Raw genomic sequence first — 70,842 nt, forward strand, 5'->3', positions numbered from 1 at the left:
GGAACCATGGAACCAAGGGACCATTGTTACACTGTGGGGCCATGTGAGAAGAAGTGACCATTGGGACACTGTGGGGCCTTGTGAGACCAAGGGACCATTGGGACACTGTGGGACCATGTGAGATCAAGGGACCATTGGGATACTGTGAGTCCTCATGGATTCATGGACACCACTGTGACATTGCTGGGCCTCATGGAAGCAAGGGGACCCTAGTGACGCCGTGTGCCTCAGTGGAATGTAGGCATCATTGTGACACTGTGAGGCCCCATCCAGCCAAGGCTCCATTGGGACACTGCGAGACCCCACGGAAACAAAGCTCCAGGGTAACACAGAGAGGCTGCCTGTAATCAGTGCTCCATTGTGACCCTGTGGAGCCAAAGGAGAGCGTTGTGACACTGCAAAGCCCCATGGTCCATTGGTCCAAAGGTCCATTGTGACATTGCAGGACTCATGGAACAGAGGAGTCACATGACACTGTGGGGCCTGTGGAACCATGGAGAACATTGTGACACTGCAAGGCCTCAAGGAATCATTAGGACTGTTATATGTCTATAGGATAATTCGTGCAAATAAAATTGTCGTCTATTTTATAGTTATGTGCTGTTAAATTATACTCTTATAAGAAGTTTTTAAATCGCACAAGCCAGCAACAGCGACTGCAACACCATGTCAAAGCCACCTGGACGAGAGAGGGAGGACTTTATTTACAAGCGAACGAAAGTGGCCAGTCCAGAGAGGGATCATGCATCAAGTTTGTCCGAGAAACACCCGGACGATAAATACACGATAAATATCCGAGACCGAGATAGTCAGAGCCATCAGGGAGGTACATCTCAAATCCGAATTCCAGGACTGCAAACACAGGTGTTCATCACTCTCCGGACACGTATTGTTCAACTTGCCACAGAGAAAAGAACTCCACATGAATACATGCACTTTGAAAAGGAAGAAAGGGGACTCTGGCTCAGGCAAGGAAAATCGTATAAAAATGGGTCAGACAGGACGGTCGGTGTGAAGCATAGAGGACCCTCTGCTGCAGCTGTCAAACCTGTGTCTCACCCGGTGGCAATCCCGGGCTCCACATTGACCTTTTTTTATAGTGGCTTTTTTTCATTTTTCTCAAAGTTTATATTTGGTACACTTAATAACTTTTATTAAATTAAAAATTAATAACTTGGAGCCTTGCATTTCTAACATGTTTATCACGTTCGGTTTCTCATGATAAGCCTATCTACTTCTGCTAATTCTGAGATGGGGAAAATGAACTGTCATGATTCCCGCTTGCACTAAAGGATTGTGACACGGGCTGACTTTGTGATGCCAGAGTCTTCTGTGCCATCACAGCGCAACTGTATGACATCCCAGAGTGATAGAGCAGCACTGGCTCTGTGACATCACAAGGGGGATTTGTGAGATCTCAGGGTGGGCTGTGACATCCCAGGAGGCAGTGTGACATCTCAGGGGCTCTGTGACCTTACTGGGGAGGTCACTTCAAGCCAGCTCCCACTCACAGTTCCTCCCAGAGAAGTCCAAAGCTGCTCGTGCCCGGTGGCATCCTGTGTCCCTCTGGGTCCCCCTGCCCCTGGCGCTGCAGCCTCCCGCTGAGGATGTTTGAGGAGATCAAGCCCAGAGCCTGACACGGGGACAGGGGCTCAGGGCCGTCACAGTTGGAACAGGGAGACAGGGACCCCCTAGCAGCATCCCTGTGCCCCCAGGGCCAGAGCTTGGCCAGGGCTCCTTCACCCTCTTATGAAGGAGGGCTTGAGAGCACTTTAAAAATCCCCAGCAGGGGAGTAGCATAAAACAGCATTAAGATTAAGTGACAGCACCACAGAGTTCCTTGGCAAGAGTCACTCTGCTCCTGACTGGACACTTCAGGCACACCAAGGAAACAAAGCAACAACAAAACCAAACAAAATCCAGGCAATCAAACCAAAAAGGAGTCAAGAACTGTCCCGGTGTCTGTGTGTCTCTGTGTGTTTGTCTGTGTGTGCGTGTGTGTGTGTGTGTCTGTGTGACGAAAGGACAGTGAGGGCAAGGATAAAAGGAATACAGCCTAAAAGCTAAACAGAGCTGTGGAATAACACTTAACAATATTCAACTTTGCTTATAACTTCTATTAAGCTTCACAAATTAGCAAAAGAACAACTCTTAGCAGCATTTAACTTTGCTTACAGCTTGTGACTTTGTCGCTATAAGACACGTGAAAGCACGACGCGAGCCACCTGCTATTTTCAAGGTAAAGAGAAAAGTTTATTCTCTGACTCCAACTTTTATACTTTCCCAAAGGTGACATTGGATTGGAGAGTGAATGGACCACCTGTCCAAAGACATTGGACAAAGCACTAGTACATCAAGTTTGTCCAGCCCCATAAAAGATTGTAAACAATATGTTGTTGACAGAAATTGTGTGGGAAGGTTCTCCAACAGAATGGAAACTCAGAAGGCTTTAGAAAATCTTAAGAATCAGGGTGACATGACTTAACCTTACTTCCAGGCCTGACTGGCTCAGCTATCCAAGGCAATCAAAGCCCTCAGAGAGCAGCATTTCTGCCACATTTCCCTGAGCACAGGCACTCCTGTGTGCACACAGACACAAAGAGTCACTACAAGGCACCTGTGAGAAATTCCCCTGAGCAAAGGGAAATGTTCCCTGTGGAGGCTTTGGCATCTCCCCAGGGGATGAAGGGTTGAGCCTGGAGCAGACAGTGTCTGTGATGAGCTCCAGAGGAGCTGAGCCCAGGGGCTGCTGGCCAAGGCCCTGGCCCAGTGAGCATTTCTCAGCTGGCAGGGCGGCCTGAGAAGGGGAGAGGGGAATGCACCAGACCAGGAACCATGGAACCAAGGGACCATTGTTACACTGTGGGGCCATGTGAGAAGAAGTGACCATTGGGACACTGTGGGGCCTTGTGAGACCAACGGACCATTGGGACACTGTGGGACCATGTGAGATCAAGGGACCATTGGGATACTGTGAGTCCTCATGGATTCATGGACACCACTGTGACATTGCTGGGCCTCATGGAAGCAAGGGGACCCTAGTGACGCCGTGTGCCTCAGTGGAATGTAGGCATCATTGTGACACTGTGAGGCCCCATCCAGCCAAGGCTCCATTGGGACACTGCGAGACCCCACGGAAACAAAGCTCCAGGGTAACACAGAGAGGCTGCCTGTAATCAGTGCTCCATTGTGACCCTGTGGAGCCAAAGGAGAGCCTTGTGACACTGCAAAGCCCCATGGTCCATTGGTCCAAAGGTCCATTGTGACATTGCAGGACTCATGGAACAGAGGAGTCACATGACACTGTGGGGCCTGTGGAACCATGGAGAACATTGTGACACTGCAAGGCCTCAAGGAATCATTAGGACTGTGATATGTCTATAGGATAATTCGTGCAAATAAAATTGTCGTCTATTTTATAGTTATGTGCTGTTAAATTATACTCTTATAAGAAGTTTTTAAATCGCACAAGCCAGCAACAGCGACTGCAACACCATGTCAAAGCCACCTGGACGAGAGAGGGAGGACTTTATTTACAAGCGAACGAAAGTGGCCAGCCCAGAGAGGGATCATGCATCAAGGTTGTCCGAGAAACACCCGGACGATAAATACACGATAAATATCCGAGACCGAGATAGTCAGAGCCATCAGGGAGGTACATCTCAAATCCGAATTCCGGGACTGCAAACACAGGTGTTCATCACTCTCCGGACACGTATTGTTCAACTTGCCACAGAGAAAAGAACTCCACATGAATACATGCACTTTGAAAAGGAAGAAAGGGGACTCTGGCTCAGGCAAGGAAAATCGTATAAAAATGGGTCAGACAGGACGGTCGGTGTGAAGCATAGAGGACCCTCTGCTGCAGCTGTCAAACCTGTGTCTCACCCGGTGGCAATCCCGGGCTCCACATTGACCTTTTTTTATAGTGGCTTTTTTTCATTTTTCTCAAAGTTTATATTTGGTACACTTAATAACTTTTATTAAATTAAAAATTAATAACTTGGAGCCTTGCATTTCTAACATGTTTATCACGTTCGGTTTCTCATGATAAGCCTATCTACTTCTGCTAATTCTGAGATGGGGAAAATGAACTGTCATGATTCCCGCTTGCACTAAAGGATTGTGACACGGGCTGACTTTGTGATGCCAGAGTCTTCTGTGCCATCACAGCGCAACTGTATGACATCCCAGAGTGATAGAGCAGCACTGGCTCTGTGACATCACAAGGGGGATTTGTGAGATCTCAGGGTGGGCTGTGACATCCCAGGAGGCAGTGTGACATCTCAGGGGCTCTGTGACCTTACTGGGGAGGTCACTTCAAGCCAGCTCCCACTCACAGTTCCTCCCAGAGAAGTCCAAAGCTGCTCGTGCCCGGTGGCATCCCGTGTCCCTCTGGGTCCCCCTGCCCCTGGCGCTGCAGCCTCCCGCTGAGGATGTTTGAGGAGATCAAGCCCAGAGCCTGACACGGGGACAGGGGCTCAGGGCCGTCACAGTTGGAACAGGGAGACAGGGACCCCCTAGCAGCATCCCTGTGCCCCCAGGGCCAGAGCTTGGCCAGGGCTCCTTCACCCTCTTATGAAGGAGGGCTTGAGAGCACTTTAAAAATCCCCAGCAGGGGAGTAGCATAAAACAGCTTTAATATTAAGTGACAGCACCACAGAGTTCCTTGGCAAGAGTCACTCTGCTCCTGACTGGACACTTCAGGCACACCAAGGAAACAAAGCAACAACAAAACCAAACAAAATCCAGGCAATCAAACCAAAAAGGAGTCAAGAACTGTCCCGGTGTCTGTGTGTCTCTGTGTGTTTGTCTGTGTGTGTGTGTGGGTGTGTGTGTGTGTGTGTGTGTGTGTTTGTGTGTGTGTGTGTGTGTGACGAAAGGACAGTGAGGGCAAGGAGAAAAGGAATACAGCCTAAAAGCTAAACAGAGCTGTGGAATAACACTTAACAATATTCAACTTTGCTTATAACTTCTATTAAGCTTCACAAATTAGCAAAAGAACAACTCTTAGCAGCATTTAACTTTGCTTACAGCTTGTGACTTTGTCGCTATAAGACACGTGAAAGCACGACGCGAGCCACCTGCTATTTGCAAGGTAAAGGGAAAAGTTTATTCTCTGACTCCAACTTTTATACTTTCCTAAAGGTGACATTGGATTGGAGAGTGAATGGGCCACCTCTCCAAAGACATTGGACAAACCACTAGAACATCCAGTTTCTCCACCCCCATAAAAGAATGTCAACAATATGTTGTTGACAGAAATTGTGTGGGAAGGTTCTCCAACAGAATGGAAACTCAGAAGGCTTTAGAAAATCTTAAGAATCAGGGCGACATGATTTAACCTTACTTCCAGGCCTGACTGGCTCAGCTATCCAAGGCAATCAAAGCCCTCAGAGAGCAGCATTTCTGCCACATTTCCCTGAGCACAGGCACTCCTGTGTGCACACAGACACAAAGAGTCACTACAAGGCACCTGTGAGAAATTCCCCTGAGCAAAGGGAAATGCTCCCTGTGGAGGCTTTGGCATCTCCCCAGGAAATGAAGGGTTGAGCCTGGAGCAGACAGTGTCTGTGATGAGCTCCAGAGGAGCTGAGCCCAGGGGCTGCTGGCCAAGGCCCTGGCCCAGTGAGCATTTCTCAGCTGGCAGGGCGGCCTGAGAAGGGGAAAGGGGAATGCACCAGACCAGGAACCATGGAACCAAGGGACCATTGTTACACTGTGGGGCCATGTGAGAAGAAGTGACCATTGGGACACTGTGGGGCCTTGTGAGACCAAGGGACCATTGGGACACTGTGGGATCATGTGAGATAAAGATACCATTGGGATACTGTGAGTCCTCATGGATTCATGGACACCACTGTGACATTGCTGGGCCTCATGGAAGCAAGGGGACCCTAGTGACGCCGTGTGCCTCAGTGGAATGTAGGCATCATTGTGACACTGTGAGGCCCCATCCAGCCAAGGCTCCATTGGGACACTGCGAGACCCCATGGAAACAAAGCTCCAGGGTAACACAGAGAGGCTGCCTGTAATCAGTGCTCCATTGTGACACTGTGGAGCCAAAGGAGAGCGTTGTGACACTGCAAAGCCCCATGGTCCATTGGTCCAAAGGTCCATTGTGACATTGCAGGACTCATGGAACAGAGGAGTCACATGACACTGTGGGGCCTGTGGAACCATGGAGAACATTGTGACACTGCAAGGCCTCATGGAATCATTAGGACTGTTATATGTCTGTAGGATAATTCGTGCAAATAAAATTGTTGTCTATTTTATAGTTATGTGCTGTTAAATTATACTCTTATAAGAAGTTTTTAAATCGCACAAGCCAGCAACAGCGATTGCAACACCATGTCAAAGCCACCTGGACAAGAGAGGGAGGACTTTATTTACAAGCGAACGAAAGTGGCCAGCCCGGAGATGGATCATGCATCAAGGTTGTCCGAGAAACACCCGGACGATAAATACACGATAAATATCCGAGACCGAGATAGTCAGAGCCATCAGGGAGGTACATCTCAAATCCGAATTCCGGGACGGCAAACACAGGTGTTCATCACTCTCCGGACATGTATTGTTCAACTTGCCACAGAGAAAAGAACTCCACATGAATACATGCACTCCAAAAAGGAAGAAAAGGGACTCTGGCTCAGGCAAGGAAAATCGTATAAAAATGGGTCAGACAGGACGGTCGGTGTGAAGCATAGAGGACCCTCTGCTGCAGCTGTCAAACCTGTGTCTCACCCGGTGGCAATCCCGGGCTCCACACTGACTTTTTTTTATAGTGGCATGTTTTCATTTTTCTCAAAATTTATATTTGGTACACTTAATAACTTTTTTTAAAATAATAACTAATAACTTGGAGCCTTGCATTTCTAACATGTTTATCACATTCGGTTTCTCATGATAAGCCTATCTACTTCTGCTAATTCTGAGATGGGGAAAATGAACTGTCATGATTCCCGCTTGCACTAGAGGATTGTGACACAGGCTGACTTTGTGATGCCAGAGTCTTCTGTGCCATCACAGCGCAACTGTATGACATCCCAGAGTGCTAGAGCAGCACTGGCTCTGTGACATCACAAGGGGGATTTGTGAGATCCCAGGGTGGGCTGTGACATCCCAGGAGGCAGTGTGACATCTCAGGGGCTCTGTGACCTTACTGGGGAGGTCACTTCAAGCCAGCTCCCACTCACAGTTCCTCCCAGAGAAGTCCAAAGCTGCTCGTGCCCGGTGGCATCCTGTGTCCCTCTGGGTCCCCCTGCCCCTGGCGCTGCAGCCTCCCGCTGAGGATGTTCGAGGAGATCAAGCCCAGAGCCTGACACGGGGACAGGGGCTCAGGGCCGTCACAGTTGGAACAGGGAGACAGGGACCCCCTAGCAGCATCCCTGTGCCCCCAGGGCCAGAGCTTGGCCAGGGCTCCTTCACCCTCTTATGAAGGAGGGCTTGAGAGCACTTTAAAAATCCCCAGCAGGGGAGTAGCATAAAACAGCTTTAATATTAAGTGACAGCGCCACAGAGTTCCTTGGCAAGAGTCACTCTGCTCCTGACTGGACACTTCAGGAACACCAAGGAAACAAAGCAACAACAAAACCAAACAAAATCCAGGCAATCAAACCAAAAAGGAGTCAAGAACTGTCCCGGAGTCTGTGTGTCTCTGTGTGTGTGTGTGTGTTTGTGTGTGTGTGTGTTTGTGTGTGTGTGTGTGTGTGACAAAAGGACAGTGAGGGCAAGGAGAAAAGGAATACAGCCTAAAAGCTAAACAGAGCAGCTGCCTGGGCCAGTGGCTTTCTCCTTTCACTGCTGCACCCAGCCAAATCATTTTCCCTGCCCCTTTGCCAGAGCAATGCTCTGGGCCAGTTCTTCTGTGAAATACCCCAGAAATTGAAGCTCCCTTGATCCAAATCCTATCTCAGGGAACTTGGGCTCATTACAGTTAGAGTACATTTAAGATTCAGATGTTTTGTGTTCATTGTTTTCTCCTCTGTGCCTATATCCAGGGCCGTGCTGAGCATCCCCTCTGAGCAGGGATGGCACAAAGCCTTTTCCACCTCTCTCCCTCATCAGCCTCTGCTCTCCCTGTTTGTAACTGGCACAATGTCTGCCTGAAGCCCCTCTCCATCTCTTCACCATTCCTGGATCTGGGACTGTCAGTTCTGTATTCAGTGGTGACTCCAGCCCTGAACCCCCTCATCCACAGCCTAGGGAACCAGGAGCTCAAGGCTGCAGTGTGGACACTGATGACTGGATGATTTCAGGAACATTAAAGTGCCGGCAAATAAATTCTAATAAACTACAAATCACTTGGAATAAAAGTAATCTTTGATATTTCTTGTTGGTTGCATTGTGGTGGGTTTTTTTTCACTTTGTTTTAGTTTTCACATGTTGTCCACAAAGAAAAGCCATTACTCGTGCCATTTCTCATTTTGTTTCTGTCCACCTTCCCTGTGCCCACAGAATGTGTCAAGGAGGGTCTGTGCTCTTGGTGGCTTTAAAGGAAATAAAGGATCTCCCAGCAAAGTTTTTCTCCAGAGTTACCCCTTTTGTTGCCTTCTCTGGAGCTGCAGCAGCAATGTCTGTGTGCAGAGCTGGGGCAGATCAGTGCTGGCACAGCAGCTGTGCCCAGGAGCAGCAGCACTTGGTGCTGCCAGTGCTGCTCCTGTGCCACTGCCCCACTGCCCTGGTGGCCCTGGTGTTGCTGCAGGGCCTGAGTGCTCTTGGGGCCGGGCACAGTCCTGGGGGTGGCAGTGCCGGGGCTGCAGCAGGGACAGGCCATGGGCACTGCTGGGGCAGTGCTGATGCCTCAAGCCAGGGCCTGGGGGCTCCAGGCTCCTTGCCCAGGCTCTCACAAGAACATGGCCAGGCCAATGCTCTGCACAGCAAACCCCTGTGAGCAGCCCCAGGGTGGCTGTTGGCAGGCTGTGGCCAAACAGCATGGCTGGTGCTCTGCAGGGTCCCTGAGGGAGATGGGAAGGAACAGAAGATCAGGGGCTGATCCATCCCCAGTGCACTGGACAGCCCAGGGCACCATGCCAGAGCATCCTCATGGATCTGTCAACAATAACCACCCTCTGCAGCCCTGGCATCTCCCCCAGCTCACACAGGTGCTTTGTCCTTGCAGGCACAGACACGGCAGGACAGGCTCAGCAGCCCCTGTTTGCATTGCACACAGCAGGTGGAAGCATCCCCACGGTGTCGGTGTAGGGACTTGAACCTGAGGGAGCACAAATGCCATCAGCCCCAGGGGTCAGGAAGGGCTGGGGCATGGCAGGGAAACCACTCAGCTTTGTCATGGCCTCTGCAGTCAGCCAGAAAGTTTGTTCTCATCAGCTGGGAGTTTCCTGTCCCACTGCAGACGCTGCTGCTCAGAGCCAGGGCTGCCTGGCAGCCACCCCCAAACTGCCCTGAGCATTTCCTTGGCTTCACCTTTGCTTTCTTTATTCCTCCTGCTACAAATTTCTTCCTGTTGCCCACTGCTTTTCCCTCTCTTGCAGGCAGCCCATCCCTGTTTGCCCTTTCCACTTTGGCCTCACTCCCAAAATTGGCACCATGGGAATGTCCCCTGGGGAACAGGATCATCCTACAAATGCTTCAGGAATTGTCTGGAGGCTCCTGCATGCCTCATGCTGCTCTCTTGCCAGAGGCACCACAGACCAGGGGGGCACATCTGGGCTGCTGTGTCTGGCTGTGGGGCTCCCGGTTCTGGGCAATCCTGCAACTGCTCCAAGGGTGGTTTCAGAGAATAACACAACCAGCAAGGTTGGAAAAAACCTTGGACATCAAAAGTCCAACCTAGTCCCTGACACCGCCTTGTCTCCTCTGAGCCTCCTCTTCCTCAGGTTAAACAACAAGAGATCCCTCAGCCACTCCTCACATGAATTGTGTTCCACACACCTCAGCAGCCTTGTTACCCTTCTCTGGACATGCTCCACCCCTCCATGTCCTTCCTAAATTGGTGGCCCAGAACTGGACACAGCACTCGAGGTGCTGGCCAACCTGTGCTGAGCACACAGGAAGAATCACTGCCCTGCTCCTCCTGGCCACACCATTTCTGATCCAGCCCAGGAACCATTGGCCTTCTTGACCACCTGGGCACACTGCTGGCTCATGTCCAGCCTGCTGTCCATCAGTCCCCCCAGGTCCCTTTCTGCCTGGCCGCTGTCCAGCCCCTTTGTCCCCAGCCTGTAATGCTGCAGGGGATGTTGTGGTCAAAAAAGCCCACAAAATATTCTTGACTAAAGAAGAGTAAGAACTACTGATAAGATTGGAGGCTCAGTTTGAGGGGAACAAAAACATCAATAAACTCATTGCAGAACACACATCACAACCAAAATGGCTAAATAAATCAGGGACAAAATAAGATTTCTGCCGAAGAAACCAGCTGAACATGTAGATAAGAAACCTGGGATGAGGCATGAAACCAGGAGAGCCTCTTTGGGCCTGAGAAGGGACTTGGACATTGATCTTGAGAGGAGTCAGATGCCTGGGAGACCAGTGACTGGAAGGAAAACAGATCCCAAGATCAGTCACCATTCTGATAAGGATAACAACAGCTGGGAAACACTAAGGGACAGAGAGAGGGGCACCTGCAGGCCCATTATCTCAGAACCCTCAGTGAAATGCTATCAGCTGGGACAATTCACATGTTCCTGAAGACATTCAAGCACTTATTAGGTACCCACAGCAGCCTTGGGGCTCTGTGCCCCATGGCCTCCCTGCTGGGCAGCCTCTGCCAGCTCCTGCAGAGCCCGTGGCACCTGTGGGGTTGCACAGACAGCCCTGCCCGGGCTCTGCCGGCCTCTGGGCCAGCAGAGAGGCAGCCAGGGCTGGCCACGGCCGGGAACAGGCCCTGAGCCCCGCAGGAGGATGGAGCTGGGCCACAGCCAAACTCAGCCCAGGGTAGAGCTGGGCTCAGCAGCCAGGGCTGCCAAGGGCTAGCACAGACAGAGGCTGGCGCTGACAAATATCCTGGGCCCCCTCCCTGCTCTGTCCATGCCCCCAAGGGCACAGAGCAGCCTCCTCTCTTGGGCACTTGCCTGTTTTCAATCCCTTGCATAGGCAAAAGGATGCTCCCTGGATGCCTGGATTATGGACAAATTCAATTGGGGAGGCCAATTACAGATAAATCAACTAACAAGAATTTATTAAGCAAGCAGTATTAAGCAAAAAAGGCAGCTCTGGGTGGCCGGGGAGTCTCCTCTCCACCATGGCACGCACCCTCCCCCTTTGATGTTTTTGTTTTTATAGTCCTTTTTTTCTTTTTCTTTTTTTTTTTTTTTATGGTAGAGATATTTTTTTCTCAATGCACTCTGTGCCAGTGCAATTAGTTGCTAGGAGGTCTTTTTTTTTCTGCCCTTGGTGGTCATAGGAATGAAGGCTCCTCATCTGTGGGAACTCAAAATGTCTCTCAGACATTTTTAGAGGCTCCAGGCCTTTGTCAGAGGCACTCTAGACCCCAGCAGGCAGCTGGAATCAGCTGTGATTTTGAGTTTGAGCCATGGAATGAACTACCAACTTTGAAGGTGGAACAAACAGTCAGAAAGGGTTAGATAGTATAGTAAAAGTAGTTACAAAGTAGAGGGGAAATTTTTTTAGTATTGTACAGAGGGGTTTTAGCACATGTACAGGGGCGGGGTTTTCTATTGTACATGGGGGTCAGAAGTTCTAAGATGGAGGAAAGTGGGCTGATCCCATTCTTCCTCTTTCTTCTTCCTTACCTCCATGTTCTTGGTGATGTTGGCACTCACAGATTGGTTTAGAGTAGAAAAGCACCTGGTAATATAGGAGTAGGTATTGGGGAATAATTGTAAACATGCTATGCGTAATATATCTTATAAAAGATAGCAGCAGCCCTGGGCTGGTAGAGAGAAGAAGACACCGGACAGTCAGGGTGTCAGGAGTGTGTGCATCTCTGCCCGGGCCGCTGATCAAACAGCCGCAGCCCGAGAACATAATCTGTTAGATAACTAGCAATAAATCGTCTTTAGACCGAATAACAAGAGACTGCGGAGTTTTTCTTTGGACGCACGGGTTGGAGGAGAAGCTTTACCACCACACGAGACCCCAAACCAAACCTGGGGTTCTCACATCTGGCGTCCCTTTGCGGGCATCGGCAAGAAGACCGAAAAGAAACATCAAACAACCTCCAACCTGCATCAGCGGAGAAGAAAAAAAAGAGAAGAGCAGAGCACACACACTCGCAGCAAATTCCAAGAAGAGAGGGAGCAGACAGCTCGAGATAAGAACCTGACCTTCACTGAAACAAGTCATCTCGGGGACTTTCCAGGGAGGAGACGACCCAGAAGCGCACCTGGGATCTCTCACCTGTGACCTGCTGGACGGTGATCAGTGCCATCTCCGGACTGACCTCGAGCCGACACAGCTTTTGGTGAGAACGGTCAAAATTAAGAACATGGTGGGGGAATTCTCCCAAGAGGAAAAAGAAATAGTATCTGCCTTCCAGGGCATCATCTCTGCCCATCCGGTGGAGATTGCTCAAAAGGAGATGAAAGATTTATTATTGTGGGTGAGGTGTAACTTCCCACACTCAGATCCAGATTTATCGTTTGAGCCAAATTTTTGGCAGGAAATTAATAAGCAATTATATTATCAGGCTATAAGAAATAATAAGCTTGCCGCAAAACTTTTATCTTCAGCAAGAACAGTTTTAGAGTCACTCTCACAACGCGGCAGCTCAAGCCAGGCAGCTACGGGTCCTGGTGACAAACAGAGTGGGGGACAGTCCAGCCAGCAGCTCAGGACATCCCCTCTCACCACAGACACAGGACAGGCAGGATTGCTTCCTGTGGAACATCAGGGAGATGATACCCCATCGCGTCCCGTGTCCCCGGGTTCTCACTGTTCCTCAGTTTCCCAAGAGTCCCTAAGCTCCTCCGATGCAGAAATTCCCCAGACAGAGGCGGGCGAGCCAGGCACAGCCGCCACCCTCGGTGGGAGGAAGACATTGCCCAAGTCCAAACTCATGGCAGGGGTGGCAGCGGTGGCGGCTCCGGTGGGGGAAGGTGCGAACGTGAGTGCAGAGCAGGGGGAGGAGGGAGAGGAAAGCGCCTCCACATCTGCGCAGGCTGGGAGTTCAAAACAGCCCGCGCAGAAAGCGAGGCCGGGGAGAGCGGCGGGGGCGGGACGGATCGGGGCAAAAGCGGGGAGTGCGAGTGCGGCGGTGGTACGCTTGGAGCGCCCGGTGACACGTTCAATGTCGGGAATCTGTGAGGCGGCAGAAGCGGCCGCCCAAAGGGTGCGGGAATTTGGCTCCCTGACCGCGGCAGCCCGGGCTGCTGAGAAAGCGGCAGAGGGACAGCGGGAGGCGTTCCTCACTGCAGCTCAGGCGGCGGGCACGTGTGTGAAGGTCGAGCAAAACCCGACAGCCACGGGTGGAGGGGATTTCTCACATTTCGAACGCGCGGGACGGGCACACAGGGGGCAGAGCTGGCGCGCGCGGGCTGTGGGTGCTGGCATGGAGCCAGGAGACGGGAAAAGTGAGACGGAGACATCAGGGCTGGAATGGGAACAAGAGGGAGGTTGCGTCAGCCTTGTGGGGGACGGCAGTGGCTCTGATTCGGAGGCGGTGCGGGGCGGAGCGAGGCCAAAGCATAGCCAGGGTCGGAGCAGGAGCGATCACTCCCCTGAGATGATGCAGGCAGGGATGGGGCGTGGCCAGGAGGTAAACATTCCTCAGGGCACCGCTCCATCACAGTTCCCATGGCAACAGACAGCCCAAGCCCACGGCCAATCCCTGTCGGCTTCTGACATGACCAAATTGGAACAGTTATTGCAACAAGAGTCAGTTTCACCAAATGCAAGGATTGCAAACGTGAATCAGTTATTAGGAGAAATGCTCAAAGGTTTATCAGGAATTATTGCGGGATTTGCAAATGTAAATCAATTGTCAGAAGAAATGCTCAGATGTTTATCGGAAGTGCAGATTGAAGAGCAGAGTGCGGTTCCCACCTCAGCTGGTCAGGCGGCAGCGCCATCTAGCGGCGGAACCACAACATTGCAACAGGCTTCGCAGAACTTGTCCGGTCACGGCACTGCGCCACCCAGTGGTGGGACTGTGACATTGCAGGACTTTTTTCCAGTTTCTTATAAGAAAAACTCCAGGGTGAAAAAGGTCACATCTGCACGGCAGCAGGAACCTCCACTGACACCGGAACAGTGCGGGACTCAGGACACTTCTGCTGAGGCGCAGCAACGGGATGAAACGATACGCATCACCGCTTTGAAAGGTGTCCCAGCTTGGACAATTCCAAAATCAAGGTCTGCCAAACTTTCGGGGCAGGGAGAGTCAATTTTAATATCAAAGGGGGTTGTTGAATTTCTTTTACGATATTTAAGCACAGCCTTGGAGTCACAGCCAGAACTGTTGGTTCATCTTCCAAAAATTTTCCAAATAATGCAAGGCAGTCGTGTGTTCTCCTCCACAGCAGATGCTTCACTTTTCTCCAGAGACTTCCAGCCTTCATCTTCGCAGATGCTGCAGACGCCGTTGGTATCGGTGAGTGCTGCTGCACCAGAGCTGCAGCCACAACAGATGACTCCACTCTACAGGCAAGTACCCACTGAATTTACAGCTTTGCAGAGCGCAAAAGTGGACTGGCAGGACATTCGAGCAGAGTTGGAGAAAGAGAAAGGTTTATTGCAGGGCTCAGGAAATATAATGATGCCGGTGAACTAGGACGCTCAGGGCCAAAACCCGAGATGGGAACGCCTGGATCGTGGAGCAATCAAAGATTTAGCTAAGGCCATTAGGGACAATGGGTTGTCATCACCATATTTCAAGCAGATGTTAAAAAGTATTTTTGGCATGTATGATTTAACACCATACGATCCTAAATATCTTGCAACATCAGTTCTTACAGACACCCAAGCTCTTGTGTGGCAGAAGGCGTGGAGGAGATCCCTGGAGGAGCTGAGAGCCAGATACCAGGGCGGGCCGAATGCAAACCTCACCATGGCGCAGCTTGCTGGTGATCCTCCTGAGGATGATCCAACTCAACAGGCGGTGAGGCTCCTGTGTCACGTGCTCAACGACATCAAAGAGGCAGCATGGAGGGCAATTCTTCAGATTGCTCCAGCGGGGGTCCAGGACACCATCTACACTGAGATCAAACAGGGTCCTTTGGAGCCGTTTTCTTCATTTGTGGATCGTCTTTCTCAGGCAGTGGAGCGGCAGGTGAGCGAGGAGGGAGCGAAACCACATCTGACCAAAAGCCTCGTGTTCTCCAATGCCAATCCGGAGTGCAGACGGATCATCAGCATGATGCCGTACCAGGCCACCTTGGCAGACATGGTCGAGGCGTGCAGCAAGGTGGGGACACCACAACATGTTGCTTCCATCATGGAGGAACACTTGGGGGATCAAATTGAAAAACGTGTTAGGGAAGCTCTTGCAAATTATACAAAGGGCAACTCCAATGCAGAGAGACAGTGCTTTGGGTGTGGGGCATAAGGACATATTAAAAGGAACTGCCCACAACTTGCAAAGCCCAACAAACCACCAGACCTTTGCCCTCGATGCAGGAGAGGGAAACATCTCACAAGTGAGTGTCACTCACAAACAGATGTGGATGGGAAACTTCTTCCGATTCCGGGAAACAGGAAAAAGAGCGCGAATCAACGCCAGCGCGCTCAGGCAAAAATCCTGGCGGTGACACAGAACCAGCAGGAACAATCCTCGGGGAGCAACAAACAGAACCCCTCAGCAGAGCAATCTCCAAAATCCCCAGCGACCCAGACTTGGTACCACCCGGATTCCAATGCATCTTGGCAACCTCCAAGTTGACGTGTCTTTTGGACAATAGCCATGCAGTGATACCTACAGGTGTCACAGGGACTTCTTTGAAAAGGCAGGAATTTTTAATAATGGCCAGGGACAGGAGCAGTATCCTTGGACTTGTTGTTTATCCATCTTTGATTTCAGCAAACCGTAATGAGGAGTTGATGGTCACGGCAAAAGCCTTGCGACCACCTCTGACAATTCCACAAAACACACCGATTGCTCGAGCCATGGCTTTGCCATCTCATCCAGAAAGGCAAGCCATGCCGGTGTTTTACAAACGGGACTCTTTTCCTGGTGATCAAGCAGAGGTGCATGCATCTTGGGTGAAACATTTGAGCCGGGATCAGCCCATTGTTACTTGTCAGTTGACTTGTAACGAGAAGACAATTGCTATTACAGGGATGCTTGACACAGGAGCGGATGTTACAGTTATTTCATACATTTTTTGGCCTTGGGAATGGGACTTGGTTGCACCTTTGGGTTCTCTCACAGGCATAGGGGGGAGTTCCCTGTGCATGCAGAGTGAGAACACAATTGTTGTCACAGGCCCAGGAAAAAAGACAGCAGTTATCCGTCCTTTCATCATGCAAAAGCCCATCACAGTGTGGGGAAGGGACCTTTTGGCACAATGGGGACTGAAATTAGAATTGGATTTTTAACAGGGGTCACTGTGGCACTCGCCACTCTGAAATTGACCTGGAAAACAAATGATCCTGTTTGGGTGGATCAGTGGCCCCTGGAGCGGAAAAAATTGAGTGCATTGAAAAAGTTGGTCCAGGAACAGCTGCAGAAGGGACACATCAAACCAACAGACAGCCCATGGAACTCCCCAGTGTTCGTCATTCACAAGAAAACTTCAGGATCTTGGAGACTGCTTTATGATCTCAGGAAAATCAACGAGGTCATCAGGACATGGGGCCACTGCAGCTTGGGCTTCCATCTCTCTCGATAATCCAGAGGGACTGGTCGCTTGTGATCATTGATCTCAAGGACTGTTTTTTCAGCATTCCACTTCATCCAGATGATGCTTCACGCTTTGCATTTTCTGTCCCAAGCATCAACAGAGAAGAACCTCTGCAAAGACACCACTGGATGGTTCTTCCTCAGGGGCTCAAAAATTCTCCAAGCATTTGCCAATGGTACGTGGCCCAAGCTTTGCATCCAGCACGAGAAAAACATCCAAAAACAAAAATTATCCATTATATGGATGATTTTCTCATTGCAGCACCAACAAAACAGGAGGTGCAAGAGGTTCATGACTGTGTGATTGTGCAGGTGCAAAAATCAGGACTGGAAATTAGTACACCAAAAATACAGGAAATTGCACCTTGGAAATACCTGGGATGGAAGATCACAAAACAAACAATAAGGCCACAGAAACTGAAAGTCAACACAAAGGTCATCAATCTCCAGGACTTGCAACAGCTTTTGGGGGAGATAACTGGATGAGACCGATCCTGGGAATCACCAATGATGACATCTCGTCGTTGCTCGACCTTTTGAGAGGGGACAACAATATCAAATCTCCCAGAACTCTGACGCCTGAAGCAAAAAGAGACCTTGAAAAGATCACAGACATGATTCAGCAGAGACAAGCACATCACTTTGTAGAATCATTGCCTTTTCATTTAGCAGTGTTGGGGGAAAGGGCACAGTTATATGGGTTGATTTTTCAATGGGATTTGTCTCAAATGGACCCTCTTTTGTTGATAGAGTGGGTTTTCTTAGCTTACAGGCCCTCAAAAACAATTCTCACAGATCTAGAAATGGTAGCACAGATTATTATCAAGGTGAGAAACAGGTTGCTGACAATGTCAGGCAGAGATTTCTCAGTTATTCATGTTCCTTTGAAAAAAGTGTATTTTGAATGGGCGATGCAGAAATCACAGGATTTTACAATTGCTTTGTTGGGTTATCCAGGAATTTGTACAGTTCATTTTCCAGCTCACAGGATGCTGAATGCGAAAGTAAGTTTCAGGGAAAAGCCAAAAATAAGCCAGGAACCAGTGGATGGGGTGACAGTATTCACTGATGGTTCGGGAAAAACTCACAAATCAGTAGTTACATGGCAAAATTCAAAAACAGGGGAGTGGAAATCAGACATAAAAATGGTACAGGGTTCACCACAAATTGTGGAATTGGCAGCAGTGGCCAGGGTTTTTCAATTGTTTCAGGAACCTCTCAATCTGGTCACAGATTCAGCATATGTTGCAAATGTGGTCAAACGGTTAGAGGGATCACTTTTGAAACACACTGACAATGAAATTTTATATTCATATTTGTCATGCATGAGGACAATTCTGGAAAATAGAGAACATGAATATTTTGTTACACATATCAGGGCACACTCATCACTCCCACGGTTCTTAGCAGAGGGAAATGCTCAAGCAGACAGACTTACAATGACCATATCTCAGACATTGCCGGATATTTTTGAGCAGGCAAAATTGAGCTATGCTTTTTTCCATCAGAATGCACAGGCATTGATGGAATCCTTTTGCCTCTCCAAAAGTCAGGCGAGGGAGATCATCAGTGCTTGTCCAGACTGTCAGCTTGTGCAGCCTCCTGCGTCTACAGGAGCTGTCAATCCAAGGGGATTGCAGAGTCTTCAGCTCTGGCAAGCTTATGTCACAAAATACCCATCTTTTGGGAGGCTCAAAAATATCCGTGTCTCAGCTGACACATTTTCAGGGGCGATTTTTGCATCATTACATACAGGGGAAACCGCAGAACATGCCTGCAGACACTTTTTACAAGCATTTGCATCACTCGGGATGCCACAAGAAATAAAAACAGATAATGGTCCAACTTATACAGGCAAGGTGCTTGACAAATTTCTGAAAAAATGGGGAGTGAAGCACATTTTTGGTATTCCTTATTCTCCCTCAGGTCAAGCAATCATTGAAAGAACACATCACACCCTGAAATTCCTTTTGGATAAACAGAAAAGGGGAGAGGCAGGCTCAACACCTTATATGCAGCTGAACAAAGCTCTGTATGTGTTGAATTTTTTAAATGGTTCTTTCTCAGAGCCCACACCACCAATTGTTAGGCATTTTACAAACAGTGCACAAGCAAAGTAAAGGGAAAATCCTTTGGTTTTGATCAGAAATCCAGAATCAGGACAAATTTAAGGTCCATTTACATTAATAACTTGGTCCAAGGGTTTCGCTTGTGTTTCCACAGAGCGAGGACCGAAGTGGGTGTCGGCGAGGCATGTGAAACCTTTTCGGGTGCAGACACAGGTGGACACAGACCCGAGGAGCAAAGAAGAGAGCATGCAGACGGAGGCAGACAAGGACGCTGCAGACGTCTCGTCGGACAACGATTGATTATTCAGAGACTTGGGGTTTTTTCAGGGAAATTAAGTGTCATTTGAACATTGCTGCATTGAGGGGTTTTTCACAGAGGTTGGGGACATGGACATGGAGTTTAGACAGGCAGTGTTCATGTGTCTCATTCTCTTGTCTGTTGCTTTGGACAATGAGACAGACTTTCCCATGAAACAACTGAGGGAAAATGTGTGGGAAACTTTGGCAAAGGCAGCGGGTCTGGACAGTATTTGTCTGACTCATTCAAAGCCAGGGAAACCATTTTCAACATGTTTGGTAGGTGTGCCAGTGAAGGAGTGGCCAATTCCAAAAAATATCCCTCCAAAGGTTTTGAAAACCTTTTCGGATCCTGTGGAAGGGTGGCATGTTTGGACACAATACCTTCCTGTGGCTCACCTGGAACCCCCAGAGTTAGACATTTTTGGGTCAACAAAAATGAAATACTGTATCAAATTTAATCCAGTGGGAGTGGCAAAGACAGATAATCATACAATAGATGTCACTTCGAATCAGTCTTTTTATAAAAATGCATCATCCTGGTGCAATTACACCAAGGTGACAAGCAAAGCATCCCTTCAACACCCAGTCACTTTACCAAAGGGAGTGTTTTTGATTTGCGGGGACAGAGTTTGGCCTGCTATCCCTGCAAAAATCAAGGGTGGTCCATGCAGCATTGGGGAGCTCTCATTGATAACGCCTGATTTGAAAACTTTAAAGGAACAGACACGCAGGGGAAAAAAGATCCCTTGATCAATATAGTCCGAATTGTGATGATGATGTTTATACCTGGGACAAGGCTCAGAGAATTGCAGTTGCAATTTTCTCACCCCAAACATCATCGGGGGTGGCCTTGACACAGTTGAACCACATAGCTTGCTGGTTGAGCAAACACAGTCATGCCATTTCGTCTGCACTGAGTGACATGTTAACAGATATCAGCAGTGCAAGACAGGCAGTGCTTCAAAACAGGACAGCAATTGATTATTTGCTGCTGTCACATGGGCACGGATGTGAAGAATTTGAGGGGATGTGCTGCATGAATTTGTCCGATCATTCAAAATCCATTCATGAAAATATAAAACAAATAGAAAGTAGTATCACCAAGTTGAAAAAAGTAACAGGGTCCGGGTGGGATGATTTCTTTAACCTTTTTGATCTCTCACCAGTGTGGAAAGAAATTTTGAAAATAATATCTTACATTCTTATAGGGCTTGTAGTTCTTCTGCTTATTATGCCATGCATTTTCATGTGTATTCGAAGGGCCTTGAACAAAGTGGCAAAGCAGGTGTTTTTGGTTCAAACAGGGAGGGGAGATGTGGGAACTCAAAACGTCTCTCAGACATTTTTAGAGGTTCCAGGCCGTGGTCAGACGCAGTCTGGACCCGGCAGGCAGCTGGATTTAGCTGTGATTTCGAGTTTGAACCATGGAATGAATTACCAACTTTGAAGGTGGAACAAGCAGTCACAAAATGCTAGATAGTATAGTAAATGCAGTCACAAAGTAGAGGGAAAAATTTTTTGGTAGTGTACAGGGGTGTTTTAGTGCATGTACAGGGGGGTTTTTACTTTGTACATGGGGGGTCAGAAGTTCTAAGATGGAGGAAAGTGGGCTGAACCCATCCTTCTTCTTTCTTCTTCCTTACCTCCATGTTCTTGGTGATGTTGGCACTCACAGATTGGTTTAGAATAGAAAAACACTTGGTAACGTAGGTAATAGGTATTGGGGAATAATTGTAAACATGTTATATGTAATATATCTTATAAAAGATAGCAGCAGCCCTGGGCGGGGAGAGAGAAGAAGAAGACACCAGACAGTCAGGGTGTCAGGAGTGTGTGCCTCTCTGCCTGGGCCGCTGACCAAAGGGCCGCAGCCCGAGAACCTAATCTGTTAGATAACTAGCAATAAATCGTCTTGAGACCGAGCAAGAAGAGGGTGCGGAGTTTTTCTTTGGGAACACGGGTTGGAGGAGAAGCTTTACCACCACACGAGACCCCAAACCAAACCCGGGGTTCTCACACATGGGTCCCACTGAGGGACAGGACTGAGAAAGTGTCCCCAGGTTCCAGTCAGAGCACAACACTGGAGGCACTGATGACAGCTGGAGACAAGCAAGGGAAAGGTGTCTCTGGTGCTGAGCAAACCTGGATGTGTTTCAGGGATGCAAAGGGCCCAGGCCTGAGCCCCAGCCCCTGGCAAGGCAGATCCTGTCCCTCCCTCATTGCTCAGGGCTCTTCCCGGGATGGGCACTGGCATGTGGGGATGTGCAGTGCCAAGGGCAGGACCATGGGGCGGCCCCTGCCAGGCTGCTGAGCAGGAACAAGGAGGCGATGAGGCCCCAGGGCTGCAAGGGTCACTTGTCCCCTGGTGGCCTCAGGCCCAGGGCCAGCAGCCATGGCCAAAGGGCTGCACAGGTTGGCTCTGTCAGGGCCTTGCAGCTGCTGCACATCCCTGAGCCCTCTGCAGCCCAGGCTGTCCCACGGTGTCCCTGCCCTGCGCCTCTGTCCCTGCAGGCTGTCGTCACCCCCGGCTGCCCCACCTCGCTGGCCCTTCCTTTGCTGGCAGCTCTGCCTCCTGCTGCCCCTGCCTGGCCACACAAAGCCTTGGGCTGCTCCAGGCTCCTGCTGGGGACGTGCTGCACCACAGCCCTGCCCTGGGAGGGAAATTCCTTTCTCCTCCTGTGTCCAGTCTGGATTTCCCCAGCTGCATTTGTGGAATAATTTCTCTCCCTGCCTGATTCCCACTATGGAGAAAAGCTCCACCATTTCGGAATCCACCTTTCAAGCCCTGCCAGGCCACTCCTGATCTGTCCTCAGTCTCTTCACAGCTGAGCCCAGGCACATCAGCCTCCATACATGGGTTATGTTCCTGAGGCCTGCAAAACCCAGCTCGGGAGATCTCTCGGCCCTCTCCAAGGTGTTTGCAAAGGAAAACCTTCTGCTCATATCACCAGAGGCCAAGGCCAGGCAGAACTGTCTGTCCTGGCAGCTTTTGTCTGGGAGCAATCCTAGGATAGATGGAATTTTGGCGGCCACATTCCAGTTCCTGCCATGGCCCCTGGACAAGAGGGTCAGTTCTTTTCTGCAGGAAGGAAGGCACAGAGCCCCAGTGCTTCTGAGGCAACTGAGATGTGACCATCAGAGGCCAAGGCCAGCCAGAGCTGGAAGGTTTTTTTCTGGCAGATACCCTTGCATACAGGAAATTTTTTCGGGGAAATACCAATTTTGTCCATGGGTGTCTGAAAAGAGGGACAGTTCTTTTCCATAGCAAGGAAAGCACAGAGCCCCAGTGGTTCATGGGCAGATGAGAAGCAGCCCTTGACATTCCAAGATCAGCCAGACCTGTCAGGTGGTCCCTGGGAGGCCAAGCCTGCCAGACCTGTTCCCTGTTCCCCTCATTCCATGGAGCCTGGTCCCTTGTTTCCAGAAGGCCCTGAAGTGTCACAATGCCCCCTTGGTGACACCAGGCCCTGAAGGGTCGGAATGGTCTCCATGGTTCCACAAGGCCCCACAGATTCATGGTGGTCTCTGGGTTCCATGGAGCCCCACGGTGTCACCGTGGCCCCAAAGTTTCACAATGGACTCCATGGTTCCTCCAGGTCCTCATCATGCCACCATGCTCCGCACAGGAAGGGAACAACCCAGCCCCAGTGCTGCAGGGGCAGATGAGCCACAGCCACCAGAGGCCAAAGGCAGCCAGATCAGATGGTGCTGGCAGATTTTGTCCTTGGATATAGGGAATTTTAGAGGTGGAATGCCAGTTTCAGACCTGGCTGCCTGGAGGAGAAGGACGGTTCTTTTCCATAGGAAGGCAAGCACGGAACACTGGTGTTTCAGGGGCAGATGAAAGGTGACCATCAGAGGCCAAGGGCAGCCAGACCTCTCCGTTGTGGTATTTTTTTTGTCTGAAAGCAACCCTTGGATATAGGGAATTTGGGAGGTGGAACCCCAGTTTCAGCCATTTCTGCATTGTTAAGGACGGTTCTTTTCCATAGGAAGGAAAGCACTGAGCCCCACTGTTGCAGGGGCAGAAGCAGAGAGAGAAGGCTCCTGGGAGGCCGGGCCAGCCAGACCTGTTTTTCCTAGCAGCTTTTGTCACTGAGAAATCCTTGGACCTAGGGAATTCTGGAGGAGGATTCCAAACTTTGGCCATGGGCATCTGGTCGAGATGGATGGTTTTTCCCATAGGAAAGAGAAGCGTGGAGCCCAGGTGTTTTGGAAGGAGATGAGAGGTGGTCACCATAGGCCAAGAGAGCCAGACCTGTCTCTCCTGGCACCTTTCATCTGGGGGAAATCCTTGGATATTCAGAATTTTGAAGGTGGAATCTCAATTCTGGCCATGGGCACCTGGGCAGGAAGAAGAGTTCTTTTCATCATAAAGGAAAGCACAAAGCCCCAGTGTTTCAAAGGCAGATACGGATCAGCTCTTTGGAGACCAAGGCCAGCCAGACTTGTCTCTCCTGGAAGCTTTCACCTGGGAGAAATCCCTGGATATAGGGAATCCTGGAGGCGGATTCCCAACTTTGGCCATGGGTGCCTGGATGTGAAAGGTGCTTTTTTCCCATAAGAAAGAAAAGCACAGGGTCCCAGTGTTTCACAGGAAGATGAGAGGTGGCCCCTGGGTGGCCAAGCCAGCCAGGTCTGTCTGTCCTGGCAGGTTTCATCTGGGAACAATCTTTGCATAGAAGCAAACTAAGAAGAGGAATACAAATTTTGGCCATGGGCACCTGGAAGAGAAGGATAGTTCTTTCCACAGGAAGGAGAGCACCGAGCCACAGTGCTCCAGGGGCAGATGAGCAGCAGCCCTGGACATGCCAAGGTCAGCTGGACCTGTCAGGTGGCCCCCAGGTGGCCCAGCCAGCCAGGCCTTGATGCCTTGAGAGGCCACCTAGAGCAGAGGCTGGACAGTGTTACAGGAGTAAAGTGGGGATTTATTAAAAAGGCCTTCAAAGGATTCACCTGGGCAGTACAAGGGCCTGGCTGAGGGTACACCCAGGATGGACGCAGGTCACACGTTTACACACTTTTGTAAGATTTGGTTCATTTCCATATTGGGGTTAATTGTCCAATTATACCTTCAGGTTATGCAGCCCCACCCTCCCAGTCTGCTCTCCTCAATTCGCTGGTGTTTTCAATTTTTGGGCCCGAAGCTGCAGCAGTGTCTATGGTTCTCGGGCAGGAAAAGGATTGTTTTGTCTGACTACACTGTAAAAGAACTTGCTGACACTCTGCATGAAGTTCAGAGTTACAGACTGATACAGCACAGAATTGGGAAAATATGGAAGCTAAAACTTAAGGCATCAGCCTGTCCCATGTTCCCTTGGTTCCATGGGGACCTACAGTGTTAAAATGGCTCCTCCATGACACTCTGGGCTGCACAGTGTCACCCTGGGCCCTTGGATCCATGGGAGCTTCCCAATGGTCTCCTCTGATTCCACGAGGTCCTCACAGTGTCACAACTGATCCATGGCTCGATGAGGTTCCCCAGTGTCACCACGGTGTCCTTGGACCTGCCTTGTCACAACTGACCCATGGCTCCATGAGGCTCCATGAGGTTCCCCAGTGTCACCGTGGTCGCTGTCAGAGGCTGGATGAGATCAATGTCTCGAGACACCTTGGGCTGAGCTGTCAATCAGTCACTCTGCTGGGACAGCGCTGACCCAGCTCTGAACACCTGAGATATCAGAAGTCCCAGCTGGGGGGAGGCCCACGAAGGCCCAGGGGCTTAAAACCAAGGAGCACAAGGTCAGCCCCTGGTATGGACTCTGCCTTCTCCTGGGGTTTGTGTCTCACCCACACTGGAGCCCCGGGAGCTGGGAGCCACATGTGTGTCTTTCTGTGGAGCTTCTGTCTTCCTGCCTCTCTCTCTTTCCTCTCCTTCTAATGCTCTTTATATGGAACAGTTTTGGGTACCTGAACAACTGCAGTGTTTAGGGGTTTCCAGGTTAAATGGGCTGAGGGAATGAAGTTACAGCTGTGACAAGTGATTTAAGTTGGATTTGATTTGTATTAAATACTTTTCCAAAGTTCCTTGTTCTTTTGTACTTTGCCAGTAAAATTTTGGGGGTCCCGAATGGGCGCTGAGGGCACTTGGGGGTCCCGGAGGGTCTGGGGGACACTGATGGGACAGATGGGGGCGGTACCGGGGGTTCTGTGGAGCACGGGGCATGACGGGCGTTGTAGTCCCGGCTTTAATGGGGCTCTATGGGGCCGCAGAGCATGACGGGAGTTGTAGGCAAAAGAAAAGATGGCGCAGGCCTTAGGCCCCGCCCCCAAAGCCGTGATCCCACGCCCTGATTGGTTGGAATCGTGATAGGCGGGAGCCTCGGCCAATGGGAGGCAGTGCGGGTGGGAACAGCCATTCAACCCCTCCAGTCCCTCCCAGCACAGTCCAGTTCATCCCCAGTACAGCCCAGTACAGCCCCAGTGTCCCTCCAGTCCCTCCCAGTACAGCCCAGTCCCTCCCAATACACCTGAGTTCATTCCCAGGCCCTCCCAGTCCCCCCAGTGCCATCCATATCCCGCTCCAGTGTCCCCCAGTCTTCCCCACAGCGTTCCCACCCATTGCGGGGCAGCGGCGCAGACGGAATGTCCTGCGGCCCAAACCTCCTGCTCCTGCCACACAGCGCCAGCCTTCTCCCCTCCTCCTCTCCCAGCACGGCACAAATTCCAGCTCGGAGGAGGCTTCCCCAGAGAGGGCTGTGGCTCCTGTCTCAGTCCGAGTGTCCCTGCAGAGGAACAGGGCATCTTTCAGGCACTTCCACAAGCTCAGGGTTCCCATTTCATGGGGAATCTGGGATGAAAATGGCCTTTTTCTGAAAGACAAATGCAGAGGAGATGGATTAGAAATTATTTGGGAAAAGTGACCCTTCTTCCAGACAAAGCTCACCAAGTCATTGCCTGCATTTCTCCTTTTCAGGTTCTTACAGTCATCTCCTGAAAGGTCCAGATTGTTCTGGTGCTTTTCATGAACTGATTGAACTCTTGATAGATATCAGTGCATGAGATGTGGAAGCTTCTAAAATGAACACAGAAACAAACTCCCTCTGTCAGCCCATTTTCATCTTCTACATCACTTTCAAGCTGTCCATAGGGATGTTGGAATGATTATCACAGAGCTCCCCATTTCTGGCTGCAGGCTCTGGAGATTCTTTCTCTGCATTCAGTCAGGCTTGCATTCCCTGACAATTCCTGGTAGCCCATCATGGTTTCTTAGGGCAGAACAATAACAGTGAGAATCTCACCAATGGCCCAACTGCCCAGCCCACAAGGAAAAGAAAGAACAAATTGTAAAGTTCTTCAACTATTTGTCCCGCTTTTCTGCAAGAGTCGAGCTGCACACACGGTGTGGAAAGGCAAGAGAAGCTGCAGCTGGTGGCACATCTTGTGACAGAAGCTGCTCAAAGCTTCCTCGTTCTCCAGCAAAGGTTCTTGGAAACAGCAAACAGGACTGTGGAGAAGATTCTAGGAAAACTGAAACAGCTTTTAAGAAATGAAATGAAAATGGAAAGAAACAATCCAAGATGTTTTTCTCTGTTTATTTTTATGCTACCCTTTTCTATCTTTCACTACTTCTCCTTCCCACTAATTGCAAGTGGATCTCACTTCTATGATCCACAACGTGGCAAGTTTTAGACAGTGTAAAATACCATGATCTACACACAGTTTGCCTTCCCCTGTTTTGGTTTGTTTTTTTGGGTTTTTTTTTTTTTTTCTGGATATCAGTGCTGGGGACTAAGTGCAGTTCTTGGGTCAGGTACAAATTCAGCATTGAGGGAATGTGCTCCAAGAGTGTTTGACCCTCAGCAGGGACAATGCACAGCCGTGACCGAGGGGATTCCTGTGCTCCTGGGCAGGAGTCCAGGCTCTGGGTCTGGGCTGGACACGGCAAAGTTCCCGTGTTTGGACAGGCTCAGGGGCTGCCCTGGGGAGCGCGGGGCTGGGCGCGGGGGTGAGCGGGCAGCGGATACACGGACACGGGACACACGGACACAGGGACACACGGATATGGACACACGGACACGGGGACACACGGACACAGGGACACACGGACACGGGCAAACACGGACATGGACACACGGACATGGGGACACACGGACACGGGGACACACGGACACAGGGACACACGGACACGGGGAAACACGGATATGGACACACGGACACGGGGACACATGGACACGGGGACACACGGAGCTTCAGCTGCAGCGGCAGCAGCGGCAGCGAAAGCAGCGAAAGCAGCGAAAGCAGCGAAAGCAGCAAAAGCATCCGGCACCGGGGCGAGCTGGTGAGTGAGAGGGGCCAGTGGCAGAAGCCGGGCCGTGCCGGGCGGGGATGAGCCGGGGCCCGGCAGGGTGGGAGCTGCCAGGACGCCTGGAGGGAGAGCGGGCGTGGGGCCAGCGCAGGGCGCAGAGCATCCCGGGCTGGCTGAGGGGTTCCCGACCCCCGGCACGGCATCAGCCCCACTGACGGCATCGTGCTCCTCCCGCAGCCCCACGGCACCAGCGCAGCCCTGGAGATCGTGCTGCTGGACAAGGTCTCCTCTGGCTGTGCTGGTGTCATTGAGCTCCTGGAGTGGCTTCAGCTCCCCGACAGCTTTGTGCTGGTGCTGGAGCATCCGGAGCGGTGCCAGGACCTGTCGGGTTTCCTGGCGGAGCGGGGGTTCCTGCCGGAGGAGGAGGCGCGGGGGCTGCTCTGCCAGGTGCTGGAGGCTGCAGCATCCCCCTAATGAACTGTGTCTGTGTTCCACAGGAACCCTGTCCTACAGCCCACCAGAGGGGATCCACCAGCAATGCTACCACGGCGAGGCAGCAACGATCTGGTCCCTGGGCCTCCTGCTGCACCACCTGGTCAGGGGGACGCTCCTGTTCAGGAGGGGCCAGGAGATATCTGGGGGCAGATCTTGTTCCCAGGACGGCTCTATCAAGGTGGATCCTCATCCAGCATGGCCTGGGGACAGGAACAGGGGCAACTTCTCCAGCTGACTGGTGATTGCTGGTTTCTCTCCCCAGAGTGCCAGGATGTCATTAAGAGGTGTTTGTCCATGCAGCCCTTGGACAGGCCATCCTTAGAAGAGCTTTTCCGTGATCCTTGGGTGCAGGGAGTTCCTCTGCCCTAGAAGATGGGAGAGATCCAAGTGCACAGTTGGATCCAGGGGCCTGGCAGGTAACAGCTCCACACATCGCTTGGCAAGCAATGGCAAAGCCAACCAGACAGGTTTTGTCCTGCCTGTAGCTCTGAGCAGGGGTCAGCAGAAGAGAACACGCAGCTCATGGGCTGGAGCTGAGCTGGAGACCTGGTGTGGAAAGCACTGCGGGCCACCATCCCCCTGGTTTTGCTTGCCATGGTTCGTGGATGGCTGGGGCCCTGGGCAGAGCCCTGACAGCCTGGTCTGGCCCAGGGAAGGAGAAGGAGCCCCTGGAGAAGCTGTCCCAGGTGGGGCTGCTGCTGCTGGGGACAGTGAGGATGATGTCAAGGATGACAACCTCTTGCTCCACCTGACCACCGGCAGGCTGAAGATGGTGGACTTTGATTCTGACACCTCCTCCAAAGCCAGGCTCCACAGGGAGTTTGCAGATGAGTCCACACACAGGGGGATGCTCCCAGATTTGGGCATTGCACAGCCTGGCCGGGAACCAAAGGTTCCCCCTTTGCTGGGGCGGATGCAGCTGATCCTTCAGTCGGCTGCCAGGCTGCTTTTGGAAGGGCTGGGGGCATGGGCTGGGGTGGGTACAAAATGGGAGTGGGCTCCTGGCCCTGCCAACAGCCCCCAGCACCCACCGTGCCCCGGGCTGGGGCTGGGCTGGGGCAGCCAGCCTGACACAAACAAACCCCCATGGTGGGAGCAGAGATGGGACTCCAGACCCTGTGCAGGGGCTGCTTTGCTTTGCAGGCAAGGAAGGGCTTGGGCTGCTCCACTGCCCTTGTTTGCTTTGGGATCACCATAGGGGTAGTGCAGGGGAAGGGAGAAAGCCTGGGATTCCCTCCCCCATGGTGGGTTTTTCCCTGGCACGCAGGGGTTGGGCCTTCCTTAGGGCCCTGACAGAGATAAGATTTTTGACCTTTTTTCTTGTTCCCCTTTTTGTCTGTAATCTATTTTCAATAATTTGATGTTTGTTTTTCTAGAGGAAGCATTCCAGGTGGAGATCCGGTCTGGATCAGGATGTGCTTGGGAGCAGCTGCGGCGTGGATGGGCCGTGCCCTTGGAGAAGGCTGAGGGCATCGTTTGGGAGCAGCTTTTCTTCCAGCGGGGGATGGCGTGAGGTGGGTCCTGTCTGCTGGGGATGGTGGGATCAGAGCTTTGGGGAGATGGCAGCGAGCACAGGAGCGTCCTGCTCTGGGCAGCTGCTGAGGGCTGGAGGTGCCGTGCTGGCTGCAGGCTGGGCACATGTCCTGCCCTCCTGCTCTGCTCCCAAAGGCAGCAGTGATGGGCAGCTCTGGGCACAGCTCTGGCACGGCCAGCATGGCCTGGGCACCGTGGGCGGCTGGGACAAGGGGACAGGAGCCTTCAGCTGACGGCGCTTTCTGGTTTCTCTCCTTGCATCCGGGCTCTGCGGGTGCTGAGGCTGCTCTGGGCTCTTCCAGGGCTCTGCTGGAGCTCAGCACCGGGCCGTAATCAGCCAAAGAAGAAATGGGGTGACCTGCAGCACAGACTGGCTTGAGCATTTCAGCAACACAGCTCAAGAAAACATGCAGCCACCCAAAAAATAAACTTGTTCAATAACTTCTGAAATGAAATCAATCTGGGATGACCCCAAATGACTTTTTGCAGCTTGCTCAAGCAGTAGCTCAGCCCTTCTCTGAACTGTTCTCTCTTCTCCCTGCCTTTTACTTCCCAACTGCTCCCTCTTTTCCCGCAGTGAGTTCACAGCCCATTCCAGTCTCCATCACACTGTTGCCTTCCCTGGTGCCCCTCACCATGAGGAAGGCCAAGCCCCAGGCTTATGGACTCATCCTGTCACTGGCTGAGGAGCAGCAATGTCTCAGAGGTCCGGTGGGATTTTAGTGTCATTGAGAGCTGCTCTCCAGCCCCCAGCTCTCCTCACTGCTGAGTTCCCGCTCCCTTTTCCTCATCCTTGCAGCAGGATGAGCTCTGTGAATCCCCTGGAGCCTCCCCACTCTTCCCAGCCCATGCACCCACCTCAGTTAGGCTGAAGCTGCAGCTTCTCTGTCTCCTCTGGCACACCAGTGCAGTCCCCTGTGCGGGGAGCCCCAGCCCCAGAGCACAGCACTCAGCAGTGCATTCGGGGCTGGAGCAGCTGCCCTGCAGCCCTGCCTTGGCTCTTTGTGGCAGGGAATGCTCCCTGTTTGCAGCTGTCCCTGCAGGATGGCCCCAGGGCAGAGCCCAGCCGGGCTCCCACTGCAGCCCCTGAAGCTTGGGGCAGACAGTGGTCCCAGAGCTGAGGTTCCCGGGGAGCTCCCGGAGCTGTGCCTCGCACTCTATTGCCGTGTGTCACCGTGCAGGCTGGCTTGTACTGGGTGAATGTACCAGCCCTGCTTTGACTGACAGGGGCCGGGCCCATCACATCTCTCCCAAGGCTGCAGGCATTGCCAAGGGCCAGAATCTGAAGGGGCACAGAGATCAGAGCAGTGAAATCATCCAGACTGGGTTTTCAAAGGCCCTTTAGGAGGAAGGGCTTGAGAATAAACGTGCTCTGTTTGCCACACAAACATCAGGGTGAGTGGTCTCTTTGGCTCCAACCCACTTTCCTCCCCGAGCCAACGTCACCCACTCCCTCACACGTGCCCCCCGTGCCTTCCCACTGCCTTGTCCTGTCAGGGCTCCCACAGCCCCTCATCCCTTTGTGGCCCCATCCCCTCAGGGTCTCCCCAGCCCAGCCAACCTGCCCGGCAGCAGCGCTGCAGCCCCACAGGAGCTCCAGAGGAGCCCCACCAAGAGGCACCTGGGAGCCCTCAGCAATCCAGCCAGCAACACACGGGCAGGAGGACACGGATGGCGCTTCCTGCCTGGGACAGGGCTTGTGGCCATCTACAGGCACTGCTCTCACAGAGATCCCCACAGCTCCAGCCCCTGCCCATCTGCTCTGTGGGCAGCACAAAGGCTTCATCAGAGCCACCAATGGCCAAGGGGCTTCTGGCCATTTTCCCTGCAACCCTGCAAGCCTGAGCAGCTTGCTGAGCCCAGGAACCCTTTTCTCCCTCTTCCCCTTGGCCCTGCAGAGCCTGGGCAGCCAAAGAAAGATCCTGGGAGTCTGTCTATAGCAACACATCCTATATTAACATGCTAAAGAAAAACAAAAAGAAAGAAAAGAACAATCTTAACGAAACAAAACATTCCTGCTGGCTCAGGTGGCCCCAGCAGACAGAGCCTCTGGAATTAGCTCTGTGCAGAGCTGCAGCAGCGCAGCCAGCCGAGCCCCGACAGACGAGGCCGTCTCCTCCATGCCCTGCAGAGCCGATCACGCAGGCTGTCAAAGATGGAATATGGAGCTCTCTCTGCTTCCTGGACGATGTACGGTGTTTGAACTGCCAGGCTTGCGACATCGACACTGATGTCATTTTCCAAGCCTTCAAGGGCTGAAAGAGAGAGGAACAGAGCCATGGTCAGTTCCCACATCTGAGGGGACCCGAGGAGATCCCTGTGCCAGGGCCATCCCAGCCGGCTCTGGCCATGGCCAGAGGGACCAGGGACCAGCTGGATCAGCCCGAAGCTGCTGGCCACGAATCCCCCAGGTGCCCTGAAAGCTCTGTGTGCTCTGCCCACGCCGGCCCTGGTCCGCACAGGGAGCAGAGCGCTCCGCAGCCGGGGCAGGGCTCGCAGCGCCCCCGGCAGCCCCCGCTGGCAGCCCGCTGCCCTTGGTCACCCTCAGAGAGGAGCTGGAGCTCTTCCTTCCTCCCCCTCAGGTACCGCCCGGCCGTCCCTGGGAACACAGAGCCTGTCAGGCCCAGGGCACAGCTCCCTGCCAGCGGCGCCGCCAGCCCTGTGCCCACACGCCCTCCTGGCCCGGCTCGTGGCTCACCCATGAACCTGATGGCCGCCTCTCGCAGGGGCTCCTGTGGGCTCTGCAGGTAGGGCAGGGCCCGGCGCAGGTGCTCGGCCACGCTGCTGCTGTCCTCTGCCAGCTGGAGAGAGCAGCAGGAGGGAAGGGTTGGCCCCGCAGCCCCCCGGGCCGGGGCTCCATGGGCACCCGGCTCGGGCCGCAGGAGCCTGGAGCAGAGCCCGCGCGGCCTCGGGCTGCAGCAGCGGGCAGGGGCACAGCTGCCAGCCCGCACACCAAGCACCACGCTCAGGGGCTGCTCCAGGCTGGGGCTGCAGCTTCCCGGCCCTCCTTACCAGGCACTCGCTGAACTGCCACAGCTTCTGGGTCTGCACCAGCTGTACAAGATCCCTCCTCTTGAGGAACTCGGCCGCACAAAGCAGTGTTTCCTGAGAAGCCTGGAGAGCAGCAGAGATGCGGAGATGGCCCCACAGCCCAGGGCGCAGGACCCCGTCCCTGTGCCAAGGCCAGCAGGGGCTGCAGCCTGCGAGGCGCCAGGGCAGGGCCAGCCCAGCCCCTGCCAGGGGCCAGCGGCAGCTGCCGAGTCCTCACCTCTGCCACTCGCTGGTTCTCATCATGGCAGTGCATGGAGAGTGGCAGCAGGCTCTGGCGCACGTGTGCATCCAGGGTCTTTTTTTCCTCTTCTGGAAAAAAATCCAGCATCTCCCGGAAGATAAACATGGAGCACAACTGCACCTGGCTGTCCTCCTGTATGAAAGGAAGGAAGAAAGACCTCATCATCAGCTGCTTCAGGCCCACCTGGGCACAGCCTGTGAGTACACAGGGCACAAAGTGTGCGGGCAGCACCCGCTGGCTGTGGCTGGAGGCGCAGAGCCTTACGTTGTCAAAGAGTGGCAGGAGCGCCTCAGCCAGCTGCAGGGCGAGGGCGCTGGTTATTGGGGCACCATTGCAGAAAAATAACGCTCTGAGGAGAACCGTGGTCATCCTGAGCATGGTGCTGTCATCTTCCTTCAGGAGTTCCACGAGCCTCTCATGCAGGCTCCACATCCTTATGGCCATCTACTTGTGGAACACAAGTGTGTGAAACACCATCCTGCTGGCACAGGGCCCAGGGGCCACAGGCCTGTGCCAAAGCCCTGGGGCAGCTGCAGCAGGAGGCAGGAGAGCTGGCAGCAGCTGCCCCAGTGCCCCAAGGCCAGCCAAGCCCCAGGGACTGCCTTCCCCAGCCCCACGCTGGCAGCACGGCTTCAGCCCCTGCGCTCTTCTCACCGAGACACTGGTGGTGCCGAGCGCCACGAGGCCTCGGAGTGCCAAGCGACGCCTCCCCCTGCACTCGCTCTGCAGGTGCTTGGAGAAGAACTGCAGGATGCTGTCACGGCACTCACTCACATTCAGGTGCTCCAGGATCTGAAAGGCACAGGCCGGTGACGGGGGAGCGGCCGGCGGGAGCCCAGAACCGCCCAGGGCCGGGCCCAGGCAGCAGCACAGGGCGCGGGCTCCGTCCCAGGCACTGCGGCCAAGAGAGGGCAGAGAGCCAGGAGGCAGCTCAGCAAGGCAGCGCCGGCCTTCAGGCTCACCTCCACAAGGAACGCCAGGGTGGCCAAATCCCGGCACAGCGTGTCCTTGCTGAGCAGCCCGAGCAGGTGGAACGCAATCCCGGAACACAAGGCTTCGGATGCGCGGTGCATTTCTCTGACAGGAGGAAACACTAGTCAAAGCCCTCAGCCAGCGGGGGCAAACCTCTCCCAGGACTGCCTCACAGCGTCTGGCCTTTCTCCACCACCCTGCAAGGGGCAGCTGAGCCCTCCGGGAGGTTGCTGCTCTTGGGCACGCTCCTCTCCCAGCCTTCTGCAGCCTCCTTGGCCATCCCTTGGTGACAAGGCCTTCTGGCCCACGGCCACGGGGACTGTGTGGGGCACTTCGGGCACAGGGCACACATGCCGGGGACAGCTGGGGAGCAGGGGGTCTCACCTGGCCAGCACGCCCACAGCACAGTGGTGGGTGTCAGCACAGAGCAGGGTGTCCCAGCCACGCTTGTCTTCCATGGCCACCACCACATCCTCATAGTGAAGTTGGCAGAGCAGGGCCTTGAGGGTCTGCTCTGCAAAGCTGTGCACAGAGCAAAGCTGAGGTTACACTGGGAGCACTGGCCCCTGCCCTGGGCACATGGCAGGGACAGGAGGACTGGCATGGAGCACCTGCTGGGGCTGGTGGCAAGACCGTGTTGCTGCTGACATCCCTTCCAGAAGGTATTGACCTCCTCTGGCACATCCAGAGTGCTGAAGAGCACTTGGAAGAGCAGATGCACAAAGAGGCCGGGGAAATGCACGGTGACTACATGTGGCACACAGGGCAGCTGGAGGATCTTCCACATCACCACGGTTGCCTGCAAAGGACAGAGCAGCCCGAGACAGCGCTCAGTGCCGAGGTGTCCGTGTGGCAGGGCCCGAGCACGGGAGGGAGAGGCCCGGAGAGACGCAGGGGGAGCACCGGGCCTGGTGGCCCTGGAGCTGCCCCGAGGCCAGGTTTCAGCCCAGCGCCTGAGGCAGGGAGACGCCGTGAGGGAGGGAGGATGGAGAGCTGCTGGAAAGGTGGCCTTGGGGCCAGCAAAGGCAGAAACTCACAGCCAGGGCAAGGACAGCCGTGTGGTCCCCATCGGAGGTGCACGTGCTGTGCTCTGGCCAGCTCCCCAGCACATCCAGGAGCACGAGCATGGCTGGCTCTGCAGTCCTCAGCGAGCACATGATGCTCTTCCACATGGCCAGAGCAGCTCTGTGGGGTCAGAGCTCTGTCTCAGAGGAGTCTGGGACACAGCAGCGTGGCCTGGGCGGCAGCGGGGAGCTGAGCTGCTCTGCCAGCCCTGCCTCTGCCCACTGCCCCTCACTGGCAGCACGCAGGCAGCCCAGCCCTGTGGGCACTGGCCCCTGAGGGGCAGGGGGGAAGCATGGCAGCACGCTGGGGGGCTGGCAGGGGCCAGGGCTGGCAAAGGGAGCAGCCAGAGGGCCCTGGAATTCTCTGTGTCAGACACCTGGGACAGGCTGCACAGGGGGAAGGGCTGCTGAGCCCCGAGCCCTCTGGGCAGGTGGGCCCCGTACCTGTCACACAATGGGGCCACACGCAGGAGAGCCATCACCACGTCAGAGGGCTGTGCCTCTGTCAGATCCAGAAGGGGCCTGTACAGATTGTATTCAGGAAACTCATTGGCCACGAGCCACTGGTGGATGTACCTCACCATGGCGGGCACCTGGAGAAGGAAGGGGAGACTTGGAAAGCTGCTGGAGGAAGGAATGTGCCCAGCTGCCCCAGAGAAGTGCTTCCCTTGCCACCACACTGCCATGGCCTCAAAGGCTCCCAGGGAGCAGCAGGTGTGGCTTGGGAGGCCAAGCAATTGCTGGGAGAAGAATAGCCAGGCCACAGGCTGCTTACTTGCTTTGGGCTGGAAGGACCCTCCTCCACAAGCATATCCAGCAGGGCAGCGCTGGTCTTGGTTTTGAAGATGGGAGAGTAGACTCTGAGCACGGTGCCCATGGCGCTGCTCTCTTCCTCCCGAATCCTCTTCATGAATTTGCAAACCATCTGCAGCAGAAGGGCAAGAAGCCCGGGATGCTGCATGGAGTGCTCCGAGCACAGTGCTGGGCTGAGCAGTGCCAGCAGGCCCAGCCCAGGTGGGGATGGCTGCAGGTACCTGCGCTGTTCTGCGGAAGCGGCCACGGGTGCGTTCCTGCTCTCGTGTGCGCTGCACGGCTGCACCTGGCAAAGACCGAGAGCAGCCCGAGCTGAGGGGCTGCGGGAGAGGCCGGAGAACACAGCCCAGCCCTGCGCTGCCCAGGCAGGGACAGCCCCGCAACGGCCCAGGGCACGGAGCACGGCTGTGGGGTGTCTGCCCGGCCCCTATTCCATCCTGTCCATGAGCATGGCCCCAGGGGATGGGATGGGATGGCATGGCATGGCATGGCATGGCATGGCATGGCATGGCATGGCATGGCATGGCATGGCATGGCATGGGGCCAAGCAGGCTGCAGGCACCAGCCCTGTGGCCCAGCTCTGCCACTCACCCTTCTGCCGTGGCTGGAACTGCTCCAGCTCTTCAGGCTGCTGTGCTGGGGCAGCTCCAGGGCCTTCTTTCTCCTCCTTCCCCCGGGCCAGCTTGGGCCCGCTCGCAGGTCTGTGCTCTACGACACTGCCTGGATTCATGGCTGCTTGCAGAAGGTGAAAAGGAAAAGGTCCGAGTCAGCAAGTGCTGCAGTCGTGCCTTGAGGGCACCTGCAAGAGTGAAGACTTGGCAAGGCTACAGGACAGCAAGTCCTGCACTCTGCTCTTGGGGCTCCAGCCACAAGGACAGGAGACTCCTGTCAAGGATGGTGCAAATGCCACAGTCTGCCCTTGAGGGCAGCTGCAGAAGAGATGCCTCGGGAAGGCCAGGGGTCACCAAGTGCTCTGGTCTGGCCACGAGCTCACCTGCAGGAGTAATACCTTGGGAAAGCTCTGGGTCAGCAAGGAACGAGTGGCTGTGCGAGGGCTCCTCACAGCACCGCTCTCTCGCGTCCTCTCTCGTCGTGTGCACCGAGCACTGTGGAGTGTAACTGTAACTTGTAACTGCCAACACCTCTGCCAGAGCGTGTCACCAAGGGCCCTTGGAATCCCTGTCCTGTTCCATTCCACGGTGACCATGCTGCACCGTGTCACCAAGGGCCCTTGGATCCCCTGTCCTGTTCCATTCCACGGTGACCATGCTGCACCGTGTCACAAAGGGCCCTTGCACGCACTGCCACCTGCCCTGGGGCCAGCCCCAGCCCCCCAGAGTGGCCCAGGGTGGAAGGAATGCCTTGGCCCAGGTGTGTCCGACAGCCCAACAGGATCTTTAGGAAGGGCTCAGCCCATCAGCAAACGCTGCCCTGCTCTGCGGGCTCAGAGCAGCAGGAGCCCCCGCAGCTGCCGACGCAGCCGCGGCAGGAAGGGCACGGGGCCTCCACAGAAGCTGGCACGGCCTCCTCGGGACACGTCCCACATGGTGGCCATCCTAAGCACGGCCGTGGGACACAGACCGGGAACGTGTGGGCCAGGGCAGGAATGCTGCTCTGAGCCCTGGGGCCCGGGCAGCGCTGACAGCAGCAGGTGAGGCACAGTCCCCGCCCAAGCAGAGTTCCCCCGAGCCCTGGCAGCACCGGTGCCCGTCTCCTGCCCAGAAACCTGTGCCCCAAAAGGGCTTCTCTGCCAGAGGGCAGCCAAAGCTGGTGTGCACTGGGGGCTGTGCTCTGTCCTACAGGGGCTATTGGTAGCAGCACCTGGAGCAACTGGGGGCAACACTTGGTGCGTGTCAGATGTTGTTGCTCCTTCCTGGGATGATTTTTTCATGGAAGGGATTAGCAGGAGCACAGAAACACCAACAGCTACTGAACTTCACAGGACAAAGAGACTCCACCAAAACACTGTCGTGTTTCCTTGTGCTTTTGTGTCTTTCTTGCACTCTGAAAGAAAAAGAATTGGCCCAAGCCCTGCTATTCAAATCTCCAGCTGCTGTGTGTCTTCCTGTGGCAGCTCTCTGCAAACAAAACTGGCTGCCTGCTCAGCTGGGCAATGGACAGCCACAAACAGGGAGGGCCCTGGTGAACATCTCTTTGGTCTCGTGGGGCAGCGAGGGCACAGGAGACAAAGACTGCTCCTCCCGAGTTCATGGGGCAACAGAGAGATTTTATTTCCCAAGCCCCCCCTTACACAGGGCATTTGAAAGACCAGGCCTGGAAGCTCTCATTGGTTTGAGCTCCACGCCCCTTCAGGTTCTGGCCTGTGAGGTGCCTGCAGTTTTGGGAGATATTTGATTGGTCAAGACCCCTGTCAATCATGGTAACACCTCACCCTTCTTTTCTTTATAAAATTCTGTGTATTGTTCTCTGTCACCCATCTGCAAGGGCCCTTTGCCAACATGGGGACAGAGGACAGCGTGCATCTAATTTGCACTGGAGCTGCAGCATTCCCCTCCAGGAACTGTTAGGGGAGAACTCAAGCCACAGGCATAATGCTTCTTGGTTACAAATTGAACTTATCTCTAAAAGCAGAAAGCTATTTAACCCTGAGCCCATTTAACCCTTAGAGAAAAACCCAATTTTATAAAACAACCTTTAAGCACTTGATCCCTTGGGGAAAAACTGAACTCCCAGAAAACAATCTGTAAACAGAAAAACTGTTTGTAAACATGAGAAATAATTTGTAAACAAGTAAAGTCCTTATATGAACTGTCCATGAGGCAGGTGATCATTTGTAATGCTGTCTGTGGTTTCCAGTGTCCATATTTTAGGCAGCTGTATTGTACTGTTGTAGGATTTATTGTAAAACATGAGAACAGACTCAGAGGGGAGGAAGGTGTACCCTCAATCCAACCCCTTTCCCCTTTTTTCTTTGTCTAAGAAATAATCATAGGATTAGAACATGGATTTCGAATACTATTAACTTATGCAAAATTTCATCCACGTTTACTGATAATATTTTTCTTTACCAGCCAGGTTCACAGCGAAGAACTTGATTGGGAGATGTTTTGATCAGGACAAGGAACTTGGTTGGGAGACATTTTCTGTATTTCTATTTTTTCTAGTGCAAACCATATACTTTTTTCCCTTTGTTAGAAGTTAGAAATTTTGTTGTTGACTTTAATAGCTGACTTTTAAAATGATGACAAGTGGCAGAATTTCAGTGAAAAAACTTTGCAACTGCAATTTGCTTATGATAAATCGATGTTCTATGTGTACCTCAGTGGATATTCTTTGAATCATACCAGTTTATCTTGAAACAATGCAAGAATAATTACTAGAATATTAAGAAAAGACATGTTAATACACATACTAGGACATCTTTAAGACAATGATTTACTGAAATATGAGTATCAATTTAATATCGATGTCCAACTGAGATGGACAAAAACTCTCTAAGGGTTTAAAGTTAGAAAGTGTATGTTTATTGAGACAGCCAGGCAGTACATGGGATAATTCCCTAATGCACACTGCAAAAATCACAGGTATTACAAAGCTTTTTTATTTGCAGAAGTCTTGAATACACAAATATGAATGCATATTCATATCCCTGTCACTTCCTCTGCTCCGTTTCATGTGCTAATTGGCAAAAAGGCAATTAAGCATGTGTAGTTCTGTTCCCTGAAATGAGTTGGGGGTCCATTTTGGGGAGGGGTCTCCAAAATGAAGAAGCAAAATAAGTCTTCCTCGTTCTGACCTTTCTGCCTTTCCCATGCATACGTGACAAATGAATCCTTGCCGTTTTCCTGTGCTTAATGGATCCCTAAAGTATGGGAAGTCTGCAACTGTTTTTGTGCCCCTGAAATCTATCACCAGGAACGGGGCTGGGATGTGACCTGGTGCCTGGACATCAACAGGAGCAGGGCTGGGATGTGCCCTGGTGCCTGGGACATCACCAGGAGCGGGGCTGGCTCTGATGCTCTCCAGTGTCTGGGACATGACACGGGGCGGTGCTGGCTGGGGTTTGTTTGGTGCCTGTGCAATCCCAAGGGCAATGTCACAGCGGGGCAGCTCTCAGTGTCCCCAGCAGGTCACAGTGTCCAGGGCAGCCCGTGCCAGCGGTCACTGCGCACACGGGGCAGGCTGGGCTGGACAGGGGACGGGGCAGAAACGCTGCCCCGGGACTGGGGTCTCCCCCTGCCTCTGGGGCCCAGCCCCTGCTGGGAGCACCTTGGGCAGGGCACGGGGCTGCTGCTGGGCCAGGGGGACAGGCCATGCCCCCTGTCCCCTGCTGCTGGGCCAGGGGGACAGGCCATGCCCCCTGTCCCCTGCCGCTGGGCCAGGGGGACAGGCCGTGCCCCCTGCCAGCTGCCCAGGCCCCTCTGATGCCTGTCCCATGTCCCTGTGGCTCCTGTCTCCTCCATTCCCCACCACCTTCACTCCCTCTGTCAAAGCCCCACTCAACCCCTTCACAGTGACCTCTGGAAAGAAAGAATGAATGAAGGAAAGGAAGTGTTGTCTGTTCACCCTGGCTGGATGTCAGGCACCCACCAAAGCTGCTCTCTCACTCCCCTCCAGAGAAGGACAGGAGGGAGAAAACAGAATGAAGGCTTCATGGGTTGAGCTAAGGACTGCGACAGATCACTCAGCAAATGCCATCATGGGCAATCCATTTTCAAAATTGGAGATATTAATGGAATTTTTGCTATCTGGATCAGGGCAGGATAGTGAGAAGTAAAACAAAGCTTTAAAAACACCTTCTGCCTTTTCCTCCCTCCTTCCCAGCTCTACCTCCCCCCACAGTGGGTGCAGGGAGACAGGGAATGGGGGCTTTGGTCAGTTCATCCCCTGTTGTTTCTCCTGCTGCTTGGGGAGAGGAGTCATTCCCCTGCTGTGCCAGGGGTCCCTTCTGGAGACACTTCTCCATGAACTTCTCCACGGTGAGTTCATCCCACGGACAGCAGTTCTCCACAAGCTGCTGCAGCGTGGCTCGCTCCTCCATGGGCTCACAAGTCCTGGCAGGGCCCTGCTCCAGCGTGGGCTCCTCTCCAGGGGTTTGCAGGTCCCTGCCAGGTCCCTGCTCCAGCACAGGTTTCTCATGGGGTCGCAGCCTCCGCTCAGGCATCCCCCTGCTCCAGCATGGGCTCCTCCAGGCGCTGCAGGTGCATCTCTGCCCTCCGTGCCCTCCATAGGCTGCAGGGCAGGCTGCAGGGCCCAGCTGCCTCCCCAGGGACTGACCAGGGAATCTCAGGGCAATCAGCTCCAGCAGCTGGAGCAGCTCCTGCCCCTCCTGCCCTGCCCTGCCCTGGGGGTGTGCAGAGCTGTTCCCCTCACAGGTCCTCACCCTGTTCCTCCCTGCTCACAGCCACAATTCCAGGATCACCCATTTCCTTAAATCTCTTATTCCAAAGGTGTTACCACCATTTCTAACTGGGCCAGCCTTGTCCAGCAGCCAGTCTGTCCTGGAGCCAGCTGGAATTGACTCTGTGGGACATGGAGGAACAGCTGCTCTCACAGAAGCTGCTCCTAGATCCCCTGCCTTACCAAAACCTGGCCATGCAAACCTGGTATAAGTATGGTAGGGTTTTTATTACCACTATTAATTCTTATTATTTCTATTCTCTCAATTTTTTGCTATTAATGGTACAGTTGTTATTATTATTACTAGTATTTTTAGTCTTTTGGACTCTATATTAATAGTGGCTAGATTAGAACTGGAAACAAAGGTACTTCATTGCAAGTAGCAGTTAGAGTTTTGTCAGCCTCTTGCCCTGCCCTGTTCTCTGTCATTGCTGTGTGTGAAGCTGCTGCTGCCAGGCCTCCCTATTTCCCTGGTTTGAGAAATTCCATGGCATTGCTCACATGTCAGAGTGGGCTTATTCCATTCAAACACATGCTCTTAGCTCTTCGAGTCCCATTGTTGGAAGCTTGTTTTCTAACATTGTTGACTTTCTCAGCTTCTGTTAATATTTGTGATTTTATAACAAAATGTTCTTGGGTGTGATTGTGCAAGATTCTCTAATCAGCTTTCAGTTTGCTCTTGGGTTTCTTACCGGTGTGTCCGAGCTGAAGGCAGCATTTTGGGTGGGAGGCTTCAGTGGGAGCTGGGATTGTCTCGGCAGCAGCTGGTTTTGCAATGTGAGCAGCGCTGACAGAGATTCCGTGCGCTGAATATTCCGCCTGGAGCCGCAGTGCCCGGCTGGAGGGAGCCGCGCCGGGCGCTGCGGGTTGTGCCGGGCCCTGTCACTGCCCTGTGCCTTTCAGGTCCTGCATTGCCTGGACTTGAGTGCATGCAGTGACAGCATCATGGATCTCTTGTCGAGGCACTTGCTGAGTGAGCACACGGAGATGCGCCGCCAGGTTCTGAGAGCCCTCCTCTTGGTCAGGGATAATCCCTCGCTGGTAAGGAGGGGGCAGCAGCTGAAGCCGTGCAGGCAGCGTGGTGCTGGGGAACGCAGTTGCTGGTCTTCAGGCACTGGGTCAGCCGCTCCCAGCTCTCCTGCCTCCCACTTCAGCTGCCCGAGGGCTGCGGGACAGGCCTTTGGCCTCTAGGCCCTGTGGCAGCAGGGTGGCCTTTCACACACTTTTGTTCCGCACAGGCCAAAAGAATGCGGAGCCTGACCGAAAGCCTCGGGGAGCTCCTGCAGGAAAATGATAGTGATGTGGTCAGGATGAGCATTGTTCTACTTAGTGATTTCTTCTTGGATAATGACACCCCAATACCCAGCCCCATCGCCCTGCAGCTGGCTAAGGTGCTCCTGCCACTCTTTGAACACGTAAGGCTCTGTGCCCTCAGCCACGGCCACTGGCTGCTGCCCAGACACTTGGTGCCCTGTGGAGATGCAGGCCTGCGCCAAGGTGGGCCAGAATCAGCTGATGCCAAGGTCTTGTTTCCTTCCTGTTACATAGGATGATGGCCACGTGCAGTGGATCTCCATGTTTGTATTTCGAGCCTTGCTGTCTACTGTAGTGGAAGAAGAGAAAAAGCTCCTGATGACACAAGTGTGTCACAGCCTGCTGCCACTCTTCTTCCACTGCCATGATGAGAATCAGAGTGTGGCAGAGGTGAGGACTCACGGGCTGCTGCTGTCGCCCTGGGAGGGGGCTTGGCTGCCTCCTGCCCTGGCGCCTGGCAGGCTGCATCCTCCTCCTGGCCCTGGCACAGGGATGCTGATCCTGGGCTGTGGGGCCATTTCCGTGTCTCTACTGCTCTCCAGGCTTCTTGGGAAACCCTGCTTTGTGTGGCCAAATTATTAAACAGGAGAGATCTTGAAAAACCTGTAAAGAAGGAGAAACTGTGGAGGTTCATTGAGATCCTGGTAAGGAGGGCCGGGAAGCCGCAGCCCCAGCCTGGAGCAGCCCCTGAGCGCGGTGCTCGGTGTGCGGGCTGGCAGCTGTGCCCCTGCCCGCTGCTGCAGCCCGAGGCCGCGCGGGCTCTGCTCCAGGCTCCTGCGGCCCGAGCCGGGTGCCCATGGAGCCCCGGCCCGGGGGGCTGCGGGGCCAACCCTTCCCTCCTGTCGCTCTCTCCAGCTGGCAGAGGACAGCAGCAGCGTGGCCGAGCACCTGCGCCGGGCCCTGCCCTACCTGCAGAGCCCACAGGAGCCCCTGCGAGAGGCGGCCGTCAGGTTCATGGGTGAGCCACGAGCCGGGCCAGGAGGGCGTGTGGGCACAGGGCTGGCGGCGCCGCTGGCAGGGAGCTGTGCCGCTGGGCCTGACAGGCTCTGTGTTCCCAGGGACGGCCGGGCGGCACCTGAGGGGGAGGAAGGAAGAGCTCCATCTCATCTGTGAGGGTGAGTGAGGGCAGCGGGCTGCACGCGAGGGCTGCCGGGGGAGCTGCGAGCCCTGCCCCGGCTGTGGAGGGCTCTGCTCCCTGTGCAGACCAGGGGCAGCGTGGACAGAGCACACAGAGCTTTCAGGGCACCTGGGGGATTCGTGGCCAGGAGCTTTGGGCTGATCCAGCTGGTCCCTGCTCCCTGCTGGCCATGGCCAGAGCCGGCTAGGATGGCCCTGGCACAGGGATCTCCTCGGGTCCCCTCAGATGCGGGAACTGACCATGGCGCTGTTCCTCTCTCTTTCAGCCCTAGAAGACACGGCCAATGACATCAGTGTCGCCGTTGCGAGCCTGGCAGTTCAAACATTGTCTGTCCTCCAGGGAATAGAGAGAGCTCGATATTCCCGCTTCCACAGCCTGCATGATCGGCTCTGCAGGGCATGGAGGAGACGGCCTCGTCTGTCGGGGCTCGGCTGGCTGCGCTGCTGCAGCTCTGCAGAGAGCTGATCCCAGAGGCTCTGTCTGCTGGGGCCACCCGAGCCAGCAGGAATGTTTCGTTTCTTTAGGATTGTTCTTTTCTTCTTTTTGTTTTTCTTTAGCATAGAAATATAGGATGTGTTGTAATAGACAGACTCCCAGGATCTTTCTTTTGCTGCCCAGGCTCTGCAGGGCCTAGGGGAAGAGGGAGAAAAGGGTTCCTGGGCTCAGCAAGCTGCCCAGGCATGCAGGGTTGCAGGGAAAATGGCCAGAAGCCCCTTGGCCTTTGGTGGTTCTGCTGAAGCCTTTGTGCTGCCCACAGAGCAGATGGGCAGGGGCTGGAGCTGTGGGGATCTCTGTGAGAGCGGTGCCTGGAGATGGCCACAAGCCCTGTCCCAGGCAGGAAGCGCCATCCGTGTCCTCCTGCCCGTGTGTTGCTGCCTGGAATGCTGAGGGCTCCCAGGTGCCTCTTGATGGGGCAGGTTGGCCAGGCTGAGGGAGACCCTGAGGGGACGGGGCCACGAAGGGATGAGGGGCTGTGGAAGCCCAGACAGGACAAGGCAGTGGGAAGGCACGGGGGGACGTGTGAGGGAGTGGGTAACGTTGGCTCGGGGAGGAAAGTTGGTTGGAACCAAAGGCACCACTCACCCTCACAAAAATATCACCAAAAGTCCTCACAAAAATATCAACAAAATCCCATAAAAATCCCCCCCAAAACACCCAAAACCCAACTAAAATCTTCCTAAAAAATCCCCCAAAACTCCCCAAAATCCAATAGAAATCGACTCAAAATCCTCACAAAAAATCCCACCAAAAATACCATAAAATTCCCACAAAAATTCCACTGTAGATTCCTTGAAAATGCCAGAAAAAACACACAAAATCCCAGGTAACTCTCCACAAAAATTCCACCCAAAAGCCCACAAAACTCACCCAAAAAAATCCACAAAAAATCACCCCAAGGCTCACAGAAATCCCTCAAAATCCCCATAAAAATCGCCCCCAAAATCCCCTTAAATGCCACACAAAAATCCCACAAAAAGTCCCACTAAATCCCCATGAAAATCCCACAGAATCCACAGAGAAAAATCTGTACAAAAATGCAGCCAAAAATCCCCCAATCACACAAAATCCATACAAAAAATCCCACCAAATCACCCAAAATATCCGACCAAAATTTCCCTAAACCCCCGCAAAATCCACACCAAATCCACTCAAAAAATCCGCGCCAAAATCCCACCAAACCCCTCTCAAATTCCCCAAAAAATGCCCCCAAGTCCTATCACATCCCACCCGAAGTGCGAGGAAATCCACCCAAAAAATCCCCACGAAAACTTCCCTCAAAATCCCAGCCAAACCTCCCAGGAGCAGCCCAAGAATCCCGCAGAGATCGCTGCGAGTGCCCGAATCGCCCGGAACAATCGCCGAGCCATCCCCGCCCGGCCCCGCGCTCCGGCCCCGCTCTCTGTGGGGCCGGGGCCTCTCCCCCCTTGGCTCTGCGCTGGTCCCGTTCGCGCTCCGCTCCCGCTCCCGCCCCACCAGCGCTCCCTGCCCTGGGCCGCGCTGGCCGAGCCCGGCCGGGCGCGCTGGATCCGCTGGGACGGCGCATCCCGGCCCCGGCCCCGGCCCCGCGGGGCTCCCGGGGCAGCTCCGGCCGGGATGCGGCACTGCCGCGGGGCTTTGGGCTTTCCCGGCGCTGCCCGGCGGCTCCCGGGGATCTGCGGCTTCCCGAGGGACTCGGGGAGCTTCCAGAGGGGACCTGGGCTGGCTCCGGGGGGATTTGGGATCACTCCGGGGGGAGCTGGGGACGGCTCGGGGGGTTTGGGGTTGTTCCCGAGGATTTTGGGGGGATCTGGAAGAGGCTCCAGAGGGGATCTGGGGCTTTCTGAGGGATCTGGGGGAATTCAGAGGGGATCTGGGAGAGTTTCAAGAGGGATTTTGGGGTCTTCCAAGGGATTTTCAGAAGTTCGGAGGGATTTGGGGATGCTCCAGAATGGATCTGGGGCAGTTCCAGAAGCAATCAGGGACGTTTTTGAGGGATTTTGGCAAGTCCTAGAAGGAATTCAGGGAATTTCAGCAGGATTTTGGGGTAATTCAGAGGAATTGGGGAGGTTCCAGCAGGGATTTGGGGTCATTCTCAGGGGATTGGGGGGTGGATTTCTGGTGAGATTTCCGTTTCTTCCCCAGATTTCAGGCTTTTTCCCAAGATTTCCTGTTTTTTCAAGAATCTGTGGATTTTTCCCTGAATTTGGGTCTCACTGTGGGGTAGAAGGGGAAGGTTTAGGAGATTCAGGGTGAATTCTTGGGGGCTCCTGGACGGATTTTGGGTGGGTTCCCAATTGAATTTTGTGCTTTTGTCCCAGAATTACAGGATTTTTCCCAAAATTTGGGTATTTGCCTGAAGATTCTGCTATTACCACTGGTTTGTCCCGGAAGGGGAAGCTTTGGCGGGTGAGGGGGGGGGGGGGGGGCGTTAGGGTGAATTTTAGGGATAACTGAGGCTGGATTTGGGTTTTTTCCCAAGGATTTTGGAGTTTTTCCCAGAATTTCAGGATTGTTCCCAAAATCCCAGGACTTCTACTCTGATTTGTCTCTTACCATGGACATTTGGTAGAAGGGGAAGCTTTGGGGCAGTTCCTGGTTGGATTTTGGGGATATTTGAGGCTGCATTTTGAGTTTTTCCCCCAGGAATTCAGGATTTCTCCCAGAATTTCAGGATTTTTTCCCAAAATGTCAGGATTTTCCCAAGGATTTGGGTCTCACCATGGACTTGTCATAGAAGGGGAAGCTTTGGGGGGTTCCTGGTTGGATTTAGGGGTGTTTCCAACTCAATTTCAGGGATTCTTGATGGAATTTTGGGGGGAATCCTGGTTGGGTTTGTTTTTTTTCCTCAGGATTTTGGGTTTTTTCCATGAGAATTCCAGGATTTCACCCAGCATTTCTGTCTTACCATGGGCTTGTCATAGAAAGGGAAGCTTTGGGGTGCTCAGGGTGAATGAATTTGGTGGGATTCCAAGTTGGACTTTGGGGATATCTGAGGCCAGAGTTTGGCGGTTTTTCCCCAGCATTGCAGTTCTTTCCCCAGTGCCAGAACTCCCCCAGTCGCTGTCTCCCCACGGGTTGGCCGCAGGAGGGGAAGCCCTGCAGGGAGCGCAGGGCGTTGGTGGCGCTGCTCATCTCCCTGAAGGTGAGGAAGGCCTGGCCCCGCAGGCCGAGACTGCGCCGCACCAAAATGTCCAAAATCTGCCCAAACGGCGAGGAAACGGCGCAGAGGGACTTCTCCAGCTCGGGGACACCCAGGGGACAGCCTGAGCCCCTGGGGACAGGCACGGACACTCTCAGAGCCCCCAGGACCCCCCAGCCATCCCCGTCCTCCTTGGTGTCCCGGTTCAGGTGGTTGATGGAGATGCTGGGCTGGGGCTGGGGGTCCTGCACCGCCAGGACCGGGACCCCTCTGTGGGGACAGGGGGGCTTCAGGGGGCGTCTGGGGGGCTGCGACCCCTTCACCCCCTGGCACCCCTTTAGGTGTCCCCAGAGCCCCAAATCCACCCCAGACCCACCTAAAGCCCCCAAATTACCCTCAGATCCCCCCACTTTACCCCAAAATTGACCCCAGAGCCACCTCAGAACCCCCAGATCCCCCCAGTTCCTCTCACAACTCCGCCAAAGTCCCCTCGGACCCCCGCAATTACCCTCAGATCCCCCTAAACCCAACGGAGAACGCTCCAGAAGCTCTCAAGCTCCCCCCAAAGCTCCCTAAAGCCCCCTCATTCCCCCAAACCCAGCAGACACACGCCTATTTCCTGTCAGTTCCCCAGAAATCCCCAATTTCTCCCCGAGCCGCCCCAAACCCCCCGTTCAGTTTCCCCGGCCCCACCTCAGCCCCTCCTCAGCCGCGCTCCCCTGACAATTTCCCGCCTGCACCGCGCGCGCGGGCTCCTCCAGCCAATAGCGGCGCGCCCCGTGCCGAACCAACCAATCAGCGCGCGGCTGCAGCCAATCAGAGGGAGCCGGGAGCGGCGCCCCTCCCCCGGCGGCCCCGCCCCCCGGGCTCGGGCGGGCCCTGCGGGCGGCGCTGCCAGAGCGGGGGAGGCGCTGGGAGAGGCGGGAGCCGCGGGAGCCGCGGGGGCCGCAACGCTGGGGAGGGGGCTCCGCACAGGGGCCGGGGGCTGGGAGGGGCTGGGGGGGCTGGGGAGGGGTCCTGGGGGGATCGGGGGCCTTTGGGGAGGGAGCCGGGGGGAGTTTAGGGAGGGCTCTGGGGGGTCCTGGATGGCTCATGGAGGAGTCCTCGGGGCAGTCTGGGCGTCCTGGAGGGCTCTTGGGTGGGGGATCCTGAGGGGTCCTGGAGGTGTCAGGGAGAGTCTGGGGAGGGGTCTTGGAGCATTGTGGGGGGACCTGGGGGGTGGGGATGGGTCCTGAGAGGGGCCTGGAGGGGGGGTCTTGGGAGGGTCTGGGCGGAGTTGGGGGAGCGGTTTGGGGGGTCCTGGTGGCGTCCTAGGAGGTTTTCGAGGTTTTGGGGAGGGGCTTTGGGGGATCTGGAAGGGTCCCAGAGAGGGTCTGGGGGGGGTTGGGGGTTTTTGGGAGAGGTCCTGGAGGGATCTGGGGAGAGGCTGGGGGGTCCAGAGTTGGGTTTGGGGCGGGGTCTGGAGGGTCCTGGAAGGGTCCTGGGGGGGGTCTTGGGAAGGGTCTCAGGGGTCTCAGGGGGCATCCCGGGCTGGGTGCAATTGGGGTCTGGGGGCTCTCAGGGGGTCCTGGGCCAACTTTCGGGGGGGGCTCTGGGGAAGATTTGGGGTTCCTGGAGGGGGTCCTATGGAGATCTGGGGGTCCCAGGCAGTCCCAGGCTCACCCTGAATGGGGTATGGGGGATTCGGGGGACGGGGGCACAACAGCGGTGATTTTTAGGGGATTTTGGGGCTTTTTAGTGGAATTTTGGGGGCCTTCATGTAGTAAACAGGGCTCGTGCCTTTATTAATGTTCAGCTCTTTATTCAAAAGATCAGCAGAGCAAGGGAGCTCAATACAGAGCTCACCCCCGCTGTTGTAGCTTTTTCCCAGTAGCCAAAGGGCGAGAAGGCTGCAGAGTCTGTCCCTGGAGTCTCCGTGGCACACTGGTAGCTGGAGGTGAAGAGGTGTGCAGTCTGTGTCTGAAGTCCTGGTAGCCGAAGGGTGAGGGCATGTGCAGAGCCTGCTGCCAAAGTGCAGCAGCAGCTGTCCCCTGTCCTTCCCTCCTGGGAACACCAGGAAGAGTTGTTCCTTTGTTCCTGCTTCCCACAGCCCAGTCCAGTCTGGTCCCCTGCAGGCTATGGTGACAGGTCAGACACAGACCAGGGATGTGGTTCCCTTTTCCCCAAGCAGCGCACCCATCCAGGCCCCTCCACTGTGCCCAGCCTTCCACTTAGGGGTGTTTTCATCCCCAAAACCCCCTCCCGTGATTCCACTGGTCTCTCTATTTTGCATCCCAGTCCTAGAATGGTAGTGTGGGTGGGGGTGTAGGTGATTCCCAGGAGCAATTCGCTAATTAATATTTCAATGTCAGTACTTAGCCCAAACCGAAATGTCTCAGCAAGGCTGTTTTGTTCATAATAAATCCCTCCACTATTTCTTTGATCGGGCTTAAGCCCGCATCAACTTACAGTCTCTGGCTTTTGAGGGTTAGCTTCTTTGGGTAATTCTCTTAATTCCTAGCAACTAAGTGAGACTTAATAATATTCTAACTAAAACTTTCTTCAGTTGACTTCCTTGGCTAAAGGACACTTATTAAAGAATTACAAAGTGTTTAAACTTTTACTGTGGTACTTTAACTCAGAAATGGTTATTACTACCTTACTGTATATCAGCTTCTAGCAAGTTTTTTTAAATTAGTTTTAAGTCTTCGGGTCCCCTAATTACCGTCCATATACAAGAGGAGGTGGGTGACCCTGTTGGGTGTGGTCTGGTGTCTGGTGGAGGCAGATCTTTTTCCAACCATTCTGTTCTGCTAGCTGTCAATCCCACCCGCAGCTTGAGCGCAACCACGAGCACGGCGGCCGTGGAGAGGGGTAGTCCTGATGGCCCCGGGCCGGCCCGGAGCCAGGGTAGACCTTTTGTCCCCCGCCACCGCTCACATCCAGGGCACTGCAATGAACCCAGCAGCCCCGGAGCCAGGGTAGACCTGTTGTCCTGGCCACAACACCTTACGGTCACTCAGCATCGGGGTAGACCTGTTGACCCTGGCCATGAAGGTCCTGCCACGAACCAGGTGACCCTGGAGCTGGGTAGACCTGATAACCCTGGGCCGGCGCGGAGTTGGGGATGACCTGATGTCACCCGTCACTGCCCGTGGCACGGGCACCGCCAAGAGCCGGGAGTCCCCAGATCCTGGTAGACCTGATGGCTCCGGAGACGGGTAGACCTGATTGCCCCAGGCTTGCCTGGAGCAAGAGTAGACCTGCTGCCCCCTGACAACGCTTGCCGCAAGGGTGCCGACCCAGCACCGGCGGCCCTGGAGCCAGGGGAAGCTCACAGCCTCCTTACAGCCCAGAGCCGGACAGCTCTAGCAGCCCCATCCCAGCCCATAAACCGCCCACTTTCAAGACCAACACATATTTTTGTATTTTTCTGGGTTGTATTTCGTTTTTTGGGGTGGTTTTTTGGAGGGCAGGTGAGGTGCAGGGCTTTTGTTTTGGGTTTTCTGGTTTTGTTTTGGATTTTTTGGGTTTTTTTCCTTTGGGTTTTGTGTTTTGTTTTGAGATTTTTTTGGTTTGGGGTTTTATTCAGTTTGTCTTTAGGGTTTTATTCCCCCCCATTTTCTCCTTTCTTGAAAAAATGGCTCTTCTATTTGCCTGGTATGAGAAACTTAGCCGAAAAAGAAATTTTCTTGGCAGATTTTGTTCAGTTTCCTTTATTATGCAGAGCACCCGCAGGCGAGCCGACGGGCAGCCCGTGCCCTGTGCTCGGGTCTCCTGAGGTGCAGAACTGTGGAAACGGCGTCCCCAGTGCCCCCCGCCCCCCGTCCGGGAGCCGACACAGCCCTGCCCCGCAGAAGAGAATGTCAGCGGGGCCAGCGGGGAAGAGAAGCCCGTCCGTGCGGCGGAAATCAGCTCGCAGCCGCCGGCCCCGGTGCGACTCGGCCCGGCCCGCCCCGCCGCCGGCAGCACCGCCGGCAAGCGGGCGGCCGCTTTGGGGCCGGTTCCTTCAGGGCCCGCAGAGGTCTTCGGTGCTCGGAAGGAGCCTGGGGGGCCGCGGGGGCTCGGTGCCGAGGCGCCCGGGGCCGGCACGAAGCCGCCCGCCCTCGGGCCTCGTTGACACAGAGAGAGAGACAGACACAGGGACACACGCCCGGCTCCTCAGACACCACCGCTCCCCACCGCCCCCGCCGCTCCCGCTCGCACGGCCGCACACTCTCGCATCCCCTCTCTCCCCGCCCCTGCCCCTGCCCCTGCCCCTGCCCCTGCCCCTGCCCCTGCCCCTGCCCCTGCCCCTGCCCCTGTCTGTCGCGGCCCCCGCCCAGCCATGGTTGGGAGTGCCCCGCCCTGCCCCATCAGACTCCCTGGCACCGCCTGCAGACTTTTGCCGCCCCCGCCCGGTCTCTCCTTGGCCAGTTCGCACAGAGGCAGGGGTAGGAGGGTACTGAAAACTTTCTCTTCATGGCCAACATCAAAAAATGTGAATATGATAAATTGAATCAAGCAAAACCCTTCCCTCTGCTCCTTGTGACATCCCAGCAGCATCTGACATGTCCACCATCTACAAGGCATTGCCATAAAGGCAGGATTTTAGACAAAGGCATAAGAAGAGGTGATAGGTAAAACTTACAATAAGATGCTGAGTAAGGAGTTATTTAAACTTCTGAAAAATTGGGAAACTCCCAAAAGCTCAAAGCATGAAGCCATTTAAAGGAGATGCATTGGAATGACCAGAGAACAGCTGCAGGAGGAAATCTGGGAGCAATGGGAAGGACATACATGCAGCTGCTCTAAATGAAGAGATGTCCTTAGATAGGGCCATTTAACCAGGAGTCCTGGAAACACCCAAAGGAAGCGCGTCATGAAATATTATACTGAATGTTGGTGGCAGAGGTAGAGGGGAAGATGAGTATTTCTTCTCCTGCCATCAGTAGAAGAAAGCAGTAGAGCCAGGAAATTGCTGTTCTGGGTGGGAAAACATTACCATTTCTTCAAAGTTCTCCAGTGAGCCAGATAATAAAGATTTGCTTGTATGTTATGGAACAGAGAGATATTGAAACCTGCTCCCCTTTCCATGAACAGGCATGTTCTACTTGTTGGGCCCCAGTACCCTGAGGTGCTGAGCTGGGATTGGCATATCTAAGAGAGGAGCTGAGGTAGAGCAGAGCACCTTGCAGGCTGAGGTGTCTGCTGGAATTGCATGTCCTCCCCATGCCACAGCTTCCCTGCATTTCCCTCCTCCAGCCTCTGTCCCCAGCACAGCCATGGAGGCTCTTTGGCCTCTTGACTTTTCCTGCAGGCATCAAGAGCAGCTGAGCTCTGCCTTTGGCACAGTCAGCCCTGGCCAGCGCAGGCCATGCTCAGCAATTCCTTGTCTGTGCCCGGACTTGCTGCCAGCCCCGGCAGCGGCTGCGGGGCCCCTTTGTGGCCCTGTGCTGGCCCAGCCATGGTGCCACAGCCCCTGTGCAGCCCAGGCCAGGACAGGAGCATTGGGGCTGGGAACGGCCCCTGTGCCGTGGGGCCCTGGGCAGCCTTGGGGCTCTGTGCCCCATGGCCTCCCTGCTGGGCAGCCTCTGCCAGCTCCTGCAGAGCCCGTGGGGGCTCCTTCTGCTGCCCTGAGCCTGCAGAGCAGGGCAGCGTTGGCTGATGGTCTGAGTCATTCCTAAAGATCCCGTCGGGCTGTCTCAGACACTTGGGGCCAGGGATTCCTTCCAACCTGGGCCACTTTGGGTGGGCACGGGGTGGCCCCAGGGCAGGTGGCAGTGCGTGCAAGGGCCCTTGGTGACAGGGTGCAGCATGGTCACTATGGAATGGAACGGGACAGGGATTCCAAGGGCCCTTGGTGACACCGTGCAGCATGGTCACCGTGGAATGGAACGGGACAGGGATTCCAAGGGCCCTTGGTGACACGCTCTGGCAGAGGTGTTGGCAGTTACAAGTTACAGTTACACTCCACAGTGCTCGGTGCACACGACGAGAGAGGACGCGAGAGAGCGGTGCTGTGAGGAGCCCTCGCACAGCCACTCGTTCCTTGCTGACCCAGAGCTTTCCCGAGGTATTACTCCTGCAGGTGAGCTCGTGGCCAGAGCAGAGCACTTGGTGACCCCTGGCCTTCCCAAGGCAAATCTTCTGCAGCTGCCCTCGAGGGCAGACTGTGGCATTTGCTTTTCACTGTCCTTGACAGGAGTCTCCTGTCCTTGTGGCTGGAGCCCCAAGAGCAGAGTGCAGGACTTGCTGTCCTGTAGCCTTGCCAAGTCTTCACACTTGCAGGTGCCCTCAAGGCACGACTGCAGCACTTGCTGACTTGGACCTTTTCCTTTTCACCTTCTGCAAGCAGCCATGAATCCAGGCAGTGTCGTAGAGCACAGACCTGCGAGCGTGCCCAAGCTGGCCTGGGGGAAGGAGGAGAAAGAAGGCCCTGGAGCTGCCCCAGCACAGCAGCCTGAAGAGCTGGAGCAGTTCCAGCCACGGCAGAAGGGTGAGTGGCAGAGCTGGGCCACAGGGCTGGTGCCTGCAGCCAGCTTGGCCCCATGCCATGCCATGCCATGCCATGCCATGCCATGCCATGCCATGCCATGCCATGCCATCCCATCCCCTGGGGCCATGCCCATGGTCAGGATGGAATAGGGGCCGGGCAGACACCCCACAGCCGTGCTCCATGCTCTGGGCCGTCGCGGGGCTGTCCCTGCCTGGGCAGCGCAGGGCTGGGCTGTGTTCTCCGGCCTCTCCGGCAGACCCTCAGCCCTGGCTGCGCTCGCTCTTTCCCAGATGCAGCCCTGGACCAGACACAAGAGCAGGAACCCGCCCATGGCCGCTTCCACAGAACAGCACAGGTACCTGCAGCCATCCCCACCTGGGCTGGGCCTGCTGTCACTGCTCAGCCCAGCAGCACACCTGCAGCACCCCATGGCTTCTTGCTCTTCTCCTACAGCTTGTTTGCAAATTCATCAAGAAAATTCGGCAGGAAGAGACCAGTGTCATGAGCCCTGGGCTCAGAGCATACTCAGAGCTCCTCGGACATGAGACCAGTGCCGCCCTGCTGGATTTGCTTGTGCAGAGTGGTGTTCCCAGAGCAGAGCAAGTAAGCAGATGTGGCCAGGCTTCAATTGCCCCATGAGTCACATGGCTTTCCAAGCCACTAGTGCTGGCCCCTGTGAGCCTTTGAGGCCATCGCAGTGCGGCGGGAAGGGAAGCACTTCTCTGGGGACCCTGGGAACGCTGATCCCTCTGGCAGCTTTCCAAGTCTCCCTGTGCCTTCTCCAGGTGCCCGGCATGGTGAGATACATCCACCAGTGGCTCATGGCCAATGATTCTGCTGAGCACAGGCTGGACAACGCCCTGCTGTATCTCACAGAAGCGCAGCCAAATGAGGCAGTAATGACACTCCTGCGTGTGGCCCCATCCTGTGACAGGTATGGGGCCCGTCTGCCCAGAGGGCTCAGGGCTCACCCCAACCCATCGCCCTGTACAGCCTGGGCCAGGTTTCTGACCAACAGAGAGTCCCAGGGCCCTCTGGCTGCTCCCTTTCCAGGCCCTGGCATGTCAGCCCCAAGCCTGCTGCCATGCTCCCTCGTTGTCCCACAGGGGCCTGTCCCCACAGGGCTGGGCTGCCTGGCTGCTGCTGGAGAGGGGCAGTGGGCAAAGGCAGAGCCGGCAGTCAACCCGGGCCTCTAGAGATGCCCAGACCACGGTGCTGTGTCTGAGATGCCCTGAGACAGAGCTCTAACCCTGCAGAGCTGCCATGGCCATGTGGAAGACCATCATGTGCACACCCTGGACTGCAGAGCTGGCACAGCAGATACTCCTGGATGTGCTGGGGAGCTGGCCAGAGCACAGCATGAGCACCTGCGATGGGAACAGAATGACTGTCTTTGCCCTGGCTGTGAGTTTCTGCCAGTGGACTTTGCTGGCCCCAAGGCCACCTGTCCAGCAGCTCTCCATCCTCCTTTCCCCACTGCATCTCCCTGCCTCAGGCACTGGCCTGAAAGCTGGCCTAGGGACAGCTGCAGGGCCACCAGGCCCGCTGCTCCCCCTGTGGCTCTCTGGGCCTCTCCCTGCCACGCTCGGGCCCTGTCCCACGGACACCTTGGCACTGAACGCTGCCTCGGGGGGCTTTGTCCTTTGCAGGCAACTGTGGTGATATGGAAGATCCTTCAGGAGCGCTGTGTCCCAGATATAGTGGATGAGCATTTCCCGCAGTTATTTGTGCATCTGCTCTTCCAAGTGTTCTTCAGCACCAAAGAGATGCCAGAGGAGGTGGATACCTTCTGGAAGGGATGCCAGGAAGAACATGGCCTTGCCAGCAGCCCCAACAGGTGCTCTATCCCAATCCTTCTGTCCCTGCCACATGGCCAGGGCAGGAGCCAGTGCTCCCAGTGTGACCCGGGCTTTGCTCTGCACTCAGGTTTGCAGTGAGGACCCTGAAGTCCCTGCTGTGCCAAATGGACTATGAGGATGTGGTGTTGTCAATGGAGCGCAAGCGTGGCTGGGACACGCTGCTCTGTGCTGACACCCACATTTATGCCGTGGGTCTGCTGGCCAGGTGAGACCCCCTTCTCCCCATTGCTCCCGGCATTTGTGCTCTGTGGCTGGGATATCCCACTCAGTCCCCATGGCCATGGGCCAGAGGGACGAGGGACAGCCAAGCAGACTGGGAAAGGCTGGGAGAGGAGGGTGCCCAGCAGCAGCCACATCTCAAAGGGCCCAGGTCCCCCTGCAGGGTGGGGGGTAAAGACAAGAACTGCATCAGTCTGTCCTGGGAGGGGCTTCCCCCCCCGACTCAGGGTCTTAGTGTCGTAGGAGCGGGCCCCCGGCCAGTAATTATCACTGACTCCATGTATTTCAGAGGTCCGATCAATAATAATTATTATTAAGAAACCCATTGTTCTTATAGATAGTTATGATATAGGTTGATTTAATGTGTTTTCTAGTCTAAACACTATACCATTAGTTACTTAAGAAAGCACATTTTGGTAGACAAATCTCTGTAACATATTCCGAATGTTCACAATGCCAGGTGCAGCATGTTAAGATAAGAATGTTTTTTCATTCTTTCCTCTGATCTTCTCAGACTTTCTCAGGCGATGCCTGGGAAAGTTGTTTGTTTCTCTCTGAGGCCAGAGAGCTGCTGCCACATCTTAGTGCCATTTTCTGCCTTCCAGGGAGATGGGCAAAGAATCCATCGATGAGTGTAAAAGCATCTTAGACTATCTCCTTCAGTTGCTCCGCAAAGAGATGCCATACTGGCACTTCCCTGCCCTGGCATTCCTTGTGGAGGTGAGTCTGAAGGCCGGCGCTGCCTCCCAGCTCTCTGCCCTCTCGTAGCCGCAGCTGCCTGGGATGGTGCCCACGCCCTGCGCTGCTGCCTGGTCCCCGCCCTGTGCGGTTCTGGGCTCCTGCCGGCCGGGTCCCCTGTCACTGCCCTGTGCCTTTCAGGTCCTGCATTGCCTGGACTTGAGTGCATGCAGTGACAGCATCATGGATCTCTTGTCGAGGCACTTGCTGAGTGAGCACACGGAGATGCGCCGCCAGGTTCTGAGAGCCCTCCTCTTGGTCAGGGATAATCCCTCGCTGGTAAGGAGGGGGCAGCAGCTGAAGCCGTGCAGGCAGCGTGGTGCTGGGGAACGCAGTTGCTGGTCTTCAGGCACTGGGTCAGCCGCTCCCAGCTCTCCTGCCTCCCACTTCAGCTGCCCGAGGGCTGCGGGACAGGCCTTTGGCCTCTGGGCCCTGTGGCAGCAGGGTGGCCTTTCACACACTTTTGTTCCGCACAGGCCAAAAGAATGCGGAGCCTGACCGAAAGCCTCGGGGAGCTCCTGCAGGAAAATGATAGTGATGTGGTCAGGATGAGCATTGTTCTACTTAGTGATTTCTTCTTGGATAATGACACCCCAATACCCAGCCCCATCGCCCTGCAGCTGGCTAAGGTGCTCCTGCCACTCTTTGAACACGTAAGGCTCTGTGCCCTCAGCCACAGCCACTGGCTGCTGCCCAGACACTTGGTGCCCTGTGGAGATGAAGGCCTGCGCCAAGGGCCAGAATCAGCTGATGCCAAGGTCTTGTTTCCTTCCTGTTACACAGGATGACTGGCATGTGCAGTGGATCTCCATGTTTGTATTTCGAGCCTTGCTGTCTACTGTAGTGGAAGAAGAGAAAAAGCTCCTGATGACACAAGTGTGTCACAGCCTGCTGCCACTCTTCTTCCACTGCCATGATGAGAATCAGAGTGTGGCAGAGGTGAGGACTCACGGGCTGCTGCTGTCGCCCTGGGAGGGGGCTTGGCTGCCTCCTGCCCTGGCGCCTGGCAGGCTGCATCCTCCTCCTGGCCCTGGCACAGGGATGCTGATCCTGGGCTGTGGGGCCATTTCCGTGTCTCTACTGCTCTCCAGGCTTCTTGGGAAACCCTGCTTTGTGTGGCCAAATTCGTGAACAGGAGAGATCTTGAAAAACCTGTGAAGAAGGAGAAACTGTGGAGGTTCATTGAGATCCTGGTAAGGAGGGCCGGGAAGTCGCAGCCCCAGCCTGGAGCAGCCCCTGAGCGCGGTGCTCGGTGTGCGGGCTGGCAGCTGTGCCCCTGCCCGCTGCTGCAGCCCGAGGCCGCGCGGGCTCTGCTCCAGGCTCCTGCGGCCCGAGCCGGGTGCCCATGGAGCCCCGGCCCGGGGGGCTGCGGGGCCAACCCTTCCCTCCTGTCGCTCTCTCCAGCTGGCAGAGGACAGCAGCAGCGTGGCCGAGCACCTGCGCCGGGCCCTGCCCTACCTGCAGAGCCCACAGGAGCCCCTGCGAGAGGCGGCCGTCAGGTTCATGGGTGAGCCACGAGCCGGGCCAGGAGGGCGTGTGGGCACAGGGCTGGCGGCGCCGCTGGCAGGGAGCTATGCCGCTGGGCCTGACAGGCTCTGTGTTCCCAGGGACGGCCGGGCGGTACCTGAGGGGGAGGAAGGAAGAGCTCCATCTCATCTGTGAGGGTGAGTGAGGGCAGCGGGCTGCACGCGAGGGCTGGCGGGGGAGCTGCGAGCCCTGCCCCGGCTGTGGAGGGCTCTGCTCCCTGTGCAGACCAGGGGCAGCGTGGACAGAGCACACAGAGCTTTCAGGGCACCTGGGGGATTCGTGGCTAGCAGCTTTGGGCTGATCCAGCTGGTCCCTGCTCCCTGCTGGCCATAGCCAGAGCCGGCTGGGATGGCCCTGGCACAGGGATCTCCTCGGGTCCCCTCAGATGCGGGAACTGACCATGGCGCTGTTCCTCTCTCTTTCAGCCCTAGAAGACACGGCCAATGACATCAGTGTCGCCGTTGCGAGCCTGGCAGTTCAAACATTGTCTGTCCTCCAGGGAATAGAGAGAGCTCGATATTCCCGCTTCCACAGCCTGCATGATCGGCTCTGCAGGGCATGGAGGAGACGGCCTCGTCTGTCGGGGCTCGGCTGGCTGCGCTGCTGCAGCTCTGCAGAGAGCTGATCCCAGAGGCTCTGTCTGCTGGGGCCACTCGAGCCAGCAGGAATGTTTCGTTTCTTTAGGATTGTTCTTTTCTTCTTTTTGTTTTTCTTTAGCATAGAAATATAGGATGTGTTGTAATAGACAGACTCCCAGGATCTTTCTTTTGCTGCCCAGGCTCTGCAGGGCCTAGGGGAAGAGGGAGAAAAGGGTTCCTGGGCTCAGCAAGCTGCCCAGGCATGCAGGGTTGCAGGGAAAATGGCCAGAAGCCCCTTGGCCTTTGGTGGTTCTGCTGAAGCCTTTGTGCTGCCCACAGAGCAGATGGGCAGGGGCTGGAGCTGTGGGGATCTCTGTGAGAGCGGTGCCTGGAGATGGCCACAAGCCCTGTCCCAGGCAGGAAGCGCCATCCGTGTCCTCCTGCCCGTGTGTTGCTGCCTGGAATGCTGAGGGCTCCCAGGTGCCTCTTGATGGGGCAGGTTGGCCAGGCTGGGGGAGACCCTGAGGGGACGGGGCCACGAAGGGATGAGGGGCTGTGGAAGCCCTGACAGGACAAGGCAGTGGGAAGGCACGGGGGGGACGTGTGAGGGAGTGGGTAACGTTGGCTCGGGGAGGAAAGTGGGTTGGAACCAAAGGCACCACTCACCCTCACAAAAATATCACCAAAAGTCCTCACAAAAATATCATCAAAATCCCATAAAAATCCCCCCCAAAACACCCAAAACCCAACTAAAATCTTCCTAAAAAATCCCCCAAAACTCCCCAAAATCCAATAGAAATCGACTCAAAATCCTCACAAAAAATCCCACCAAAAATACCATAAAATTCCCACAAAAATTCCACTGTAGATTCCTTGAAAATGCCAGAAAAACCACACAAAATCCCAGGTAAATCTCCACAAAAATTCCACCCAAAAGCCCACAAAACTCACCCAAAAAAATCCACAAAAAATCACCCCAAGGCTCACAGAAATCCCTCAAAATCCCCATAAAAATCGCCCCCAAAATCCCCTTAAATGCCACACAAAAATCCCACAAAAAGTCCCACTAAATCCCCATGAAAATCCCACAGAATCCACAGAGAAAAATTTGTACAAAAATGCAGCCAAAAATCCCCCAATCACACAAAATCCACACAAAAAATCCCACCAAATCACCCAAAATATCCGACCAAAATTTCCCTAAACCCCCCCAAAATCCACACCAAATACACTCAAAAAATCCGCGCCGAAATCCCACCAAACCCCTCTCAAATTCCCCAAAAAATGCCCCCAAGTCCTATCACATCCCACCCGAAGTGCGAGGAAATCCACCCAAAAAATCCCCACGAAAACTTCCCTCAAAATCCCAGCCAAACCTCCCAGGAGCAGCCCAAGAATCCCGCAGAGATCGCTGCGAGTGCCCGAATCGCCCGGGACAATCCCCGAGCCATCCCCGCCCGGCCCCGCGCTCCGGCCCCGCTCTCTGTGGGGCCGGGGCCTCTCCCCCCTTGGCTCTGCGCTGGTCCCGTTCGCGCTCCGCTCCCGCTCCCGCCCCACCAGCGCTCCCTGCCCTGGGCCGCGCTGGCCGAGCCCGGCCGGGCGCGCTGGATCCGCTGGGACGGCGCATCCCGGCCCCGGCCCCGGCCCCGCGGGGCTCCCGGGGCAGCTCCGGCCGGGATGCGGCACTGCCGCGGGGCTTTGGGCTTTCCCGGCGCTGCCCGGCGGCTCCCGGGGATCTGCGGCTTCCCGAGGGACTCGGGGAGCTTCCAGAGGGGACCTGGGCTGGCTCCGGGGGGATTTGGGATCACTCCGGGGGGAGCTGGGGACGGCTCGGGGGGTTTGGGGTTGTTCCCGAGGATTTTGGGGGCATCTGGAAGAGGCTCCAGAGGGGATCTGGGGCTTTCTGAGGGATCTGGGGGAATTCAGAGGGGATCTGGGAGAGTTTCAAGAGGGATTTTGGGGTCTTCCAAGGGATTTTCAGAAGTTCGGAGGGATTTGGGGATGCTCCAGAATGGATCTGGGGCAGTTCCAGAAGCAATCAGGGACGTTTTTGAGGGATTTTGGCAAGTCCTAGAAGGAATTCAGGGAATTTCAGCAGGATTTTGGGGTAATTCAGAGGAATTGGGGAGGTTCCAGCAGGGATTTGGGGTCATTCCCAGGGGATTGGGGGGTGGATTTCTGGTGAGATTTCCGTTTCTTCCCCAGATTTCAGGCTTTTTCCCAAGATTTCCTGTTTTTTCAAGAATCTGTGGATTTTTCCCTGAATTTGGGTCTCACTGTGGGGTAGAAGGGGAAGGTTTAGGAGATTCAGGGTGAATTCTTGGGGGCTCCTGGACGGATTTTGGGTGGGTTCCCAATTGAATTTTGTGCTTTTGTCCCAGAATTACAGGATTTTTCCCAAAATTTGGGTATTTGCCTGAAGATTCTGCTATTACCACTGGTTTGTCCCGGAAGGGGAAGCTTTGGCGGGTGAGGGGGGGGGGGGGGGCGTTAGGGTGAATTTTAGGGATAACTGAGGCTGGATTTGGGTTTTTTCCCAAGGATTTTGGAGTTTTTCCCAGAATTTCAGGATTGTTCCCAAAATCCCAGGACTTCTACTCTGATTTGTCTCTTACCATGGACATTTGGTAGAAGGGGAAGCTTTGGGGCGGTTCCTGGTTGGATTTTGGGGATATTTGAGGCTGCATTTTGAGTTTTCCCCCCAGGAATTCAGGATTTCTCCCAGAATTTCAGGATTTTTTCCCAAAATGTCAGGATTTTCCCAAGGATTTGGGTCTCACCATGGACTTGTCATAGAAGGGGAAGCTTTGGGGGGTTCCTGGTTGGATTTAGGGGTGTTTCCAACTCAATTTCAGGGATTCTTGATGGGATTTTGGGGGGAATCCTGGTTGGGTTTGTTTTTTTTCCTCAGGATTTTGGGTTTTTTCCATGAGAATTCCAGGATTTCACCCAGCATTTCTGTCTTACCATGGGCTTGTCATAGAAAGGGAAGCTTTGGGGTGCTCAGGGTGAATGAATTTGGTGGGATTCCAAGTTGGACTTTGGGGGTATCTGAGGCCAGAGTTTGGCGGTTTTTCCCCAGCATTGCAGTTCTTTCCCCAGTGCCAGAACTCCCCCAGTCGCTGTCTCCCCACGGGTTGGCCGCAGGAGGGGAAGCCCTGCAGGGAGCGCAGGGCGTTGGTGGCGCTGCTCATCTCCCTGAAGGTGAGGAAGGCCTGGCCCCGCAGGCCGAGACTGCGCCGCACCAAAATGTCCAAAATCTGCCCAAACGGCGAGGAAACGGCGCAGAGGGACTTCTCCAGCTCTGGGACACCCAGGGGACAGCCTGAGCCCCTGGGGACAGGCACGGACACTCTCAGAGCCCCCAGGACCCCCCAGCCATCCCCGTCCTCCTTGGTGTCCCGGTTCAGGTGGTTGATGGAGATGCTGGGCTGGGGCCGGGGGTCCTGCACCGCCAGGACCGGGACCCCTCTGTGGGGACAGGGGGGCTTCAGGGGGCGTCTGGGGGGCTGCGACCCCTTCACCCCCTGGCACCCCTTTAGGTGTCCCCAGAGCCCCAAATCCGCCCCAGACCCACCTAAAGCCCCCAAATTACCCTCAGATCCCCCCACTTTACCCCAAAATTGACCCGAGCCACCTCAGAACCCCCAGATCCCCCCAGTTCCTCTCACAACTCCGCCAAAGTCCCCTCGGACCCCCGCAATTACCCTCAGATCCCCCTAAACCCAACGGAGAACGCTCCAGAAGCTCTCAAGCTCCCCCCAAAGCTCCCTAAAGCCCCCTCATTCCCCCAAACCCAGCAGACACACGCCTATTTCCTGTCAGTTCCCCAGAAATCCCCAATTTCTCCCCGAGCCGCCCCAAACCCCCCGTTCAGTTTCCCCGGCCCCACCTCAGCCCCTCCTCAGCCGCGCTCCCCTGACAATTTCCCGCCTGCACCGCGCGCGCGGGCTCCTCCAGCCAATAGCGGCGCGCCCCGTGCCGAACCAACCAATCAGCGCGCGGCTGCAGCCAATCAGAGGGAGCCGGGAGCGGCGCCCCTCCCCCGGCGGCCCCGCCCCCCGGGCTCGGGCGGGCCCTGCGGGCGGCGCTGCCAGAGCGGGGGAGGCGCTGGGAGAGGCGGGAGCCGCGGGAGCCGCGGGGGCCGCAACGCTGGGGAGGGGGCTCCGCACAGGGGCCGGGGGCTGGGAGGGGCTGGGGGGGCTGGGGAGGGGTCCTGGGGGGATCGGGGGCCTTTGGGGAGGGAGCCGGGGGGAGTTTAGGGAGGGCTCTGGGGGGTCCTGGATGGCTCATGGAGGAGTCCTCGGGGCAGTCTGGGCGTCCTGGAGGGCTCTTGGGTGGGGGATCCTGAGGGGTCCTGGAGGTGTCAGGGAGAGTCTGGGGAGGGGTCTTGGAGCATTGTGGGGGGACCTGGGGGGTGGGGATGGGTCCTGAGAGGGGCCTGGAGGGGGGGTCTTGGGAGTGTCTGGGCGGAGTTTGGGGAGCGGTTTGGGGGGTCCTGGTGGCGTCCTAGGAGGTTTTGGAGGTTTTGGGGAGGGGCTTTGGGGGATCTGGAAGGGGCCCAGAGAGGGTCTGGGGGGGGTTGGGGGTTTTTGGGAGAGGTCCTGGAGGGATCTGGGGAGAGGCTGGGGGGTCCAGAGTTGGGTTTGGGGCGGGGTCTGGAGGGTCCTGGAAGGGTCCTGGGTGGGGTCTTAGGAAGGGTCTCAGGGGGTCTCAGGGGGCATCCTGGGCTGGGTGCAATTGGGGTCTGGGGGCTCTCAGGGGGTCCTGGGCCAACTTTGGGGGGGGGGCTCTGGGGAAGATTTGGGGTTCCTGGAGGGGGTCCTATGGAGATCTGGGGGTCCCAGGCAGTCCCAGGCTCACCCTGAATGGGGTATGGGGGATTCGGGGGACGGGGGCACAACAGCAGTGATTTTTAGGGGATTTTGGGGCTTTTTAGTGGAATTTTGGGGGCCTTCATGTAGTAAACAGGGCTCGTGCCTTTATTAATGTTCAGCTCTTTATTCAAAAGATCAGCAGAGCAAGGGAGCTCAATACAGAGCTCACCCCCGCTGTTGTAGCTTTTTCCCAGTAGCCAAAGGGCGAGAAGGCTGCAGAGTCTGTCCCTGGAGTCTCCGTGGCACACTGGTAGCCGGAGGTGAAGAGGTGTGCAGTCTGTGTCTGAAGTCCTGGTAGCTGAAGGGTGAGGGCATGTGCAGAGCCTGCTGCCAAAGTGCAGCAGCAGCTGTCCCCTGTCCTTCCCTCCTGGGAACACCAGGAAGAGTTGTTCCTTTGTTCCTGCTTCCCACAGCCCAGTCCAGTCTGGTCCCCTGCAGGCTATGGTGACAGGTCAGACACAGACCAGGGATGTGGTTCCCTTTTCCCCAAGCAGCGCACCCATCCAGCCCCCTCCACTGTGCCCAGCCTTCCACTTAGGGGTGTTTTCATCCCCAAAACCCCCTCCCGTGATTCCACTGGTCTCTCTATTTTGCATCCCAGTCCTAGAATGGTAGTGTGGGTGGGGGTGTAGGTGATTCCCAGGAGCAATTCGCTAATTAATATTTCAATGTCAGTACTTAGCCCAAACCGAAATGTCTCAGCAAGGCTGTTTTGTTCATAATAAATCCCTCCACTATTTCTTTGATCGGGCTTAAGCCTGCATCAACTTACAGTCTCTGGCTTTTGAGGGTTAGCTTCTTTGGGTAATTCTCTTAATTCCTAGCAACTAAGTGAGACTTAATAATATTCTAACTAAAACTTTCTTCAGTTGACTTCCTTGGCTAAAGGACACTTATTAAAGAATTACAAAGTGTTTAAACTTTTACTGTGGTACTTTAACTCAGAAATGGTTATTACTACCTTACTGTATATCAGCTTCTAGCAAGTTTTTTAAAATTAGTTTTAAGTCTTCGGGTCCCCTAATTACCGTCCATAGACAAGAGGAGGTGGGTGACCCTGTTGGGTGTGGTCTGGTGTCTGGTGGTGGCAGATCTTTTTCCAACCGTTCTGTTCTGCTAGCTGTCAATCCCACCCGCAGCTTGAGCGCAACCACGAGCACGGCGGCCGTGGAGAGGGGTAGTCCTGATGGCCCCGGGCCGGCCCGGAGCCAGGGTAGACCTTTTGTCCCCCGCCACCGCTCACATCCAGGGCACTGCAATGAACCCAGCAGCCCCGGAGCCAGGGTAGACCTGTTGTCCTGGCCACAACACCTTACGGTCACTCAGCATCGGGGTAGACCTGTTGACCCTGGCCATGAAGGTCCTGCCACGAACCAGGTGACCCTGGAGCTGGGTAGACCTGATAACCCTGGGCCGGCGCGGAGTTGGGGATGACCTGATGTCACCCGTCACTGCCCGTGGCACGGGCACCGCCAAGAGCCGGGAGTCCCCAGATCCTGGTAGACCTGATGGCTCCGGAGACGGGTAGACCTGATTGCCCCAGGCTTGCCTGGAGCAAGAGTAGACCTGCTGCCCCCTGACAACGCTTGCCGCAAGGGTGCCGACCCAGCACCGGCGGCCCTGGAGCCAGGGGAAGCTCACAGCCTCCTTACAGCCCAGAGCCGGACAGCTCTAGCAGCCCCATCCCAGCCCATAAACCGCCCACTTTCAAGACCAACACATATTTTTGTATTTTTCTGGGTTGTATTTCGTTTTTTGGGGTGGTTTTTTGGAGGGCAGGTGAGGTGCAGGGCTTTTGTTTTGGGTTTTCTGGTTTTGTTTTGGATTTTTTGGGTTTTTTTCCTTTGGGTTTTGTGTTTTGTTTTGAGATTTTTTTGGTTTGGGGTTTTATTCAGTTTGTCTTTAGGGTTTTATTCCCCCCCATTTTCTCCTTTCTTGAAAAAATGGCTCTTCTATTTGCCTGGTATGAGAAACTTAGCCGAAAAAGAAATTTTCTTGGCAGATTTTGTTCAGTTTCCTTTATTATGCAGAGCACCCGCAGGCGAGCCGACGGGCAGCCCGTGCCCTGTGCTCGGGTCTCCTGAGGTGCAGAACTGTGGAAACGGCGTCCCCAGTGCCCCCCGCCGCCCGTCCGGGAGCCGACACAGCCCTGCCCCGCAGAAGAGAATGTCAGCGGGGCCAGCGGGGAAGAGAAGCCCGTCCGTGCGGCGGAAATCAGCTCACAGCCGCCGGCCCCGGTGCGACTCGGCCCGGCCCGCCCCGCCGCCGGCAGCACCGCCGGCAAGCGGGCGGCCGCTTTGGGGCCGGTTCCTTCAGGGCCCGCAGAGGTCTTCGGTCCTCGGAAGGAGCCTGGGGGGCCGCGGGGGCTCGGTGCCGAGGCGCCCGGGGCCGGCACGAAGCCGCCCGCCCTCGGGCCTCGTTGACACAGAGAGAGAGACAGACACAGGGACACACGCCCGGCTCCTCAGACACCACCGCTCCCCACCGCCCCCGCCGCTCCCGCTCGCACGGCCGCACACTCTCGCATCCCCTCTCTCCCCGCCCCTGCCCTGCCCCTGCCCCTGCCCCTGCCCCTGCCCCTGCCCCTGCCCCTGCCCCTGCCCCTGCCCCTGCCCCTGTCTGTCGCGGCCCCCGCCCAGCCATGGTTGGGAGCGCCCCGCCCTGCCCCATCAGATTCCTTGGCACCGCCTGCAGACTTTTGCCGCCCCCGCCCGGTCTCTCCTTGGCCAGTTCGCACAGAGGCAGGGGTAGGAGGGTACTGAAAACTTTCTCTTCATGGCCAACATCAAAAAATGTGAATATGATAAATTGAATCAAGCAAAACCCTTCCCTCTGCTCCTTGTGACATCCCAGCAGCATCTGACATGTCCACCATCTACAAGGCATTGCCATAAAGGCAGGATTTTAGACAAAGGCATAAGAAGAGGTGATAGGTAAAACTTACAATAAGATGCTGAGTAAGGAGTTATTTAAACTTCTGAAAAATTGGGAAACTCCCAAAAGCTCAAAGCATGAAGCCATTTAAAGGAGATGCATTGGAATGACCAGAGAACAGCTGCAGGAGGAAATCTGGGAGCAATGGGAAGGACATACATGCAGCTGCTCTAAATGAAGAGATGTCCTTAGATAGGGCCATTTAACCAGGAGTCCTGGAAACACCCAAAGGAAGCGCGTCATGAAATATTATACTGAATGTTGGTGGCAGAGGTAGAGGGGAAGATGAGTATTTCTTCTCCTGCCATCAGTAGAAGAAAGCAGTAGAGCCAGGAAATTGCTGTTCTGGGTGGGAAAACATTACCATTTCTTCAAAGTTCTCCAGTGAGCCAGATAATAAAGATTTGCTTGTATGTTATGGAACAGAGAGATATTGAAACCTGCTCCCCTTTCCATGAACAGGCATGTTCTACTTGTTGGGCCCCAGTACCCTGAGGTGCTGAGCTGGGATTGGCATATCTAAGAGAGGAGCTGAGGTAGAGCAGAGCACCTTGCAGGCTGAGGTGTCTGCTGGAATTGCATGTCCTCCCCATGCCACAGCTTCCCTGCATTTCCCTCCTCCAGCCTCTGTCCCCAGCACAGCCATGGAGGCTCTTTGGCCTCTTGACTTTTCCTGCAGGCATCAAGAGCAGCTGAGCTCTGCCTTTGGCACAGTCAGCCCTGGCCAGCGCAGGCCATGCTCAGCAATTCCTTGTCTGTGCCCGGACTTGCTGCCAGCCCCGGCAGCGGCTGCGGGGCCCCTTTGTGGCCCTGTGCTGGCCCAGCCATGGTGCCACAGCCCCTGTGCAGCCCAGGCCAGGCCAGGAGCATTGGGGCTGGGAACGGCCCCTGTGCCGTGGGGCCCTGGGCAGCCTTGGGGCTCTGTGCCCCATGGCCTCCCTGCTGGGCAGCCTCTGCCAGCTCCTGCAGAGCCCGTGGGGGCTCCTTCTGCTGCCCTGAGCCTGCAGAGCAGGGCAGCGTTGGCTGATGGTCTGAGTCATTCCTAAAGATCCCGTCGGGCTGTCTCAGACACTTGGGGCCAGGGATTCCTTCCAACCTGGGCCACTTTGGGTGGGCACGGGGTGGCCCCAGGGCAGGTGGCAGTGCGTGCAAGGGCCCTTGGTGACAGGGTGCAGCATGGTCACTATGGAATGGAACGGGACAGGGATTCCAAGGGCCCTTGGTGACACCGTGCAGCATGGTCACCGTGGAATGGAACGGGACAGGGATTCCAAGGGCCCTTGGTGACACGCTCTGGCAGAGGTGTTGGCAGTTACAAGTTACAGTTACACTCCACAGTGCTCGGTGCACACGACGAGAGAGGACGCGAGAGAGCGGTGCTGTGAGGAGCCCTCGCACAGCCACTCGTTCCTTGCTGACCCAGAGCTTTCCCGAGGTATTACTCCTGCAGGTGAGCTCGTGGCCAGAGCAGAGCACTTGGTGACCCCTGGCCTTCCCAAGGCAAATCTTCTGCAGCTGCCCTCGAGGGCAGACTGTGGCATTTGCTTTTCACTGTCCTTGACAGGAGTCTCCTGTCCTTGTGGCTGGAGCCCCAAGAGCAGAGTGCAGGACTTGCTGTCCTGTAGCCTTGCCAAGTCTTCACACTTGCAGGTGCCCTCAAGGCACGACTGCAGCACTTGCTGACTTGGACCTTTTCCTTTTCACCTTCTGCAAGCAGCCATGAATCCAGGCAGTGTCGTAGAGCACAGACCTGCGAGCGTGCCCAAGCTGGCCTGGGGGAAGGAGGAGAAGGAAGGCCCTGGAGCTGCCCCAGCACAGCAGCCTGAAGAGCTGGAGCAGTTCCAGCCACGGCAGAAGGGTGAGTGGCAGAGCTGGGCCACAGGGCTGGTGCCTGCAGCCAGCTTGGCCCCATGCCATGCCATGCCATGCCATGCCATGCCATGCCATGCCATGCCATGCCATGCCATGCCATCCCATCCCCTGGGGCCATGCCCATGGTCAGGATGGAATAGGGGCCGGGCAGACACCCCACAGCCGTGCTCCATGCTCTGGGCCGTCACGAGGCTGTCCCTGCCTGGGCAGCGCAGGGCTGGGCTGTGTTCTCCGGCCTCTCCGGCAGCCCCTCAGCTCGGGCTGCGCTCGCTCTTTCCCAGATGCAGCCCTGGACCAGACACAAGAGCAGGAACCCGCCCATGGCCGCTTCCACAGAACAGCACAGGTACCTGCAGCCATCCCCACCTGGGCTGGGCCTGCTGTCACTGCTCAGCCCAGCAGCACACCTGCAGCACCCCATGGCTTCTTGCTCTTCTCCTACAGCTTGTTTGCAAATTCATCAAGAGAATTCGGCAGGAAGAGACCAGTGTCATGAGCCCTGGGCTCAGAGCATACTCAGAGCTCCTCGGACATGAGACCAGTGCCGCCCTGCTGGATTTGCTTGTGCAGAGTGGTGTTCCCAGAGCAGAGCAAGTAAGCAGATGTGGCCAGGCTTCAATTGCCCCATGAGTCACATGGCTTTCCAAGCCACTAGTGCTGGCCCCTGTGAGCCTTTGAGGCCATCGCAGTGCGGCGGGAAGGGAAGCACTTCTCTGGGGACCCTGGGAACGCTGATCCCTCTGGCAGCTTTCCAAGTCTCCCTGTGCCTTCTCCAGGTGCCCGGCATGGTGAGATACATCCACCAGTGGCTCATGGCCAATGATTCTGCTGAGCACAGGCTGGACAACGCCCTGCTGTATCTCACAGAAGCGCAGCCAAATGAGGCAGTAATGACACTCCTGCGTGTGGCCCCATCCTGTGACAGGTATGGGGCCCGTCTGCCCAGAGGGCTCAGGGCTCACCCCAACCCATCGCCCTGTACAGCCTGGGCCAGGTTTCTGACCAACAGAGAGTCCCAGGGCCCTCTGGCTGCTCCCTTTCCAGGCCCTGGCATGTCAGCCCCAAGCCTGCTGCCATGCTCCCTCGTTGTCCCACAGGGGCCTGTCCCCACAGGGCTGGGCTGCCTGGCTGCTGCTGGAGAGGGGCAGTGGGCAAAGGCAGAGCCGGCAGTCAACCCGGGCCTCTAGAGATGCCCAGACCACGGTGCTGTGTCTGAGATGCCCTGAGACAGAGCTCTAACCCTGCAGAGCTGCCATGGCCATGTGGAAGACCATCATGTGCACACCCTGGACTGCAGAGCTGGCACAGCAGATACTACTGGATGTGCTGGGGAGCTGGCCAGAGCACAGCATGAGCACCTGCGATGGGAACAGAATGACTGTCTTTGCCCTGGCTGTGAGTTTCTGCCAGTGGACTTTGCTGGCCCCAAGGCCACCTGTCCAGCAGCTCTCCATCCTCCTTTCCCCACTGCATCTCCCTGCCTCAGGCACTGGCCTGAAAGCTGGCCTAGGGACAGCTGCAGGGCCACCAGGCCCGCTGCTCCCCCTGTGGCTCTCTGGGCCTCTCCCTGCCACGCTCGGGCCCTGTCCCACGGACACCTTGGCACTGAACGCTGCCTCGGGGGGCTTTGTCCTTTGCAGGCAACTGTGGTGATATGGAAGATCCTTCAGGAGCGCTGTGTCCCAGATATAGTGGATGAGCATTTCCCGCAGTTATTTGTGCATCTGCTCTTCCAAGTGTTCTTCAGCACCAAAGAGATGCCAGAGGAGGTGGATACCTTCTGGAAGGGATGCCAGGAAGAACATGGCCTTGCCAGCAGCCCCAACAGGTGCTCTATCCCAATCCTTCTGTCCCTGCCACATGGCCAGGGCAGGAGCCAGTGCTCCCAGTGTGACCCGGGCTTTGCTCTGCACTCAGGTTTGCAGTGAGGACCCTGAAGTCCCTGCTGTGCCAAATGGACTATGAGGATGTGGTGTTGTCAATGGAGCGCAAGCGTGGCTGGGACACGCTGCTCTGTGCTGACACCCACATTTATGCCGTGGGTCTGCTGGCCAGGTGAGACCCCCTTCTCCCCATTGCTCCCGGCATTTGTGCTCTGTGGCTGGGATATCCCACTCAGTCCCCATGGCCATGGGCCAGAGGGACGAGGGACAGCCAAGCAGACTGGGAAAGGCTGGGAGAGGAAGGTGCCCAGCAGCAGCCACATCTCAAAGGGCCCAGGTCCCCCTGCAGGGTGGGGGGTAAAGACAAGAACTGCATCAGTCTGTCCTGGGAGGGGCTTCCCCCCCCGACTCAGGGTCTTAGTGTCGTAGGAGCGGGCCCCCGGCCAGTAATTATCACTGACTCCATGTATTTCAGAGGTCCGATCAATAATAATTATTATTAAGAAACCCATTGTTCTTATAGATAGTTATGATATAGGTTGATTTAATGTGTTTTCTAGTCTAAACACTATACCATTAGTTACTTAAGAAAGCACATTTTGGTAGACAAATCTCTGTAACATATTCCGAATGTTCACAATGCCAGGTGCAGCATGTTAAGATAAGAATGTTTTTTCATTCTTTCCTCTGATCTTCTCAGACTTTCTCAGGCGATGCCTGGGAAAGTTGTTTGTTTCTCTCTGAGGCCAGAGAGCTGCTGCCACATCTTAGTGCCATTTTCTGCCTTCCAGGGAGATGGGCAAAGAATCCATCGATGAGTGTAAAAGCATCTTAGACTATCTCCTTCAGTTGCTCCGCAAAGAGATGCCATACTGGCACTTCCCTGCCCTGGCATTCCTTGTGGAGGTGAGTCTG

The sequence above is a fragment of the Lonchura striata genome, chromosome 37 (genome assembly GCF_050655825.1).
Source record: "Lonchura striata isolate lonStrDom1 chromosome 37, ASM5065582v1, whole genome shotgun sequence".
Classification (NCBI taxonomy): Eukaryota; Metazoa; Chordata; class Aves; order Passeriformes; family Estrildidae; genus Lonchura; species Lonchura striata.